The sequence below is a fragment of the Homalodisca vitripennis genome, chromosome 2 (assembly GCF_021130785.1).
Source record: "Homalodisca vitripennis isolate AUS2020 chromosome 2, UT_GWSS_2.1, whole genome shotgun sequence".
NCBI classification, from domain to species: domain Eukaryota; kingdom Metazoa; phylum Arthropoda; class Insecta; order Hemiptera; family Cicadellidae; genus Homalodisca; species Homalodisca vitripennis.
In genome coordinates, this window is record NC_060208.1 from 121,508,427 (window position 1) to 121,580,515 (window position 72,089).

The following is a 72,089-nucleotide window of genomic DNA, read 5'->3' on the forward strand; positions in this document are numbered from 1 at the left end:
TATTTTAAATATTTCATATTAATCCATTGAAACTGAAATATGGACATATATATTTCTGTAATTTGGAACCATATTACTCTCCCAGTGCCACCCGCTCTGCTTTTAACACTTGCCACTACAAGGGAATATTTACTGTTGAAAACTAATCAGTTAAAAGAACAAATCTTATAAACAAAAAGTAATTTTTTCAATGTAACAAAACATTATAGAAATAACTTCACCTTCGGTGAAAACTTCACTTTTTCCATAACAGCTCCCTAAGATGTAATAACAGTGTCATTAGTCCATTATATACTGTGCTTATGGATATGGCACAAAACTCGCTCGGATATTAAATCTCAATGCTATACAAAAATTAAGTAATGCCACGATATACGCAATACGTGTCGTTTGTTTAGAATTTAGTTTTTCAGTGTCATTTGACTTAATCAACTGAAATCAATAGAAATTTAACTCAGTATATTTAAAAATTAAGCTAATCAATCCAAATTATTATTTAGTAAATATAAATAAATAGCTGTTTCTCACCACTTTAAATATAATATTTTTCTTTATAAACGGTTACACGATAGTACACTTCTCTGTACACGATAGTTTTTGTGTAATTTTTACGTTGCGAAATCACCAAACTAGTAGATGAGGTTATTAAGGGTCCAATACATCTGACGGTTGGAGAAACACGGGCTCCTTAAATCAAAAACCTGCAATTTTTAACACTACCATTGAGCTCTTCATTAATGCGTATGAACACAGATTATGACTGTAATATTCTACATTAAAACTGGTAATTTTAAGGAATTAATGGAATATTGGAAAAACTTTTACTGTATATTGATATAAGATTTTAACTTGCAGTCTTGTGCCATTGCATACATTGCAACCTCGGTGAATAGCTTCTCCACTAAAATATTGTTAATGTACATTGTATAGTTATATTTAGGAGTTGATTGAGTGTTTCCTGACATAAGATGTTTGATAGAGCAGAAAATGTGTACGTCCAAGTAAATCTTTTCTTTTATCGTAATGCATTTATGTTTTGAAGAGCCTCGGTGAGTTTATCCGGAGAATGTACAGTACCATAATCCAACCCCTGTAAATTTCAATATCTTATGTCAAAAAGAAGGTGTCTTATAATTCCTCAGCTCTTTTGGAACTGTTAAGAGGTATTCTCGTGTTTAAGTGTCAAAATACGGCCGTAAATTTCCCCAAATAATAATATCCTAATAATATTTGAAAGCCAAAATTGACAAAACTATCAACTCACAATGTCATGTGGAGTATACGTAATAACAGGACTAGTGGTTTCACCAGTCATTTAACATTTCTGAAGAAGACAAAGCTATTACATGGAGCACTCAAGCCAGTAAAGCTCAAGTGGCTGCTTCACTCGGAAACCAATTTCAGAAACGGTTATGTGGTTAGGACGTGGGACGTACCGTACTGAGTTTTGTAGCGAAGAGACTGACCCATTCTTTGTGAAGGATAGTATTTATATTAATTACAGGTGTTTCAAGGAGTGAGTAGTATTTCCCAGATGTACATAACGTAAATATTGAAGTAAATAAATAAATAGAAATATTTCGGTCATATTAATACTTGATTTAAATAAACAAATATTTATGTTTAACAAATAATTACATATTTTAAATATATAAATATGTATTATAAATTAGTACAGACTTTATTGTAATAATACAATTATTTCAAGAAATTATTGGAAGCATATTAGTTATCCGTCTTCAGAAGCTTAACTTTATGACATATGTTACATACTAGAAAAGAAATTTTAAAACACCAAAATAAGTGGACACGAAATCCATTATTCTAATTGTTTTCGTTATGTGTACATTTATGAATATAAAGCAATATTGTCAAAAGTTTCAACCATTAACAAAGTTATATTTATTAATTTACAGTCTAACACTCCGTAATACAAATATCAATCTTACTTAATAGGAAGTCAACTAGTTTAAGAGTATTTAGAGTAGCTGTACGTTAGAGGATCATGATTGTAGTATTTAACTGTTTACTTAATTACTGGCATTCTTCCTATGCATTATTATATTTTTGCATTATTTGCCCATTACTTATGATAGAAACGTTGTATGAATGTCTAAGTGTAATTGTGTTTCTTTAGAAATTACCTTAAAGATGACATGTCACAAGATATTATTTGTAATTTGAAAATTTTAAGGTTACCTCCTTCCATTCCTTTCGAAAAAGCAGGGAACATGTTTGTCATCCTTAAAAAAGTATTTTAATAATTTACGTCATGAGCAACAGCCCATATCGTGGATAAAGTTTTTAACGATATTATTGCTCGAATTTCACACAATTGCATCTTGCACTGAAATTTCCCGCTCGTTAGAATGTCAAAAAGTAGTTGAAAATTAAAAATGTTAATTTTGTAACATGGCATTGTGGAACAGTTTCTTATAACGAAACAAGATATTTCATAAAATTGCTATATTTTACATGTACATTTTTAATAAACGAGCATAGAGAACATATCCAAAATATTTGCGGTTTAAATAGATAACGAATACGGCAAAGCGCAGAGTGTTATAAGTTAAAGTAGACGCAACACCATGTTGGGAAATACATTTTTTACAGACACATTTTTGCTGGTTTCAATATCGTTCGCAAACTTTATTTCATCGGTTAATTTGGTAAAGCTTTAGGTAACTTTTCTGATGATCGTATATTTTCCAGAAAATCCTGCCAATGAATTATTTGCACCAAGTAGAAGCTACTTTCATTTAATGAGCAATAAATTATTTAGTAATTAATTAGGACCGTTTTTATGTCTTTCATTCATGTAAGAATTTAAATTAAATATATATACTAAAACTAATCGTAAGTGAAAAAAACTAAATTTAATATTTTAATATTATAATAAATTAAAAATTATAATATTTGGAGTAAATATAGTACATATAGACATCAAATAACGATTACCTAATTTCAGTTTATACTTCAACAGTGATGTAATACAGTGATAATTTTTTTTATAAATGAATAGGATAATGTAAAGTTGTTGATATTTATGTTTGTTGTCCTTCAAAACAAAAATCATAATGTGGAAAATAGCAACGAGTGTTATTGTGTGTTTTACATATACTCACTACATTCATATTTACCATTCAAAAGCCCAGTCGCCAGATTTCTATTTCAGGGATTGGGATTACGTATATCTGCCAACATCACGTTCCAGCTAAACTGGCCCTGGTCTGCCTTTATACCCTTGAGGATTCCAGTCTCTGTTATTTTCTCACTCAAAACTATCAAATATTTCTTTATCATTCTGTCGTAAATTATATTTACGACCAGAAAGAATTGTATAAAGAATTCATGCACGCTGAGATATAACTTTCTTAAGTGTTATTTGTTTTATAAATAAATATTTTATGAACTGCTTCACGATATTGATCTTTAGCTATTTACATTTTTTAACTGACAACTTTTAGAGAGCTTATATTTCCTTTGCATTTATTAATTTTTGGTTTTCAATAATAATCATGTTGATATAAATACGCAAAGAACCTACAAATAATAACCATGATATCAGGTTCTTCTTAAAAGGTTAATCAACTAAAATCGCACTATATATTTCTTACTATAATAAAAGTTACAAAAATATACATTTTATAATTAGCATAGTTGAGAATTTCTTTGTATACTACTGGATTGTTATATTTCACAGTGTGTGGTTAGTGTCTACAGCAGGGCTGCCCAACCTACGGCCCGCGGGCCGAATCCGGCCCGCGAGTCAGTTTTATGTGGCCCGCCTTGTTGCCAAAACAACCAAATTTGTTTAAAAGCATTTGAAATATTAAATAAATACAAATTTTGAGAAACAAGCAGTCTAGCCGATTTTACGTAGAACGAGCCGAATTCATTTGGTGGAGTATGAGTGTTGAAAGAAGTAAAGTAGTTGCAGACAGATTTCACTGACTACGGTGGTGGCTGCCGGCTGGCGAATAGAGCGCGCGTAAAGCACGGCACAGCGCGCGGTGCGGCGACGTAACCCCTACCCAAATCAAGGTCACCACTCGCCACGTAATTTGTATGTCCTAGTATCCTAGTAGGATTAATTAAAATCAATGTATTCAATTTATTGGTGACTTTTTTATTGTTCCTTCAGAATTAGAGCAAACATCCAAAAGTCTGGGTTTATATTTATTTCTACTAAAAGAACCTAAAAACATAATATATTATAAACGTTTACCTAACAACTAATAAATAATAAGAAATTACAATAATCAGGAAACAAGGGCAAAATAACCTTAAAACTCATATTTTGCACAAGATTTCTGGAACAAACCCCGGACAATACGTTTTGTTTGGGATTCCAAATCCCCTGGGATGTTGGCCCGCCTGGCCATAAAGGCTTTACAATGTGGCCCTTGGGTAAAAAAAGGTTGGGCACCCCTGGTCTACAGCATTAGAAAAACAAAATATTGAATGTCCACACGAGTTCGTAAATACACAAAAATCCAGAAATGTAAACAGTGCCATAGTATAATATACTTATAAAACGATAAAATATATTTTATACAATATTATAGGTTATTATTATTATATTATAGATTGTTTTACAATAATAATTACAAAGTTGTCTACTTAACAACATTACTATATAGACTTAAAATGCTTTCTTCATTTTAATACAACGTCTGGTACTTAATGCCTAAAAATTTTAAAAACTAATTTTTGCCACTCATTTCAATTCTAAAGGTAAGAGAAAAAATTTACTGTTGGAAGATATTACACGAAAGTTCTCAGCTGTAGATATACTACGTGAAATTCACGAGAGGTAAGTATTAAAAGGAAGAATGGAGTTCCATAATTGGCAAGTTGACACAAACAGCCTAACTACTTTTAGTCGCCATTGTGTAGTTAAAATCTGATCACCACCCGCTGGCTAAAAGTGGTTACTCCGATTTATTATTCTGTTCAACTTTCCATTTCGGTTTCAAATCTTATATTTCACGGAATTTACTTACAAAGCTGTAGATTAATAATATTCTGTTTATTTATAACATTAATAATAATTAACATGTATTCCTTTCAAAAATGGATGAATCATTATGTGAAAAGTACAACATTCTTGTATACATGTTAGTATGTTATTAGAGTAGTTTTAATTTGGTAATATGTAATTTCCTAATGGTTACATATCAATTACTCAAACCAATTACTTGAAGGTTTATGCGATCAGGGTTAATTGATTGTAAGCTAGGATTATGTTTAGTAACAATAATTAGCATGACATTAGAATTCTATTATAATAATTGAGTAATTTAGCAAATTACGATATAAGAGCAAACTACGTAATAATATGCGAGTCAACTTGAAAGAACATTAATTTTTACTTCATAACATTATGTACTAGCTTAATAAGTTTTAGTCCTTACTTTTATTTTTAGGGTTGTATAAAATTTAAGAAATGAAAAAAATTATTTTAGCACTTAGGTTTTAGTATTAATAAAAAAGTATTCCTATTTTTAAGGTGTTTTAAAGGTAACAAAACTTTCAGACATTTCTTAATAACCCTTTTGATAGTGCTTTTTTCAGCATTATTTTATCTTATAATATAAATTACATACTATTCTAAAATAAACCAATATTAATTTGTTTTAAACAAATTACATGAAGTGTAGCATTGTTCTTATTAGCTTCCCTGCGAAACTGAAGAATTAGTACCGGAATAATTATGGAGATTTGAGTGTTTTTATTCTCTAAAAATTAGTTGTCGTGGAAAGATTCCTAACCATATCATGATTTCTGAATATTCTTCTGTAAAAGTTATTGAAAAAATATATAGAATCAAGAAAATGGAAAAATACCAATCCATAGTTTTCTTTTAACGTCAAAAACATGTATCATAGATGTTAACGAACATAATGTTTATGGTAACCATCCGAGGCACGACCCTTTTAGAGGAAAAAAACATCCATGTTGGAGCCAGAGTACAGATGTGCTATGTGAAGTTTACTATTATGAAATAGGGTTGCTGAAAATGCTCCTATAGGAGTCCTTAAAATCAACATAATGAGAAACAATAGGCAGCAAGATGCGGCATATGTAGTATATTTCAACTAATCACGATATAATTCAAACACTATAGGAAAAACATTATTGTTCACATTACTGAACCGAGTAACATTATTGTTGGAGGCAGTATGCAATTCCTCTTGGAACAATGAAATAGTGTTAAGTGTGGAGATTAGGATCCGTAGATCATAATATTTTACCCCAAAGTGTTTTCAATATGAAATAATGTTTCAGATTCTTTCCTCCAGATGTTCTTTTGAATATGTGTTGTTACGGGATGAAACAGAATAACTTTCCAAGATTTATCTTACTTTCAATAGTCATAAATGACCTCAAGGAGCCTTGGTAACAGGTCTTTGTTCAAATTAATGTGTGTTGTCCCTGTTGAAGGAAATGTAAAATCCGACTAAAGCTACATGATTTTGTTTAATTTGGTGACTGCAATCACCATATTTTCTTCAGAGTTGCTTGAGGAAACTTTCGAAAATCAAATGACGCTTTTATAGGAGTTTCTTGAGAAATGACATGTAGAATCGTGCTCCAATTAGCTGAGTTTTGTTTCTCTATCGCCGGCCATAACTGACCTTAATAATGTAAGCGTCACGTAGTAGGAGTACGCCATACAACGTTTTGCGAAACAGGTTTTATAGTAATCAACGTAAAACCTTAAATTTTGTCAGCCTAATGAGTGATAGGCTTCAAGGAAGATAAACCAAACTTCATGGTTTTTTATGTATAAACAAAGTTTAAAGTCTACACATGACATCTTTCTCGATGTATTTTGCTACATGAGAAATTGATATTTTGTTCATTAAATTGAGTTTAACATCAGTGTTTCAAATAACAAAGTGTACAAATCATGTCACCACGATGTTGTATGTATTGGGATAGTTAGGATACATCTGATAATACGTTGCGTATATCATAATAGGTTACAGTTTCTGATGAGTGTATTTATTTTGTTTACAAATATATCCATTCTGCTATGTTCTATATAAAAACTCAGTGTTCTTTAAATAGAAATGAAACTTACGATCAGATTAAAACTTGTTAGTTTTCGAGATATCATGCGGAAAACCAGACGGATATATAGACACGCAGACTTGTACAGCCCTCGAGTAATAAAGGCACTATCTGACGCCAAAAAAATTTGCCAATAATATTGCTCATACAAATAGAATATATTTTAAAGCGGTAAGTTAGTTAGAAGGCAGGTCAGAAAATTAAGGGTTTCAAATAAAACATAGCTATCATTCCTTTAACGTTTTCAAATTTATAAACTGTAAAGGCTTTAATCAATCACTGCATGTGCATGACATATTGATAACCAACCAAACGTGGCGCTTCTAATTGAGCACGTCATATGAGGGGAGAGGAGAGGTGAAGCAATATGAGGTAAGCCGCTAATTTGATGTTAGTATTGAGGTCTGGTCTATTTATTATCGACTAACCGAGATACCCTTTCTATTTTCATAAACGAGTACTACTGCTTACTTTCCTACTATACGTACATCTTAGATAACTATTTTAAAAATTAACTAATATAAAGCAGTTGTTTAAGACGTTTCTGTATGGAATCAAAATTTATGATGGATTCGTTTGGTGTCTTTTGGAGCTGACACGGAAATTTATAAATATTTAAGACACTTTATATTAAGATATATTAGGATAATACAATAATTTATTATTACAAAATACAAAACTTCCTTCATGGCAAGTCCTCAAAAATCTTATTTTTATACTAGACATTCAAAATTGAAATAATATATTAGACGAAATAGATGCAATAAATCTGAAATAAAGCTCCCATTTAAACAATGCAAACACAATGCTGTAGAGTTTATGAGTATTCCAAATTTACAAAAGGAGCACAAAAAGGAAATCATTGTCGAGTCAAGAAATATGCTAAAGAAAACTTGTCAAGATAAAATGATGATTCTTAATCCCCTTCTTCTGAAGAGGAAATCTAGAGGCTAAAATTTAAAACTAGAGGGAAGTTTTTAATGTTTTTATAAAGAGGTCAAGAACGAGAGGTAGTGAAGATGGGAGAACATGTTTGACTATTAGAACAATACGTTTTACATAATGATACAGAGTCATCGGAGTATTATTTTATTTCAATTTATATAAACTAAATGGTTAAATCTATGTTAACACTCTTAGTATTATTAGAATTATTCCCATTATAAATTGTCAGGAGGATGGAAATGTTTCAACTTCTTTTTTTCAAATAATGATAGCATAATTTATTTCACGATTGATTTTGAATAAAGATTAATGCTTTTTATGGAATAAATTTATATTTTATAAGTAATCTAAAATTTGTAAATAATGAAAGATTTGTGCTAAACAAGTGTAACTCTTAAACATCGAAAAGAATACAATGCATATTTAACTGTGATTAATTTTAAAGTTTAATTCCTACAACTGATTAAAGTTGACAAGAAATATTGTTATAAATCCTGCAAGATAAACTATTTATAATTTACAAATAAAACCGCTTTGGTGGGAAGGGCTAATTTAAGGTTTTAAATTTATCTTTAGTTTACATTCCTCTTACATGCAGTATCTGAAATTTGAAGCTGTTGCAGACCTGATTCATGAAATCTGGAGTTATGTTCGTCTGAAAGGATCCAAAAATATACGGTGGCGAATAACGAAGACTCTTAAAACGAACCCTGCTCATCGTTTAGACATCAGAAACACCCAGACTCCAAAAAGGAGTACAATCTAGTTGAAGCCGAATTCTCTATGCCTCATCAGGTGCACAATTGAGGGCACTACGATGTTGACTGATACGATGCCAAATCATATGGAGCAACCTATTTTTCTAGACATAAGACAGCTACGGTAGAATCTGCCTGTGCAGATTTGTAGTGGCAATGGTCATACCTAAAAGATTTTAGTTGAATCAGGTTGAATTGTACAAATGAATTTTATGTTACTATTATTGAAATGTTTACTCATGTACAATTAATTAAGTTTAGTTACAAAAGCTCACATTTACATTTTTTAAATTCTAAAAAAATTCAGACAATGAATTCTTTTAAGGAACGGAAATTCTTGGTTAAGATACATAACAGCTCAAGAATAAATATTTATCACACATTCTAAGTATACTTATTTCCTTAATTCCCTTAAAATAATATTAATGTAATAATAGGTACATGTAACATCTCTATTTGTTCAATAATTTTCTAGTCTAGCAATTCAAGGTATGGAATAGTAATTGTAACACAATAAATGTACACCTTTACACAGATGAATTAATATTTATCCTACAACCATTATGTGTCAGCACTGGTAAAAAGGTATAGAATTAAAGATGTGATCAATCAATACACGTGATTACAACCTGAGAGATTGCGGGAAATGAAGGGTTCTCTATATTTACGTAATTTATATCCTTTTTTTAAAAGAAAAACATATATACAGTTCAAAACAATTCAACTAACTTACATGCATATTGGCTGTACGCAACTGCTATTTCAAATAAAACTGAAAGCTCTCTGTAGCTAGAAGTTATCAATTGTAAGCGCTAGCTGTTACCAATAAACAAAGCCTGAACAATATCAATATTGCCAACTGAAACAGTAAATCTATGAGAGTCACGTGATATATAGATTGAGCGTGAGATTATTGCGCACATTTTCATTCCAATTTTCATTTATAAATACTAGAGCTGTGTACCTTGTTAAAGAAGGTACATTTAACATTTTATTATATAAGTATTACACTACCAAGTAGCTTAATTTATTCCAAACGGTTTGTTACGAAAAAACCGTATTTTATAAAAGTTTCTCTATTACAAATAAAATTATCTGTTTGTTTATATATGTTCATAGTAAAAAACATTTTATGTTAAACAAATAATAATAGGTCAGTTTTTAACGGGGAAATACTTTAAAGTTCACAAATTAGTGGAATTGTATTGCACACCGTGCTGTTACAAACATCTATAATAAAACATTTACCGTTGATCATAGAATGTGCAAGTTCAGTAATTTTAAAGAGATACTTACGTTTTATGTTATATGTTGAAGTTAAATGTACAATCCAATGCCTTATTTATAACAATATTACCAACAAATTACTTCAACCATCACTTAAAAATCCATTAGACAACATGCTCATGATGCCAGGAACTAATGAGAGCTTTATCTGTCGTCGTCTCGTTATACAGCTGTTGGGTTGGCGCATAAGCAGAACCGGTAATAGGTAATACCACACGTAGTCGCCGTGGGGGAGCTAAATTTACATTCATTGAGGTTTGCCTTTTCATATATGTCAGATAACGTCACTATGCTTCTTCTGGAGTCCAGACGGTAGTTAAAATGCACGGATTGGTTCGTTGTTAGGGGTTCGAAGGAATAAGAAAAATGTACCCACTTGTTTAAGATGGTGCTGGTGGAGGAAGACGTTAGGGTGGGTTTTAACGGTAACGCAGGGTCGGACCCAAGTAATAGAGTAGCAGTATTGGACATAGGAAAAACAACAATGATCCAGATAGCTAAGAACAAAAGAATTATCGTTGGTAATTTTTGTAGAGTGACAGTGACTTCTTCAAAACGGTGCTCAAAGTGGTAGAGATAGGCGGAACTAGAACCAGAAGCAACGGGATTGAGGATGGCGCCTGTTGGTGAAGATTATCACACAGGATTTACTAGGTAAAGCGGAAGTTTGGATATATCAGGGAATTGAAAATGATAGATGTACGGCTACACGTAAGACCATGGAAGGAGACATGGCTAGCCACCTTACTGAAGGTACAGAGGTAATTTTATGTATTCATATTAATATAATGCTCTTTTTCAAAAGAGAGTTTTGCTCTAAATGTTCAAAAATTTCTCCATATTAGGAGATCCATTTAAAGAAATATGCATACCCAGTTCAGGATTTCTGAACGTAGGCAACAAGAGCAAGACAATTATCGATCCAATAGGATTTCATAGCTATGTGATAAATAATCAATATGTATTAGTGAAATATTCTTAAACGAGCCAAAGTTAATCCAAACTGCTTTGAATGTTAGTAGTAGTAGATTAATAAAGAAAATATTGAATATCTTATGAGGCATAAATAAAAGTTATATTCACTGAAATAGTTGCTAAAAGACACTACAACATTAAGATTTGAAAGTAGAAAGCTATGTATGACAATGTATATAATTTTCTTTGAACTATTTTGTTGATTATTTAATAAAAGAACATTTAAAGTAGCCGTTGTGCTGAGTAATAATTACAGCATTTAGGTAATTTTAATTAGTTTTGTTATTCCAAACTCAATTTGGGTTTGGTTAAGATATTGAACTCAATATGTAATGATGTATTTAAGATCATAAATGAATTGAAGCTTTTATTAAATATTTAGTGACATTTTACATTAAACACCATTAAAACACTTTTTATGATAAGGATATGCACTTTGTGTAGTATGCATATAAGAATGACTAAAGGGGTGGACATGAGTTTTTTATTTATCAAACATATAACTCATCTCTCATTTCTGTTAATAATACTTGTTAAAAATGTATATTTCGTTAGAAACCGGTTGAGCATAGCCCGAAGTTATTTTTGAAATAAGAATAGACCTATATTCATACCAGGTAGCCTAGGTCCCAGGTACCAGGGACCCTAATAATATCCATTTCAAATGTTAGTACAATTAGGTGAATATCTTACAGGTAAAAGCAAAGAAATAAATGCACTTTTCGATTTATAGTATTATTAGGATTAGCTAAACTTTTACTTAGTATTATCCAGTATACTGATTAAAATAAAGTCTGATATTTGAACATTGCTACGATATATGTTCATATATTACTGTACATGTTTATACTTGTATTAAACATTAACAATATTTTTTTAAATTCTTAATTCTTCAGTAAGTATTCAATGAATTATTGTTGTAGAATGGACAATATACACAGAGAGACCAAAACACCAACTACTTCAGATTATTATTAGTACTACAATGGTACAAAACATGGTATACATGGGATACAACTGACACTCAGCTAAGTAGTCTTATGTAAAACTCTCATTTAACAACATTTCATTTCATTAATCCGCTCAAGCAGTTGTTCAATGTAATTTAACATTTCACTTATGTAATTTCCTTTTTGATGACTGTACCTTTGGCAAACTTTTTCTACTAAACTTGAAATTTGTTATGTTGTCCTTTCTCTTTTACTTATTTATTATACTTCTAAATTAGATAATTTTAAGTAAGGAACAAATTTGAGATCGCTCTGTACTTTCAGTGACAGACTTTGGTGTTAATTATTGGTCTTTTGACTATTCCAATCTACCTTAATAGAGGTTACGTCTGGCTAGTTCATACCTTTCAGTCAAACCTTCACTGAGTAATGCATCTATGCATAATTTGCTTGTAGAATCTACCTACTATTCCTGGAGGATTAATGTTAGGTGTGCATCATTTCTAGGTTTAAAGTAGTGTAAAAGATAGAATGATCTGGACAAAATATATAAACAAATCAAATCAAATATCCTTTATTTCAAAACAGACATATAACCTGCATTGGATTGCGCCATAAATATTATAAAAATACAAGTACAGTTTACATCTATACATACAGACTATTTACCACTACATTCACTGAGGGTGTAGAAAAATGTTTCAATTCAAAAAGCCTTCAGTGTTCTCTTGAAGACCATTACATCATTTACATTCTATAGGTCCACAGGAAGAGAATTATAAAAAATTACGGCATTATAAAAACAATGATGTTTGAAAAAAGAGGTTGCATGGGGGGATATTTAATTTGTTGCTATTACTGAGGTAGTGTCTGGACTGTGGAATTAGTGACTCGAAAATTCCCTGGTTTTGCTAAAAAAATACCAATGTGTGGTAAATATATATACTTGGAAAAGTAAGCAGATTGAACTTCTTAAAATGTGATTTGCAGGATTCTGATTTACGGATGCCAGCAATAGCTCTCACCGCTTTATTCTGCAAAAGAAAGACATGTTTTGTTCTGCAATTTTTAAAACCCCAAATCTGAACAGCGTATGAAAGGTTGACTCCATATTGAAACGGCAAGACTCATCAATTACAAGTGATGTGTCGTCAGCAAACAAACACAACAAGCCCCTCGAAACACAACTTCTGAGGTCATTCACATACAATATAAAGAGGAAGGGTCCTAGTATGGAGCCCTGTGGCACACCCGTCTTGACAATCTGCTCGCCAGAAAAGCATCTTTTCCTAGTATTTACGTCAACGTATGGAATATCCAAAACTTGTCTACGCTGACTCAAGAAAGATGACAGCCATTGATTTGCCAAATCACGCACACCCACTCTGTCAAGCTTTTGCAAAAGAAGTTCATGCGAAACCATGTCAAATGCTTTTCTTAAATCAAAAAAAGATACCAGCAAAAAACTTTCTCTCATCAAGAGCTTTAACAACTTCATCCAAGAGAGCAAACATTGCCTTCACAGTTGAGCCTCCCTTGACAAAACTAAATTGCTTGTCAAATAAAACATTATTACTCTCCAGGAAAGCCGTTAACCTTATCAAAACTGCCTTCTCAAACACCTTAGAAAATGTCGATCCGATCGATATAGGCCTGAAATTATCAAGTTCCTCAACCAGTCCCATTTTATTAAATGGCTTCACTATAGACAACTATAAAATGTCAGGAAACACGCCATTTTCAAACGTAAAATTTATCAAATGGACAAGTGGCCTAACAAAATACTCCGTACATGGAATCAGATACTTCTACTTCAGAAACAGGTGAAAAGAAAAATGAAGACACCCTTACACTTGATTGTTGTTGAAAAAGAGACAACGATGTGGAAGATGAAGTTGCATTCGACACATTAATAAATAAATCATTAAACAAGTTGGAAACGTCTTTCGGATCCCTAGCAATGACTCCATTACTATCCTTGATGGTTCGAGGGATATCTGCTGAAACTCTTGCCTTACCTCTATGCTCGTTCACTATGCCCCAAACAGTCTCAACTTTATTTGAGGAAGTCTGCAGTAAATGTTTAACTTTAGATGACTTAGCTTCCCTCACACTAGCCCTAAATTGCCTCTTCAAAGAAAGGTAGTGTTTTCTTCTCTCATCAGAAGAACTCAGGTCTTTAGTTTTATAATACCAATGCACAACCAAATCAAGTAGCTCAATTTGCTCCTGGGTTAAAGACACTTTGGCATTTGGAGAACGCCCACGAATCCGAACTCCTTTCTCAGGAAAAGCCTGAATAAAATAAAACTCTATAGAGAACATAAACAAGCTCAATTTATCATCCATTGTTCTAGCCGCATAAACATCATGCCATGTTTCCCCACCCAGAAGATGTCTAAAAATACGAAGATTTCCCTCTAAAAATGATCGCTTAAGCATAAACTTAGGGCAACCAGGACTAGATTAACACCTGACATGTGAGATTTGTGCATGGTGATCGGACAAAGCATTTATCACGACAGAGAAACTGAAAATGTCTTCAGAAAGATCAGTATAAACGTGATCGATTAGGAACCGGGAGTTTTTAAATTCCCTCGTAAATGAAGTTACTTCATTGCTTAAATCGTGAGATGCCATCAAGGATAAAAGCTTATCTACTTTTATGTCAGGAACAGAGAGATTAACATTGAAATCACCCACAACAACAGTTCTAACTGCTGGATTTGTGATATTGTGAAGGCAATCGGATAAACATTCATAAAACATCTCATGTTCTTGCACTGACGCTGAAAAAGGTTTCGGCTTATAAGCGGTAACAACAAGAAGAGGAAACTGCCTGAACTGAAAGATCGCTGCCGCAAGCTCACACCTACCCTCCTGAAAAAATTAGGAGACATCTAAAACATTGTGTTTTATTGAAGATTTACTAAAGATGCAAACACCTCCCTTTTGGTAAATTGTCCTACAGAAAGCTGTAACACCAGTGCAACCATGCAGTGACAAAACCTCAAACTCAAAATCTCTCAGGTGGTGTTCAGATAAACAAATGACGTCTACATTTTCGGCGTGAATAAAAAGTTGAAAATTATCAATCTTGTTACTGAGACCCCGAACATTTTGATGCAGAATCTTTACAGTATCAGACGGGCTATCTAGATGTCCAGGATCTGCCACTGCAGAGTCTCCGGGGGGATGTGCTACCCGGGGATGTAGGTTACCCTACAACTGCCGACAGCACGTCTGTGTCGTTTCCCGACTGGTCAGCATTTGAAGAGCACAGAATTGAATCATTTAGTTGAGCCAAATGAGAAGCACTGGGAATTACTTTATTTTGCTCATGTGATAACCGAGGACTGGAAAGTGCTACGCTCACATCAGCAGATGACTGAAGGCCAAGGCACAGACTTGAATCGGATGGGGATTGAATACTGGGGCACACATCATTAGTATCCGCTGATACCTGAAAGTTGGGACACACACTTGACACATTAGACATTTCTTCATGAATCGTTCTCAGTGTGAGAAAAATGAGGTTACCAAAACACTCATTGCCCCTTCTATTCAGATGTGTTCCATCACGTGCAGGATGATAGGGCCTTATCACTTCAGTAACATCAAAAGATTCGACATTAAAATTTATTACACATTAACATCAGTTCATCATTGTAATAGAAGAGGGCTCTCTGACCGATATCCTTCCTCGTGAGAACGCCATTCACTATTATAACAGAGTTTGGGAAGGTCCGTTTAGCCGTACTCAACAAGTCAGCCATCGAATGGAGTGACTCACGCTTACTCCAGCCACCGTCATACCCAGGGCCACCATTGTAACCACGACCAAGGTTGTTTTTGCCTACCAAGAGATATATTATTTCAGGTTGTGCAGACTTATATTTTTCAAGCTTACCCGTTATATGACTAATTCTCGATTCCGGATTTACATCCACGATAGCTCCCTCCTCTGCACAACTTTTCCCCGAGAAACGCAAAAGCGAATCTCCGACCAATAAAACACTTGACATTGACCTCATATGTGCTTTGTTTTCTGTTTTATTTAAACACTTTGAACTATCTACCCTATTGGACACATTTCCCCTTACATCTGAGTGCAAGGCACTGCAGTGAGAAAAAGCTTCGTTGACTGCATTTGAATAACATTGGTTAGATATGTTAGCAGATGGTTTAGGTTTTTTCATTTTGTGTTTTAAGGACTTAACTTTCCATTTTCCTGATGAATTACACTTAATTGTTTCATTTACACCATTACCCTCCAACTGAAGCACATGAAATCGATTGGTACATTGTACTGTTTTGTTGTTATGTAGAGAAAACTTACATTCTCTGTTCTTAATACTACGCTTGCTCTTACATTTCACCCTTTTCCAAGTTTCAGAATGATTCACTGATACCTCTTTAAATTCAATAGTGTTATGCCTATTTAACGAGTAATTATCATATCACTAATATTTACATTTGTTTTTGAACAATTAGAGCCATCAGCAGAGAGCTCTGTAGTTGCAGTAGGCTGTACAAGTAACGATTCATGATAGTTGGTAACTAAGAGACTATAAGGCCCCTCGATAAACAGTTTATACCAGCACAGAAGGAAAAGCCTTTTCCTGGTATGAACCTTTTACAAAATCCCTCATTAACAAACTTGGCATTGACCAGAACACTTATTCCACACTCATAATTGTTACTCTGTTGAGTACAACTCAGCTCGTTGAAATTACTCATATTAAATCCAAGCTAGGTTGCAACAGCTTTTGCAGATGATAAAAATGTTGTGCCCTGGAGCGAGTCAAAGTGGTAAACCAACTTACTAGCTATGTCAACAAACATTAAGCTCGAGTGTGACCCATTATCTTGCTGGAATGTAACTGGATTGTCACTAATACATAAAAAAGCATAATGTTTCTCAGAGAACCTTAAGTCTCCTAAGAGTTTTTTTACATCGTCGAAAGTAGCATGCTTTACCAGTTGAGTTAGAGAGGGACCCATAAAAATTACTTTGGAAGATTTATCTTCAGAATTGCTGTTAAAAGCCTGAAAATAAGAACCAAGCAAGGTGTCATCAACCCATTTACTTTTAAGGCAGGAATTTTCCTTTGCTTTCTTAACTGAGGATTTTAGATTAGTTACTAAGTCGGTCAACTCTATCCTTTGTTTATTACTAGCTTCTAGTTCTAACCTAATACTAGCTATAATCTTATCTTTATCATGAATAGCGGATCGCAAAGACGAATATTCATTACTTAAAATTTCCAACTTTGACTTAACATTAACTAGACTAGATGTCATGAAGACATGGGTTTTATAAATGATGCCAACTCACCGACGTTGGGGTATCGCTCATAATGAGACGAGAGTCAGGAAGGCACTGCTACAACCAATGGGACATACGAGGGCGGTTCAATACCCACGCACCATGGTAGATAGAGCATGTTATTATATCTCTACCTCTGCGACTTCATCTCGGGGAGAGTTCCAAAACGAGACTGATACTTCCAAAGATAGAACAAAGGGCGAATCCTTTGCCGATATACCGCCAGCGGAACATGTCATCCTGAGAATGACTCCGACGGTATAACTGACCGGGTCGAGGATCGAGGGATTTCAGGTATAGAGATTTTCTTTGCCTAGATATCTTGATTTATGTTAATAATCCACTTTTTTAATTAATTTAGTTAAGTCTTATAGCATGGGTTGAATAATAATAATTCTAGTGCGGTATGGAAAGTACTAAGGCGCAGGAATAAAACCTTTAAAGGGTTTAAATCATTTTAAAATGATTAAATGATATTTTGTTTCTTATATTGTTTTATAGCACTGTCTTATTCATCGTATATAAACTTCTATATATAAAAATGTTTTATTCATATAGATAAAGAATAAAACTAAGCAAAATTATGTAATTGAATAAAGTGACAAATGCAGTTAAAATGAGATCATTAGACAAGGTGCTCATGAAGGCCGAGCTCTCGGCAAATTGACGCTTATTTCTACAGCCCTCACGTTTTTACCACGTGCCCATTAATGATATTCGTATATTTTCACCTTTGCACGTTCTTTAATATTTCTAAACTGGTAGTATTTCTGTACGCATGCTTCTTACATTTCTACGCTTGACATAGCTATTAATATGTACAGTTTTATTTCACGAACTATGTATAGTATCACATTAACTGGTCAATTTCATTTTGTCCTTACCTTTCAGGTAAAACTTATCGTATATCCCCTCTCATTCTTTATCTGAGAAAGAAAGCACACTATTGAGCATATTAACTATTGACTCACTTTTCCAAAAGACACTCTTGAGGCCACAACCTTGCAAATTTCAAATTCCTGTCAGAGCATACTCCTGTAACTTTCTTGTTACACATTTATACTCAATATGCTGATTTCCTTTCCAATAATACAGGTGTATTTTTCGTAATGATCTTGCATAAAACGACGTATTATGTGACATATATTTGAAATCAACACTAATAATCTTGAATTAATTTATTAACAAAAGATATTTTATAATTCTAAAATATATAAGTGAAACTATTTGAAAAATAACATTAAATTCAACAAGTTGTACATTTCTCATGATAATTTGAATTTAAAAAAACTAAATGAAGACACAGATTCTAATGATTAAAAATATATCGATACGTATTTATTTTAAAATAATCACCAAAATAAACCCGGTTATAAATATTGGAATATTAAAATGTATTCTTATAATAGCATATTATCGTAAGGAAACTAAAGAGAAATAATTTTGTATCGTGAGTGGGAATGTTAAGTGAAATACGCCTAAAATAGCTATTTATTAGACAATACATCATGGGGATCGTTAAGACTGTGTATAATCATGAATAATGTTTGACTGTACAAATTACAGTGGAGTTTATAATGTCACAATTTACATTTAAATATCACATTCTACTATATTAAGTTTTAGAAACCGGCTGTGTACTCAAAAATATAGAATAATAAGAGATGCTTCAACGTGCTCAACCTACTTAATCTTTACTAAAGGTGAAATTATAAAACTAATACATTGAAAAACAACCTCGTTAATACGTGTACATTTAAAGTATACTAGCAGTGTCAGTATTCTAAATAATGCTATCAAAATTCAATATTACGAAGAAAAAAAAATAATAAAGACGTTGATAAATTGAGTTAAGAATACAGATTGCAACGACCTATCACCCATCCCGCGACAGTAGACCGAACAGCTGATAGATAAATTCTGGTGAGGCAGGGAGGGGAGGTCGTCAAACTAGATTAATTTAGGAGCAACAATATAAACCAATAAAGACTTATAAAAGTCTTCAGTGCGTGCTTGTTCTTCGGTTTGTGTGCGTACGTGTTAAATTGTTTATATATGTACTGTGTCAATCTATATGGCATGTAGTTGTGTTGGTGAGAGTGAATAAAATTTTATGTATTTGGAATACTGTATCTAGGTATGCTAATATATTTTAAAACAACCTAGAAACTAACTTACTGGAATTGTGCGTTAACTCACACAATAGGCGTGCATTTACTTTTAAGGAATCGAAATAATAAAATATATAATTTCAATTTGGGACAGTTTTAAACGTTAATATCTTTGCGTTTTTGTACTTGCCCGCGTATTTTTATTCACAAATTATTTCAAAACCTGTTTCAAGTTTAATTATGAGAGTAAGTAGCAGTTAAAGTACATTGAAGTGTAAGGCACAGCTGGGAATTAGGACTATTAACTCTACTACTTACACGCCAGCAGTCCTGACTATAGTACGTTTATAGTCCAACGTAAAGTTTTTGTAAATTGTGTTCCAAAAAATTGCAATAATTTTATTTAGTATTAGTTATTATTATTTCTTAGATACTATTTACAACAATTATAAAAGACAAGAAAACGAAACATGCGCTAAAAATAGGAATTTTTGAATTACTTATTACATTTTAAAATTTAAACAGCCAACCTGCTTGAATATAAGATCAATCTCTATTTAATCGTTTAATATTATTTATTTATTTAAACTTACAAATATTTTATATAGCAGCCAGTGAATATTTTTCTAACGGGTTTTCCGAAAATTGAATATAAGCTAGTTAAGTTGTTGTAAACAGAGTTTTATGTTTCATATTGAGTTTTATCTCAACATAAAAGTACATTTATATAATTATTATTTGTAAGAACAAAGCAACCTCAATCTGGTGTCTAAAATATAGTCCATTTTCGTTCCAAACATATAATTAGAATACATTATATTCCATCAAAATTATTTTCACTGACGACTTCGACTTTAGGATTCCTCCACTTTGGTCTAAAACAGTCCAAATATTATTCAATAACACATTTCAATGTTGCAGATATTTTTTATTTATTTTTTACATTTTTAACAATCTCAGATTTTAGCGCTCCAGAATACTGCTCTACAAACCTTACATCTAACTCTTCCGATATTTAAAAAGAAATTGGTAAATTGTTTAGTCGCCATTACACTTATATTTTGAGTGTTTGTATGCCCTTTTAAAACGATATGTTTATTACGTTCCTATTAGTACTAGGATACTTGTGGGCGAAGCCGCCGGTCAGTTTAGATAAATTGTATAAAGCTTATGTTTAAACTATTAAAAACATTTAGCGTTACTTAAAATTTAAATTTTAAACAAAGGCTTTATTTGTAAAGCCTTAAAATAAATATATCAATAAATAGTATAAACAGAAAGTTGCAAGTGTTAGGCCATGAAGTGTAGACCAATAAGAATATATTACCTAGTTTAGTTCTTATAATTAGTATTTTATTTTAGTCTATGCTTTCAGACAGTATTCATGGAGTTTAAACACATGTAAATTGTGATTCTTGATAGATGAGAGACAAATGTTGTATTATGTTTTGATGATATAATAAACATCTGAGTTATGCGTTTAGTTGGTTATGTGCCTGAGGAGTACCTATAAATTCTGTACTGAACTGCTGTAACACCAAAAGGTGGAAGAGGACCGAAAATATTCCGTTACCGTCACAATAGAACTGTAGTTATATCATAAATAATATTACTATTTAGCAATTGACCGGACAAATTCAAATCATGTAAATATTTTACTTTAACATTACAAAAATTAAATCATAAATTACATTGTTAATTACTACTTAATATTCTAAGGGATAAAGTTTACTACTAGAATATTTTTATTCTAATGATCAAAAAGTAGGATTGAGTTAAACCTAAGAGTTTTTAAGGATATTTGAGGAACTGTATTTTATAAAGATAATACACAATTTCAATTTAGTACATGATTTATTATTGTATTTAATATATAATTTTGGTTTTAAAATAGTTATGTACCTGCAATAAAACTTAAAAGCAACTTCCTCATCCAAAATTTAGTCTTACGGAAGTAATGATTTTGTTGAATAATGATGACATACTTAAAAGTGGTTGTATAAGGTATCAGACAAAACTTGATTTAATAACTGTATATATATTTCATACAGTGATATTAGTAATGGCATAAAATATAAACGACATATCCTCCAATGCTAGTGTCAGACATCGGCAATTGTAGTGAAATTTCAAACTTAATTAAATGTAAGGCATTAATAAGAATTGAATCAGAGGAATCAGATGTTAACCTCATGGTTTATTCAAGGAAATAGTTATTCTCGTTGTTTAATATAATTTAGTTAATAGCTATATTACAAGTCATAGATGGGGAAACAAAGTTGCGATTTTATGATGTGCTGTTTGTTGAAGTGAAACAAAGAGATACAGTAAACAAAGAAGACTGAAACTCTGTTAAAGTAGTTTAATACTGTTAAGCACGGCTGGGGAGTACCTTAAATGTCAGGATAGCAAATAATGGGCAACTCCAGCCGCTTGAGTATTCGAATATATGTTTATTCATTCAAAGCATTCCCTGCTTAATCCCTAACAATGTACAAGTATTTTTAAACAAACTACTCAAAAAATTTGTTCCCATGTCAGTAAGTAATTTTAATGGCACACCATGCCGTACAATTACTTGAGTGACAAAAGCATGAGCTACCGTCTCTGCTCTTTGATCTTTTAAAGGCACCGCTTCTACCCATCTAGAATGGTGATCAATAAATGTTAAAATGTACTTATTCCCTGATTTAGTTGGTGGTAATGGTCCGACAATATCTAATGCGACATAATCCAAAGGTTTATGAACAGGTTCAAAAATCTCCATCGGAGCTGTCTTCCTGTTACCTGGCTTCCTCAACGCGCAAGACTGACAACTATTTACATAATTTTTCCGTATCTTTTACCAGGTTCGGCCAAAAATACCGACTCTTAATACTTTCAACAGTTTTTTTTGTATTCCTAAATGACCACTAAAAACAGCATCATGACTCTTACACAAAACTTCTAAAACCATTCCTTTTGGTACAACTAAACTTATGCCCATCGTCTGCCTTTCTATATAACAACCCATCCTGGTCTATAATAAACAATGACTTTGAATTTTGACTTTACTTCCTCTATTTTATTTCTACAAAATCGTCTAGCTCTTGTGTTTTGACGCACTAGATCTCGCGAACCACAACGGATCACAGACCGCATGTATCCTTGATAAGCTATCTGCTTGTAAATTTTTACATCCTTTCCTGTGTACAACTTCATAATCAAACTCGGATAGTAATAATCCCCAACGGCATAACCTTGACGATGGATCCCTCAAAGAGAAAATCCATTTCAAAGCAGCACAATCCGTGACTAAAGTAAATCTCCTCCCATATAAATATGGTCTCCAGGTCTTAACTAAATTTTTACTACTGCTAATAGTTTCACGTTCTGTAGCACACCGTAATTTTGCTCAGCTTTATTTAATGCACGAGAATAATAAGCAATCGGATGCTCCTCTCCATTAATTTTCTGAGATAGCAAACCCCCCAATTCCTGTTTTAGACGCATCACTGGTAACAATAAATGGTTGATCAAATTTGTGGATATTGCAAAACAGGTTTCCGTAACTAACGCCCCGCTTTAAAGTTTCAAAAGCTGCCTGTTGCTCAACCCCCCATTCAAAATCTACATCTTTACGGGTTAACTTACTCAGTGGTTTTTGCTTTATCACTGAAATTTGGAATGAATCGCCTATAAAAATTCACAAGACCCAAGAAACTACGTACATCCTTTAATTTAGCTGGAATCGGATACTTAAGTACTGCATCAATCTTTTTAGCATCCGGTTTTACTCCGAATTCACCTATAGTATGTCCTAAAAATTCTACACTCCCTCTAGCAAACATACACTTTTCCGGTTGCATTACCAAATTTGCTTGTTTTAAACCTTTCAAAAACCTCTCGCAATCTCTGTGCATGATCTACCATTGATCTTGTAGCAATTATTACATCATCTAAATACACTAGTACTCCAGCTCCTTTTAATCCTCTCAGAACACTGTCCATTAACCTTGAGAAGGTTAACGGAGCAGACGTCAACCCAAATGGCATCCTTTTGAACTGCCATAACGAGTCTGGCAAACACAAAAGCAGTTTTTAGACGATCCTCTTTCGACACATTTACCTGCATATAACCAGCAAACAAATCCAAAGTAGAAAATACCTTACATCCTCCTAACGAATCTAAAGTGGTCTGTATTAATGGCAAAGGATAACTATCCTTACGCGTCAGAGCATTTAGTGCTCTAAAATCACAACACAGTCGATACTGATTGGCTGATCAGGTGGCGCATCTAACACTCCTTTTCTTCTTCTTTACCAACACTATAGGACTACTCCATGGAGAATCTGACGGTTCAATAATGTCCCTAGCTAACAAATCAGCAACTTGCTCCTGAACTAACCCCCTTTAACGCTTCCGGCAACCTATACGGTGCCATTTTGATTGGCGCAGCATCCCCTGTAAGGAATCTTATGCTCAATCAAGCTGGTACATCCTAATGGTCCCTTTCCATCATAAAACAAAGACTTATACTCTAACAAAACGGGTTTTTAAAATATTCTTATCTTCCTCACTCAAATGAGCTAACTTTTTGTCTATTAAGGTCAATACATCCATCTCTTTAATTGGACTAGTTCCCATCACTATATTTATCCCATACTTCCTCTCTTGTATTATCTGTTTCTTTCTTCCTGTAACTGTGACCACACTTCATTATGCCTCCCCTTTAACTACACTGGCTGTTAATTTACCCAAGGTTAATTCTGTTCCCTTACTAATTTCCGAACACACGGCTTCCCCGCCGCTATCACTACTTTGCCAGGCTTCCCCGCCTGCATCACTATTTACCAAGGCTAACCCGCCTTCACATTTGTTTACCCAAGGCTATCCCGCCTTCACTTTTACTATTGTCATTCAACAAGGCTAACCCGCCCTCATTTTCATTACTCACACTTTCCAAGGCTACACCGCCTACACTTTTACTACTGTTACTCAACAAGGCTAACCCGCCTTCATTTTCATTACTAACTACCTTCAGAGGCTACCCCGCCCTACAAATACTTTCCTTTTTTCACTACTTTACCCACGGAACCATCCGCAATTACTTCACCACTCTGCTCTTTAACCGAGCTTTTAACACACTTTTTATTACTCTTTACAAACAACTCTTGATTCAACACAACACAAATAACATTATCTTCAACCTTACACAATTCTGCGGCAAATACCTAGCCATTTCCCCTTTCTCAATACCACACTCGAACTATGGGGATTTAAAAGTCTACACTGCACTAACGATACCCCTGAATCCTTAAACACTTTGCTAACAACCCTAGCTACACAAATATCATCAACTTCATTATTATACTCACTTGCAACTCATTAGACACTGCTCAACATACACTTCCATCTATATTAACAAATCTCTGACCTTTCACTGTTGGCTTCAACACACATGCTATCAAAATTTCACTAAGTTCCGGAACTTCTACATCACAAGGCATGACCACTTTCCAGACATGAGCTCCAACTACTGGTTTCCCTTCCTGTTCTTCCACAACATTAAATGGTTCCTTTGAGTTCGCGACGCTCATAGGCTCCATTACTCTCACACATCCCGTCAATAGGATCCTTTAATTCGACGGGCTCAAAATCTGAATAGTATCAACCCTTAGGACTTCCCTGTCCTCCACTAAAATCCAAAATTACACCCAATACCTTCAACGCATCAACTCCCAAAATACCATCGTAAGGAAATGTTCATCTTCACAAATAAAGAAATAACCTTAAAGTATTCCCTTTATAACACACTAGCACAGTTTGTTCTCCATAAATAATTATATTTTCCCCTGTCACTCCTACCGCCTTAACACAGGTCTCTGTTGGCACACACATATATGCCCCCCTTCTCAACAATGAAATCTTAGCACCTGAATCTAATAAAAATGTAAACACTTTACCTTGAATTTCAGCTTGAATGGTTAAGTCTGTATTACCATCCACATAAAACACTAGGTACAAAAGATTCCTTGTGTATTTCAGGTCCCTCAGCAGGGTGGCTTACACCGATGGACCTCTGGAGTTTAAACGCCCCCGAATTTCGCGTTTGAACTCTGCAATCACTTGCGTAGTGTCCCATTCGTCTACAATTAAAACACTCCACCTGGGCTAACCTAAAGGAGTTAGGCGTAACATCAGTTTTCGGGTACAACAAATTTTGCGTACTACTCCTTTGATTTGGTTCTGGTTCCGATTGTGTTGTGGCTACTGGACCACGCCCTCTACTCTCTATTTCCGCTTGCAATTCCCTCAACATTTGTCCACGGCCCCTATACGTATTCTGAGACCGACCTCCGCCAAACTCCCTGAGGCCTACCATTTCCTCTACCCCGGTTAGGTTGATAACCCATATACGCGCCCTCTTCCTCTCGGCCCAAAATTATTCCTCACGGTTGCCTACACTCTGATTTAACGTGTCCTGACTTATTACAGTTCCAGCACTGCACCGCAAATACCATAGCATCCTCTACTACGGGCTTACTCATTTCCTCCGCTTCTACCATGGTCGCTATCCTTTACTGCTTCCTCCCAGTTTTTCCGGAAATCTAAATCTAGTTACTTCACCAGGTTTACCCAATAAACCATGCAAAAACGACGCTAACATCCGACGTTCCGCCTCTTCATTCACTACTTTCTGTTTCCTCCTCGGCATCTTTATGCCTTATTGTTTAACGACCCCAGATGCCTAATTCTTTCCGCAAATTGTTCCACGCTTTCCACCCCTCTTTTTGAACAGCACTCTGCAAATTAGTATAGTGATATTGATCAGTTCGCTTTCCCACAAACCTCTCAATACAAGCTTTCCTGATATCCTCGTATTCCAATAACGAAAATCCACTCAAATCTACTTTCGAAAAATCAAATTTTTGTCGTAATAAATACTTCAGCTGATCCCTTCACTTTTAATCGTACAATAGCAATCTTATCTTTCGGTCCCCATCTTCCTAATAATGCAGCCTGGTCAATTTGTGCGAAAAACTGACGCACCGAAGGACCCGTTCCATCCCCTTTAAATACATCAATTAATGCGGCTGGACCAGTATCCATAAACCTACCTGTTTCTAACATGCGTAAGCGATTGGCTAAGTCCTCTGTCTGTTGCGCAATCTGTTGCGTCTGTGCCTGCGGTGAAACTCCATCACCTCCTGCCTTACCTCCTGTTGAACCTCCAACCATGATTATTCAAGTTATATAACTCGTAAAACTAACCCAGCGTACCGTTTACTTGCCAAAAACACTTGTACCGACTTTCGTATCGTGTCCCAACGAATCCAAAATAATCACTACTAAAACAATCAAACCTATTAAACTGACAGTACTACTACCCAATACAACCCCTTGTACAAATGAACATACATGAATATCACTCATTTAATTTAAATATTCAATTACTAGTATAGACACTTTAACTCTCTTCACGCTTGGCTCAGTCGTATAATTAGAAAACCCATTTAACCTTTTCTCTATAATCCTAGGTACAAATGACCGCAATAACGACTCACAACCTTCTATTAACAAATCCGGATCTACAATAGGTAAATAATAAGCTGGACTACTCTGGCCTGACATTGCATTTTGGCACGTCGTAAATTACCTCATTTCCCACAATCTCTGTCGAAACTGTCGCAAACCTTACCTTTGGAACCGGTGGTGGTGCGCAAGTAGGCGCGGCAGATAACTTCCTGACTTGCCCTGTTACTGTGTCTACAGGATCATAAAAAAGCTGTTTACTACTGCCGATCGAGTACCTAATCTTGTAAATAATTGAGCCTCCAATTGTTTCGGCTGCACTGCCTTACCATCTACAACGTGATCTGCTACTTTCTTATCCATAAAGCTATCACTCGATCTTTTCGAAAATTTACTACCCAGTTTTACTCCTAATAGATCCCAAATAATGGTAATAAAAATTAGTTTTCTACTGGATCATTCAAAATATAGGCCACCAAATTATCAATAAAAATACCCCATTCATCAAATTTACCCCTTAAAAACTGTAAACAATACTGGATAAAAGGCTAACGTTACATGAACCCTTAGTTTACGAGTAAATAAAGCATACTCCATCAACATACATGTGACCAATTAGCATCTACGATAATGATCACGACCCATGAAATAGTTAAAATAACCATTCCCTGTTTTTCCTGGGAAGACAAAACAAAATCAATAAACCGAACACGAAACGATTCCCAACTATCTTCCGCACCTCCCCAAGCTAAATACAAATTCTGAATCAATCGTGATGACAAAGTTCCTCGCAAACCACACCTCAAAGACTTGTTCCAAATCCATCAATCAATTAAAATACAACAATAATTCAGCTAATTTCTATAAACCAAAATTGCTCCAAATTTATCCCCTTAAATCTACACAACGCAAGGAATTGGTGAGGGCTCCGGCAAATTTGATTTACAAATACCCTCAACCACGACATTTTTATTAAAATTCCCAGATAAAACTTTTTGTGAAATTAGTTGGAATTGATCTAGAGAGCTCAGTACCTCTTCTAACCGAATGTCGTAAGTATCCTTACTCAAATCACAATAGGTGAACAACAATACTTTCTTAATAGATCCACCTAAAAACTCTAATAAATTATCAAAGTATATACTTATTTTTAAAACATACAAAATCACTACTAGTTGACATTAATAACTATAAGCTAAACTCTCCATCATGATACATTTATTCTAAAAATTCCCTTTTTTTTAATTTAATTTAATTTAATTCCAAACACTCAAGCTTTTACTTCTGACACCAATTGTTAAGCACGGCTTGGGTGTACCTTAAATGTCAGGATAGCAAATAATGGGCAACTCCAGCGCTTGAGTATTCGAATATATGTTTATTCATTCAAAGCATCTAATTAATAATTATACATTGAACACAAGTTGTTCTTACAAGGCTGGCTAAATACTGAGACTACCAAACATACTAAAGAGCTGAGGGCTAGCGTGACTTACCCAGCAACGTAACCACTAGGGCCAACAAAGACATGGCAGCACAGAGAATGACACCGGGCAGAACTCGTACAGGACTGGGCCCCGACTCGACTGCGCTGATGCGAGGCTGAGACGACGAGATGACAGATGAGATGAAAAGAACTGAGAGAATCGAACTACTAAATTTTGACTAAGTTTGGGTCTATATACTGAGGTGGTGGTTCCATCTCCAGAGGAGGCGGAGCCTCCCCTACCGTGCCCGCACCCCGGGGGTTCTGAGCCCTGATTGGCCAGTGGATATTTTGGGTCTACACGTGTGACCTCCAAGAGCGGAATTGGTTTTCCCACAGCCAATTGGTAGCGGTGAGCCGACATCCCGGACACTGGTTTTTTCGAATGTTATTTTAAGCTGCATGTGGCCTTTCCTCATGTGGTGTCGTCCTCCCTGGGAATCTTGACTACATGAGTGTTTTTTTAAGTTGATGCCTAATCTAAATTAATCCCGTCTGCATTCCCAGATGCTCGTTAATACCCTGGGAAGAAATTTTAAGAGGGCCACTGTCCTAAAAGCCTCAGATATCTGTCTACTTTCCAAACTGACTTCCAATTTGGAGTAGAATGATTCATAACAATACATTTCTTTGGAGTCAGCTTTGTCAGAGTTGAATTGGAAACTGTTATCTTCCGAAGCAAAATTAAACCCAACAAACGTTTCTCCTTACTAGGGTTCATGTCATTGATCTTTTGGTAAGTAAAATCAGATATTAAATGTATTTATTTTAGATTATTAAAAACCTCAAAAACTGTGATAGATTTTTTAACTGAATATTTAGAATACTGATAAGAACACTTAAATACCCGGACACATTCAATTACGCGGTTACGTTCTAGGTAATTCTCAAAATTTAGGATACTATTAGCATCAGCCTCCTGGTTTCAAAAATAACACTAGATTCTAAAACTAATATGAAGTATATATAAAATTAATGAGTTTAAAAATAACAAACATCCTCATCTTGGTTGAACATTTAAAATAAATAAAATACAAAAATATTTTATTGGATAATGTCGCTATGATCTAGGATACTATTAGCATCAGCCTCCTGGTTTCAAAAATAACACTAGATTCTAAAACTAATATGAAGTATATATAAAATTAATGAGTTTAAAAATAACAAACATCCTCATCTTGGTTGAACATTTAAAATAAATAAAATACAAAAATATTTTATTGGATAATGTCGCTATGATCTTTAACGACAAACTACTATAATCCACCATTTTGAAGTATATAAGTCAGGATACTTTAATTGGTGTTATGTTTCTTAATTTTTTTTTATTAGACGGTTCTAATTTGGTAAAAACTTTTATTATTTTTTGGATTTTTTCATTATTTCATTTCATTAAACAAGTAATAGAACTACATGTAATCATATTTGTCCTTGAACGTTTCTAAATAAATATGAACGAGGACAGCTAATACAGCTATAATACAAACATGTAAATTGGAAACAACCAGCAATAATAACCCTGAAGACAAAGTGCGAAAACAGACTGTCTTGACAAATGCCTTTTAAAGTACTGCACACGTGTTATTTTTTGAAGGATAATAACATTACAACACAAGGTAAAGGAGCCAAATAAACTAAATGTATTTTCGATACTAATAATTTATTGCTTGTAATATTTTATAGTTTAGGGACAAATGGGTAAGTAAAAAAGCTAACTACGTATATTGAAGTGTAATATTCCGTTTTACACATCAAAAGAACGTTAATAGTTCAACACACGTATTTTATTAAGGTTCCGACAGAGCCTTCTTGAAATCGTGGGCATCTCGAAAGGTAAAAACTATTTGTATGATGTATTCGCTTTCTGCATGTTACATTTACCAGTTCTTAAAACCTGTAGCCTCCAAAATGACAGTTACGCGATAGAATACTTCAATGAGCTACAGTTTTGCGTGCAATATTAAATTAAAAGTATTTATTCTAACCAATTTGCCTACAAACACGAAGTAAAACATTTGTAAGATCTTCAAGCGTTTTGGTGGCTTTTTAAGTCAGAATAATAAAGTGAGAGTTTCTTTCAAGATTAAGTGCAATATGAGGTTTATTTCCTTCTTGTCGTAATTTAACAAAACCGTTTAATGTATTTTTTTGTAATTTCACAAGAAATATCCAGTTATGTAGTCCCTCCATCATCCCTTCACATATTAGTGTTAGATGAACTGAAATGGTTCGCTATTGTAGCTACTAGTCGGGGTAATACTATTAGTATGAGTAAGGGACTGATGAGATATTAAAATCTTCTAATTACGTTATTAAATACAGGTATATATGAAACATTTATTTTTAAAGGGTTATGTTATATAATGTTCTTTCTGAGGCTAGATGTTTTGAGACCTTTTAAATCAGAGGATTGTCTAAGCAAATAGCTACTTCAACCTATGAATATTTTTGAACTATGTGATAAGATGTCACCAAATAAACCAACGTGTCAATTTATGAACTACCTTCGGTTACGCTTAGCTCACATTAGTGAAATTGAGACGTAAACAGTATCAGCAGTTTCATGTATTGGCTGTTTTTAGTGAGAAAAGCCTCAGTTAGCTCGCTACAGCAATAAACCTGTGAGTCTCGTTTTATCAGCAATAAAATTGGCAGATTCGTTGAAACTTCTTTTGTATACCTAATTTTTCATAGATATATTTTGGAAAAAATGCAGTAAACTTATTAGTCTCTACTACAGTTATTTACAAATTCCACATAGCATAATTAATATTCACAAGGAAGCATAAAACAATAGAGAAAAGAAAATAATAACTACATAACACAAAGCAAGACATATTAGTTCAATTAATAACACGTATAATGAAAAGAAATTAAATATCAGTAAGATAAAACTGATAATAATTCTTTAAGAAGTCAAAATAAGTTTTAAAGTTCGTATCATTAACGTACTAATTAAAAAAAAAAATACATCAAATAAAAACTAAATTTAGAATTGTATTTTTAATGTGTACGAGGTATAACGTTTACTCAGCTCTATAACATAAACCATGAGGAATTGTAAAACTACAAAGTATATGATCCTGTTTTAACAATTTTTTATATTTCAAATAGTTCTTGCTATTTAATCAGTTTAGACATATCAACGGACATCAAATGATAAGTATGATGATGATAAGTATTATGTGTTATAATTTCATAAATATTTACAAATTTAACGAAGATTGTACTAACCAGATAACAAAATCAGCAGAGCATTACACACCAATGGAGTTTTAATGCCAGCTCAGGTAATCTCTGGACGATAAACATCCAAGAGTTTTCGTTCATATCATTCCCATTAAACATTTTCAATACTTATCTTTATAATTTATAATTGACCGTCTTAATAGGCGTTCCGACAAAAATTAAGCGTTATAGTCTAATTAAATGTATGGTTTTTGTATTATTTGACATCATTTAGTGGAATATCGCATACAAGTAAAAAATACTTAAGAAATAAAAAGGTAATTTTAAGTAATGTAGTTTTGAGGGTTTTTAAATTATTGTTGAAGTACATGCTACCTAGCAGTCAAAGCGTAAAACGTTATCCCATTGATTCAAGTTTAACATATTTTGTTATTAAAATGATTACTTTTATGAGAAACGTTATAAAATTGCCTCACTCAACGCATTTCTAAATATTTTAAAATAAATACAATTATAAAGTAACATAGGCCTACGGGAGTAAAATTATGTAATAGTGGCAAAAGGCGACATCACCAATAGTACAAATGCTTTACGCACTATGCGTTATGGGCCAGTGTAAATACCCGAATTGCAAAGGAGTAATTAAATACCTTAAACGAGACGATGTAGGTAATTTTGATTTATTTTATTTTATTTATTTTCCAACGGCAGCAGCTAATTTACAAATACAAGCATAGATAGTAGATAGTAGTTTGTTTTTTTAGTTGATTCATCAATATCCTAAATAAAATACCTGTTTTACAAAAAGATAGAGATACATATGTGGGTATGGTGAGAAAACCGTGTCGGTTGGCAATTCGATTTGCTCACAACGTTTAGTGAATGTTTTCAATTAAAGAAATATTGAATCTAATGTCATGTACTGTATTATTAAATAAATTTGAATCTATTTTGAAAAACAATTAAATTAAAAATGTATCCATTCACAAAATTCTATAATGCGAGATAATCTATGCCACACCACAACATGTGACGGGTTCTGATAAGTCTGCGTCCAAAATATTAAATAAATAGATAATTCCGCCGCAATATGTCCTGCGGACAGATAAACAGACAGACAATCATATAGAGAATAATTGTTTATATCCCACCGGTCGGCAATATATAAATTACGTCACGCTACTGAGTAATTCTCTTCAATGACACACGGCCTACTTCTATGGTTGGACGTGAATTATCATTGAATCTCTTGTTTGTGTGTAAAAGAACAGGGATGCAGAATGTAAAGTATAAAGAGGATAAATTTATCATTACGTTAGCTTTAATAGCTCATTTCACGTACAAAATGACACAGGGAGATAGAGGGGGTGCACATACTTACCGCTTGTCACCTACTTTTAACATTGAATTTTAAGTCTATTATTTTACTCTATGTATGAATTCTGTTTGTTAGGAGTTGTGACGTGTCTTTTCTCAACACAACCATTTACTGTTAAGAATGACACGTATAGCATACTCTAGATGAGCCCAATCAAGCGGGGATTCGATCCAGGGGTGTATATTTTATTCTTTTGGATTATGTATGGCAGTTGGGTTCAGATATATTGCTATCGCCTAAGGTGGTAGTAACGTTCAAGCATTTAGTAAATCATCATTACCCAACCGGCCTTGAAAAAATTAAGAATTTGAAATAAAATTATGTCGATAAATAAGATATTTACTATCATCAATTAAAGAAAACACAAGAGTGTAACTACCTAGATCTCTATCTAAATCAAAGCTACCTCAAAATGCAACACACTGTATGCTATGTAAAATAGTATGAGCAAAAGTAATATCAACACTAAGAACAATATATAATGTTTGGTCAGTATCGTATTTACAAATATTAAGTAAGAAAAGTGTAAGAGAAATAATAATAGACCCAAAGCAATAGTATATTTTTTAGGTCCGTATTGCACGAACATAGGTTAAGTAAGATAGTAAGTAAAGTAAAGAACCAATAACCAATTTAAAGGTTAGGTCCGTATTGCACGAACATAGATTAAGTAAGATAGTAAGTAAAATAAAGGACCACTAATACCAAATTTAAAGGTTAGGTCCATATTACACGAACATAGATTAAGTAAGATAGTAAGTAAAGTAAAGAGCCAATAATACCAATAACCAATAACCAATTTAAAGGTTAGGTCCGTATTGCACGAACATAGATTAAGTAAGATAGCAAGTAAAGTAAAGAACCAATAATACCAATAAACAATTTAAAGTTTAGGTCCGTATCGCACGAACATAGATTAAGTAAGATAGTAACTAAAGTAAAGAACCACTAATCCTAAATTTAAAGGTTAGGTCCGTATTACACGAACATAGATTAAGTAAGAGAGTAAGTAAAGTAAAGAACCAATAATACCAATAAACAATTTAAAGGTTAGGTCCGTATCGCACGAACATAGATTAAGTAAGGTAGTAAGTAAATTAAAGAACCACTAATCCTAAATTTAAAGGTTAGGTCCGTATTACACGAACATAGATTAAGTAAGATAGTAAGTAAAGTAAAGAACCAATAATACCAATAAACAATTTAAAGGTTAGGTCCGTATCGCACGAACATAGATTAAGTAAGATAGTAAGTAAAGTAAAGAACCACTAATACCAAGAATAATACGTTATAAGTAAATTTCGTGTGGCACAACATTTAAAAACGATACAGAATAATAATGAAAGGTTAATTATGATAAGTATAGTAATTGAAGTAATATATTACCAATAGCAAGAAGTAATCGATACGTCCGTATCTCACGAACAAGTAGGCAGGTGTGAGGTTCAGATCTCAGTGCACAGTACGTCTTATCGTCGTGATAGGATTGTGTAGACTGACCTCTCGCTCCTCTGCTGGCCGGTCCGTCTGACGAGTTTGCGTTGGAGCGCATGCGCGACTTATCGTTCATGCCGCAACCCGTCAAGCGGGGAACATGTAGTGGCACGATAGCTGAGGCGAACTTGTTTTATCTTGATCCCGTTAATCATTGTTGACGGGAAAACTACTCCCACAATAAAGCTTGAATGGACGACCCAAGATAATAAAAAATACACTGTACTTTTTAGTACCTCACACCCCCCCTCTTTCTTTCGGGAAGAGAACAGAGCGAACAAAATTAAACATTTTCTTAGTTAAATTCAACAATTTTCTATTTTTAAATGTAAAAGTTTATTAATAAGATCAGAAACTAAATTAGACAAAGGAATTATTTACTTACAAATATCAACAAATTAACATTCTTTTCTTCTGAACATAACAAATTGTGTACTAAATTATAATAAACATGATACAAAACAATAAAAAGAACACCGTTTGTTGATAAATGTATATAAATGCAGTAATAAATTTGAAATGAAAACACGAAAACGAAACTTAAAATGGCTAACCTTTTATAATAATCTTGTTAAAACTAGAAAAAAATAAACTGTTTTCAAATTGATAAAGAGACACATTTCACTGCAAAAAGTTCAGTTGCCTTGAAGGAAATAAAACAAAATATTAATCTTTTGTTATAAAAAAAATAAAAACATTTCCTTCTTGGTGGCTAAAAATAATATACTAATGGAATAACCAATTCAGCGCAGTTCAGGTGGCAACTTTCGCACATCTATTCTGACAAAAGTGCCGTCCGGATTGAATACCCGAATTCTTTTTGGACGATACCTTTTTTGTTTGTTTGAAGCAGCCTGCACGTTTCTGACGTTCAACGAGCAATCCAGGACATGCATTATTTCTTTTGGGGCTTCAGTTTTCTCCGGTTGTGGTGGTTGGATTAGTTTTGGAGTGTCTCGTATTGTGGTAATGCAATTGGTGCTGGAATTTAAGTTTGTCTTAAGTGACGTTTCTTGGAAATCCATTCCTAGTTCGTTGTCTACCCATTCCGAATCTTCCATGATGGAAAAGCATAGAGAAGATGCTCTCGACAACGTCACATCGCATTCATTTACCATCTCAAAGTCATCCTCGGCGGCGGTTTCTTTTTGGATGTTAACATCTTGATACGTATTTGGCGTTGGACCACTTTCCTTCCTCAGTTCATCCATTTCATGGCATGAAAGACAATCAGTTCTATTCTCGTGTGAAAGAGGCGTGAGTGACACAATGTATGTCTGAATGGTGTATTGTCAGTGTGAATGATTAGGTTAGGTAGGACGATTGTGATACAATGTATGCATTGTCTGTTCACAATAAAGTTTATTATTATTATTATTATTATTATTATTGGAGGTAGATACTGCGTTTTTAACTTCACTATCAGGTGGATTTGAAAAGGTAACCGAGGATTCGTTTCCCTCATAATTATTGTCGATGGCTTCTTTGAGGGCTTCAAGCATCGGGTCCCATGCCGTCACTACAGTCTGACGACCTTCGGGGAAGCATACTGTGAGCTCGGACGTTTCAGGCTGAGTAGAGGGAAATCGACAGTCTCTTTGATTTATAGTTATAGCAGAGAAATCCTTGTCTGATTCCTTGTGTATAACTAAATCTAACCGTTTATGTTCATCTGCCCTCAAATTTGTGATTAAGTTTATATTGCTATCATTGACGTCATTTTGCGTTTCACGTTTTGAAGACGGTGTGTTTATATAAACTAAATTTAACTCCTTTATTATATCCATCCCCAATACTAAGGACGAAGTAAGGTTTGGAACATACAAGAGTTTTGCCTCAATATGGGCTTCTTTAACCTCCAAGTTAACTAAATACGAGTGTTTTACATAGGTTTTAAAACCATTAGCCATTTGCAAAGGTATATTTGTATTTTGGGGTTTTATAGAATTATATTTTAAATGATCTATTAAATCTTCGCCTACTATGCTAACCATAGCACCAGTATCAATCAGAGCCTTAAATTGTTTTCCAAGAATGTTAACAGTTACATACGGTCGACAATCACGTAGCTTCCCAAGTCCAAAACTACCCGAGTAGTGTGTTAATTCTTCGGCACAGGAAATTTTCCCTGTTGGAGGTCATGTTGGACAATATCGGGATCTCAGCTGACCTCCCTGGTCTGGGATCCACATGGCGTTTCCGATACTACATCGGCAATCCGTTGTTTTGATACCTTCCGTTTTGCAGTTATAGCAGCGGAGCCTCTTAGGTTTAGTACACTCACTGAATCTATGTCCAGTTTCTTCGCAGTTCCAGCAAACTGGAACAGCCTCTCTACGGATATTCCTAGTAGGAGGGTTCACTGCTGGTCCTGGACCTGAATTTGACTTTACCTCGCCAAGCCTGTACTGTTTCTGATCGTTTTGTAAAGTAGCAGCTTGTGAATATTGCACCGTTTGGACCAAATTGGGTCTAACCGACTGCCTTAATTGTTGTTGTCCCCGGTTTCCATTATCTGTCCATATCCTGGGAGTGGGGTTGTACTGGTGATGTCTCATTCCTTCCATGCTTACCTGCTTGTTTTTGGTGGAATAGTACGCAGTTTCTGGGACCACTGTTTGTGCAGGGTTAGGTGGAGGTTTGTAAAGAAGACGCTCTCTTTCGTAGCTTTCGTAATATTCGGCTTCTTTGATCATATCCTGTATAGACTTTACATTTCCTCTTCTCATAATTAGTTTATATTCTTGTCTCATATTGCAATAAATACGATCGAGTTTTTCTTCTAGTTTATATCCTCCTCTTCGTCGAATTAGTGTGGTTATGGCCACAATAAAGCTACGAAATGGTTCAGCCTCTCTTTGTGTACGCTGGCGGATTTCATCCTCAAGATTGCGTCGGTAACCTGGTGGTAAGTATTGCATCTCAAACGAAGTCTGAAAATCCTCAAAACTATCCCAAAATTCTCTATGGTTTCTAAACCACAATAGGGCTTTTCCTCGTAATAGTTCGGGAAGAGCTCTTAAAATTTCTTCCTTGGATATATCGTAACATTCCATTAACCCTCCAACTGGCGGTCATTTTTTCCTGTAGTGGCGGCATGTTTTCGAGCCTCGTGCAAGGGTTTAAAAAAAAATTTATTAAAAATATAAATTAAAAGTAATATATATAGAAGTATATATTTTTTGTGTTCTGAATTAAACATATAATAATATTAGTATTTAAATTTTGCCTTAAAAAATGTTTACTAAAAATTTTTTTCCACGAAATTTAAAATTTACATTTTTTTTTTAATTTGGGGGGGACCATACCTAGCAAACCAAGTTATAGCAAGAAAACTATAAAAGTGAGATAGCCATTTTGTGTCAAATTTATTCTAGTTTCAGAAACACATAAGCATTATACAAATTTATGCAACTATAATAACACTATATAACAAAAAGCAGCGATGCGCATAAATTGTGAAAATAGGGTGTATATGTAAGAGTTTGCTAATAAATGTTTTACTAATACGGTTTTACTTCAATACGTGTTATATTGCATATTTTATTACTTAGAATGAAGTAAACTATACAGCAGTAGTAAAATAAATTCCATAACTTTTTTTTGAAGAGTCGAAAAAAGTTTCATTTTGTCATTACTCAAAACTTGCGAAAAAATTTCGAGAAATTTATTTATTCTAAAATATATTTATTTGCACTACTGCAATATTTAACAATTCACCACACACTTAACACAACACTAAAACACAAATAAACCCACTAAAACTTACTAATAAACACGACTCGTCACATCAACAACTCAGACGGCATCGACAACATGGCGGTCACAATGAATTGCATCATATTTTACGTTCAAAACTACGAACTTGGTATGTTGCAACTACAATACAAAGAGGAATAAAACTATAGTATTCCTTAGGCTTTTTTTTTCCCGAATCCAATGGTGCATGAATCGAATTGATACGTTGCCAGAATATACTGTAATGAGTGATTATGCAAGGGAATGTTTGTTCATCAAACTTTTGACGAACAACAATCATCAAAGGGTTGTGGTCATCAAAATTTTGATGAACAACAGTTGGAGGGTTAACTCGTTAAGTCGCTCTAAGAAAGATACTGGATCTCCATTTCCTTCATAATGCAGATTCCATTTCCTGACAATATTGCATATATGGGCCGAATTTTTTAGCGCTAATGGGGGCAGTATCCCGCAACTCGTTACTTTGAACTCCGCTATCTATTGGTACCGTAGTGGTAAATATAGGATCGCGGGGAGCTAAGTAAGTAACGGCCGTATTAGGATTTAAAAGTGTGTATGGACTTTGGCTTGCCGGTTGTAAAGGTTCTTGCTGAATATGATTGGTTTCGGATGAAGACATATTTTTTAAATTAACTAAAACTCTTTTTACTGTTTCTGCACTAGCGCTCGGAGAAAGACCCAAGATTTCTCGAAAACTGGCAAGTTCAAGTTGGGAGGAATCTTCCATTCTGGTATTAAGAGTAGAGACAGCAGGAATAGTTGAAGTACCCTGAACATCAGTATTATCAGCACTTAAGAGTGTGTTATCTAAACTTTTTGAATATGTAGAGAGAGTTCGAACCAATCCTTGGCTCCTTAAAGTCACAAAACGAGAGCGTAGATCTTCACTATTTCCCTCGATTGGTAACCCATATTTTGAAATTTCTTCAATCAACTCAGGCTTCTTCAGATTATAAATCCATCCAACTTTTTCGGAACTTACCCTTATCGTGGTTTGATTCCCTGAGGCTAATGATTCAGTAGTAACGGGCAATACTTTTGGTATTGTACCGGAATGGACTTGACTTGATAGAGCAGTAGAGGTTTTAGTCATTGTGGTAGCAACATTTGCGTCTTTAGGAGGGCTAGTAATAGCAACATCTGTAGTTAAAGTTCCAGTCTGTGAGTGTGACTTATTATCCTCACTCTTAGGGTAAGTAGTTTTCGAACGACCAGTAGGCAGTATATTTGAATGAAACAGAAGACATAAGAGCCTCCAGATTCGGAGAAAGCTCAATGGAAACATGATGTGTCAATGTAGATACAGTAGGACTAAAATAGAATATGAGTCTAGATATATTTAATTTTTATCGGTTATTTTTACGTGACGATCACTGTAATGTATACAATTAGTCGAGTCTGTTCGAATATCCGTCCCTGTTCGGGCGCCAAAATGTGACGTGTCTTTTCTCAACACAACCATTTACTGTTAAGAATGACACGTATCGCATACCATAGATGAGCCCAATCAAGCGGGGATTCGATCCAGGGGTGTATATTTTATTCTTTTGGATTATGTATGGCAGTTGGGTTCAAATATATTTCTATCACCTAAGGTGGTGGTAAAGTTCAAGCATTTAGTAAATCATCATTACCCAACTGGCCTTGAAAAAATTAAGAATTTGAAATAAAATGATGTCGATAAATAAGATATTTACTATCATCAATTAAAGAAAACATAAAAGTGTAAGTACCTAGATCTCTATCTAAATCAAAGCTACCTCAAAATGCAACACACTGTATGCTATGTAAAATAGTATGAGCAAAAGTAATATCAACACTAAGAACAATATATAATGTTTGGTCAGTATCGTATTTACAAATATTAAGTAAGAAAAGTGTAAGAGAAATAATAATAGACCTAGAGCAATAGTATACTTGTTAGGTCCGTATTGCACGAACATAGGTTAAGTAAGGTAGTAAGTAAAGTAAAAAACCAATAACCAATTTAAAGGTTAGGTCCGTATTGCACGAACATAGATTAAGTAAGATAGTAAGTAAAATAAAGGACCACTAATACCAAATTTATAGGTTAGGTCCGTATCGCACGAACATAGATTAAGTAAGATAGTAAGTAAAGTAAAGAACGACTAATCCTAAATTTAAAGGTTAGGTCCGTATTACACGAACGTAGATTAAGTAAGAGAGTAAGTAAAGTAAAGAACCAATAATACCAATAAACAATTTTAAAGGTTAGGTCCGTATCGCACGAACATAGATTAAGTAAGGTATTAAGTAAATTAAAGAACCACTAATCCTAAATTTAAAGGTTAGGTCCGTATTACACGAACATAGATTAAGTAAGATAGTAAGTAAAGTAAAGAACCAATAATACCAATAAACAATTTAAAGGTTAGGTCCGTATCGCACGAACATAGACTAAGTAAGATAGTAAGTAAAGTAAAGAGACCACTAAATCCTAAATTTAAAGTTAGGTCCGTATTACACGAACATAGATTAAGTAAGAGAGTAAGTAAAAGTAAAGAACCAATAATACCAATAAACAATTTAAAGGTTAGGTCCCGTATCGCACGAACATAGATTAAGTAAGGTAGTAAGTAAATTAAAGAACCAATTATCCTAAATTTAAAGGTTAGGTCCGTATTACACGAACATAGATTAAGTAAGATAGTAAGTAAAGTAAAGAACCAATAATACCAATAAACAAAGGGCCAGAAAGTATTGCTCTCCTCAACTCTTCCCTTTCAAAAGAAAAAGTGGAATTTTTTTAAATTCTTCACACACCAGTAGAGCAGCAGTTTCAAATTTTCAATGAATGTTTGAATTTCCATCTAAACACCTGCTGCCCTACAAAAATGATCAAACCTCGTCCTAAGAAGGTAAATAATACTTGGATCACTAAAGGCATTTTGGTTTCGAGAGAGAAACTCAAGTTTTTATCCGAAATAAACAGAAAAACGTCAAATGAACAGTTCAAAATTTTTTTCGAAATTATAAAAAAAAATTATAGAAAGGTGATCCAAGCTGCAAAAGCGTATGAATGTCTCAAAATCAATTATTTATTCAAAAAACGTTTCTAAAACTGTATGGGGCCATCATTAACAATAAACATCACGAATCCAAGCAAATCACAGTCAAAATTGGGGACACCCTAGTGAGTGATGCTTCTAGGGTTTGCCGACGAGTTTTAACGGATTTTTTTGCGTCCGTTGCTTGTGGACGGGGCCCTCGTCCATCGCTGCCACAGGGGAATCCCACGCGCAGACAGAGTCCAACAGCCTCAATGGCTCTGACTCCTGTAGTTAAGGAAGAGCTCGATAAAATCATTCAACAATTACCAGCTAAAAAATCAAATGATCTAGAATCGAGATCCATGTGGTTAGTAAAACAATGCTCAAGGCATATCGTGAAACCACTGACTCAATTGGTCAATTTGTCTTTAACTCAGGAGTTTTTCCCTCTCTCCTAAAAATTGCAAAAGTGCATCCAATTTTCAAGAAAGAAAACCCCTGTTCAATAAATAACTATCGGCCCGTCTCAATTTTGCCTGTATTGAGCAAAATATTTGAAAAACTTTTTCTAACGAGAATGCTTTATTTCTTAAATAAAAACAACCAGCTTTCTGAACACCAATTTGGATTCAGGAAAAATAAATCTACGATAGACGCAGTGGTGAGTCTGGTTGATATGGTTTGTAGAGGGACTAGAACGTCAGGATCACACATTAAGTGTGTTCCTAGACCTGTCTAAAGCGTTCGACTGCGTTGACCATGAAATACTGCTTGACACACTACATTCTCATGGCATCCGAGGTGTGCCGCTCTTATGGCTTAAATCATTTTTAAGTCAGAGAACTCAAGTGGTCCAGATATCAAACCAACTTTCTAAAACTATTCCAACTGAGTTATGGAGTCCCTCAGGGCTCTATACTCAGCCCAATCCTTTTCCTGTTGTACCGTCAATGACGTACATTTCATCGCTGCTGCATGGCAAAATTGTGCAGTATGCTGATGACACGACTCTCTGTTTCAGAGATAACACACAAGAAGGTTTGGAGCTACAAACCTTTGTCGATATCAACAATTGTGTGCAATATTTCAATAGCCTCAACCTTCAAACGAATTCTTCGATATCCAACGTGCTAAATTTCGCACTGCGTCCAATGGACTCCCAATGTGGGTCAGCCGTCATGTTGGCAGATTCCATATTGGAAGAAGTCTATTCCGCAAAATTCCTTGGAATACTCCTCGACCGAGGGTTGACATGGAATAATCACATTGACCATGTGTGTGCCAAACTGTCCCTCAGGAATATATGTTTTGAGGTCCTTGGCCCGGTACTGCCCCAGTCAGGTATTGATTGCGGCATATTATGGGCTAATTCACTCTCACCTTTCCTATGGAGTGGTGTTGTGGGGGGCCTGTACAGGCAATAAATTTCCTGAGGGTGTTCAAATTGCCAAAAAAAAACAATTCGTATCATCGCAAAGTTGAATTTCAGAGAGTCGTGCAGGACAGCATTCAAAACTTTGCAACTGTTTGACTCTGCCCAGTCTCTACATTTTAGAAACATCTTTGTTCTGTTTGTCTAAATGTGCCCTAACCAGGGGACGTGACATACACGGGTATGAGACTAGAGGCAGAGATAACTACCGTACTGGAAGACACAGAACGGTGGTTTATGAGCACTTTGCCTTCGCAGGCAGGTGTTCATTTATCAACAGTTTGCCAAATTCTATTACAAAACGCCCAAACGCCCAAAGGCGTCAAAAGCTCGTCTTAAGCGCTTCCTCGTGTCAAATGCATTTTACAGCGTTGACGAGTTTCTGGCGTTTTAACTGGGAGACCGCCCAATTCGATGACTGACTCCAGCGCTGGAAGTGGGTTGAGATTGGCGATGGATGAATGAGACTGGAATGCATGAACATTATGTAAGTTTGGACGTGGTGGTAATGTGGAATGCGAGTCTTAAATTTATAATTAATTCTGACGTTTGCCATACAATGTGTAATTGTGACGAGCAATTAAAGATTTGATTTGATTTTAATTTGATTTGAACAATTTAAAGGTTAGGTCCGTATCGCACGAACATAGATTAAGTAAGATAGTAAGTAAAGTAAAGAACCACTAATCCTAAATTTAAAGGTTAGGTCCGTATTACACGAACATAGATTAAGTAAGAGAGTAAGTAAAGTAAAGAACCAATAATACCAATAAACAATTTAAAGGTTAGGTCCGTATCGCACGAACATAGATTAAGTAAGGTAGTAAGTAATTTAAAGAACCACTAATCCTAAATTTTAAGTTTAGGTCCGTATTAACACGAACATAGATTAAGTAAAGAGAGTAAGTAAAGTAAAGAACCAATAATACCAATAAACAATTTAAAGGTTAGGTCCGTATCGCACGAACATAGATTAAGTAAGAGAGTAAGTAAAGTAAAGAACCAATAATACCAATAAACAATTTAAAGGTTTAGGTCCGTATCGCACGAACATAGATTAAGTAAGATAGTAACTAAAGTAAAGAACCACTAATCCTAAATTTAAAGGTTAGGTCCGTATTACACGAACATAGATTAAGTAAGAGAGTAAGTAAAGTAAAGAACCAATAATACCAATAAACAATTTAAAGGTTAGGTCCGTATCGCACGAACATAGATTAAGTAAGGTAGTAAGTAAATTAAAGAACCACTAATCCTAAATTTTAAGGTTAGGTCCGTATTACACGAACATAGATTAAGTAAGATAGTAAGTAAAGTAAAGAACCAATAATACCAATAAACAATTTAAAGGTTAGGTCCGTATCGCACGAACATAGATTAAGTAAGATAGTAAGTAAAGTAAAGAACCACTAATACCAAGAATAATACGTTATAAGTAAATTTCGTGTGGTACTACTTATAAAAACGATACAGAATATTAATGAAAGGTTAATTATGATAAGTATAGTAATTGAAGTAATATATTACCAATAGCAAGAAGTAATCGATACGTCCGTATCTCACGAACAAGTAGGCAGGAGTGAGGTTCAGATCTCAGTGCACAGTACGTCTTATCGTCGTGATAGGATTGTGTAGACTGACCTCTCGCTCCTCTGCTGGCCGGTCCGTCTGACGAGTTTGCGTTGGAGCGCATGCGCGACTTATCGTTCATGCCGCAACCCGTCAAGCGGCGAACATATAGTGGCACGTTAGCTGAGGCGAACTTGTTTTATCTGGATCCCGTTAATCATTGTTGACGGGAAAACTACTCCCACAATAAAACTTGAATGGACGACCCAAGATAATAAAAAAAAAACACTGAACTTTTTAGTACCTCACAGAGTTTTTGTTTATATTTTACTATTTTCTCGTTTCCAATATGGTTACTTATAAAACCAATGTATTTGTATTCACTATCGCTCAGCCAAATCTCAGGAGTAACGGGCACCATCAACTAAGTGTATCTGTATAGAAATGCAGTCGAATTAATAATTTAAAATTCTTAAATGTTACTCGTGTCTCTAATTAAAATTTCGCAAAAAGTAAAGCATATTTGAAAACCATTGCTCATTGCTCTAGAGCAAATGGCTTGCAATAAACGTTGAACGCCGAAGCGTTGTGTTGTTTCAAGTTACTTGAGTACAGCCAGTTAGGCCTCTAGACTCCCGATGCGTACACTCTAAGGCATATGTATTCTGCATTGAGGTGACCGCAGTCTATGGAAAGTAATGAGTCCATACTACATATTTTCCACACTTTAAACGTACCAGATAGTGTACACGATTTGCCTTCACCAATTCATTGGTTTTGATTCCAGCATTTAAGCGGGTTGGTCCTTACAAGGTTACAAGATTTTTGAAGTCCTGGTAATATAAAAGCAAACCACTGAAGAGGCTACTAAGTTTCTTAATCATACGCCCTGCCAAGATACACTATCTGCCGTCCCAACTACTAGCGTCCGGACTGCAAATCTACATTAGTACGCATTGAATGGCTTCTATGATACTAGTGTTTAATTGACAGCATTATTATAAACATCTAGTTCCAAAATTACTAGCCTCTATAATAGAATATTAGAGGCTATCAGGCCACAAGACCAAATTACGTACAACAAATTGAGGATAGGAGAGGAGAAAGATACAAAAATTTGTATTTAATATAACAGTGTAGAGAAACACAAATATACTAAACATTGAATACATTTTTTCTACAAACAACGTATCTATAATGGGATAGGTTATTTCAATGTGCATGTTGAGCTTAACTCCAGTTTACCTTAATACAGCGTCTGAATTCTGACGCTATTACTAAATTGACCCTTGGAAATATGTACCGTCTAATGTAATGTTCGTAATGACCGTCTAAAACTATATAAATCCGTTAGCAACAAATAAGCTGAAAACAAACTCTTTGCATCTTTTCGACATCAGAGAATCTTAGACTGATAGAAGTGTAACGAAGACAACAAAATCAAGTGCAGTCAAGATGAACAGCAATTTGAGCTTCTTCGTTGCTTACGTTAATTTTTTATATATTCAGTACATAACCACTCCAAATTACACTAATCTAGTCTGTGACATCAGATTTCAGGCACTGCATGAGGAAAGGTGAACTGGAGAAACATACATCAATCACATTGAATTAACAATTTAATTCAGCCAACAAGCATTGTAGGTAAGTTTTTGATTATTGGTTGTTGGTATGAAAGAGATTGATTCAAGAATAAAAGAGATATTGAAAGAGAGAGGGAGAGAGAGAGAGAGAGAGAGAGAGAGAGAGAGAGAGAGAGAGAGAGAGAGAGAACTTATGTCACGAAAATTTATAATTACCTGGTTTACTGGTAACACAGTGAACTTATTAAAAATTGTACTTAATTACACACACACACACACACACACACACACACACACACTCATATATATATATATATATATATATATATATATTCTTTGCCATTGCATTTATTTATCATTAAATACTGCTATTTTATTTCATTTTATATTGTTTTTACTATCACGTTATTGTTTGTATGTAATGATTCTAAACCGGGCTGGTTGCGACCATATACTATTAGACCTTAATGTTATATATTTAGGGTCGCCACAAATTTACACTCGACCCTTTGTCGCCCTGATGTCGCACGTTATAATATTCAGCAATGCATCGTGGTCAACCTATTTAATCCTTGATCACAAAGACCAACAAGCCCAAGTCTGCTTTTAGGTCTTTTGTGAATCACATTACCCTCAACCATTTGTCCCCAGTCACAGTCAAGGCTCACAAGGCTTTACGAATTTCACACGTAATATATTTTGTGGAGTATATCATTCATTATTTTGAATTCTACTCTCTGTACATTCATAAGAACTTAATAAAGCTTCTGATGTAACACGATGATTAACTTTAGGATTGATATTTAAGAAAGCCATAAATGACCTTTGAGGTTACAGCAGAATCACTGTATTCTATGTAAGTCACATTAAGTGCAATAAGTACAATAAGTGCAACAATAATAGAAATAAAATTAAAGATGTTTTTACAAGACTATTATATAGCCAACAGTATCATTCCAGTGGAATTAGCAAGTATTTAAACTCTATCAGTTTGATCGTAAAATCAATCTGCGAGATTAATTAATTGTGATGGTTTTAATAAAGAGACTTCTGTCTCTTCACCAAATAGGAATACGAGATCCATATTTAGAGTCGTACTACTAATTATCTTTGTAATTAACTTTTCCTATACTAAACATTTACATTACTCATATCCCAGTTCATGTATATGTGTGATATTCTAGTTCTACTATTGCAGAAAATGAATTTAATGAACACGATGAATTTAAAGGTTACAAAAGCTAATGAGACGCGTTAACGAATTTCATTAAACATGGTTATCACAAAGATTTATATAAGTGACTTTAAATTAATGTTTTATATTATTAGTATTATCACAGTTAACTTTCTATTTTTAAAACTGTAGGGGTTGAACACATATTTTCTTGCTTTCATCACCTTCTCAGGTATTGCTTAAAGGAAGCTTTTGTTATTGAAAATAATCTTAGGATCGTTGTCAACAGAACTAATTGAATGTAGAAAGGGGATTTACTTATATTTTTTTATATTTTTAGGTAAAGGCTATTTATTGTATGCAAATCCATTGTATGAGAACGTACACTTACCATTTTTAATTTTATAACTAAATTAATGTTGTTACTTTTTTATCAGATTACAATATTTTGCACAATATGAATAAATGTTTGCTTAAACATCTTGATGTTGTGTTAAATATAATTATTATGACTCTTAATAGTTAACAAAATAGCTCAAAACACTTATATTCTAAACACGCATTAATCTCCTTTTTGTAAAAAAAAAACTATTAGTCACCTGATTCATGCTTTTATAATATTAGCAAAAGCGTTTAATTCATCAATATTATCGGAGAAAGCTATCAGTGCCAAGTGCTATGAGAGAGAGGAAAAGTGAATGAACCGCTGAGAAAGTTCTAATGAGTTTAAAACTCATTTCAGTAACCATTGTGAAATTAATGAACACGGGTTGTAATACAAAAACTACATAATTAATACTCTTCTGCATATAATGTTCCCTTCATTTACATTGAGTTTGAGGTATTTATTTTATAAATAACATACATACTTCTTTTTACTCAATGTCTTATGTATTTTATGTATACAGTAACACATTTTAACCGTTTACTGTAATACTTGTCTTCTTATTTTAAGTTTAAAATATTTTAACTTCGTTGCAATGCTTTTTCATAACGTAATTTGCTACAAACTTGGAAATATATTCATATTTTAATATAAATAAATATATAGACATTCACTTGAATACCTAATTAGTTTTTAGCATAGACATGTACAACATTAAATGTGTAATTTATTTCCCTTTTCTTTGTCTAAATTTTAATATTAACAACACAAGGTTTGAAAATATAAGGTTCTGTTATTGGTCATCATTATAAATTACTAAATGTATAACACGACTTCTCAAAGATTGAAATATGTTTTCTTTGTACAATAAATGTACTTAGAATCTGCAACGTGCGGCAATGGGCTGTCACTAAAAATTAAAGAGAAAAAATAATCATACTAGAAAACTGCTTGGAGTCCAGGCAGGAGAAAATGAAACCAGCGTTGTCACTGCACATAATGGAGGTCACGAGAGTGAGAAGTCAAGAACACAAGTCACAACATCGCAGGGCTGAAAAAGATGAATGTCTGAACTTCCTGCGGTATCGCGAACTGACATCTGAACTGGCATTATTTTTATGTTAAAGTGCGCTTTGAGAGGAAGTGCATTTTAACTAGAGTATTTGACATCCACTTGGATTCAACGTCAGGTAAGTAGGCAAAGAAATCTACATGCGAATGTAACTTTATCTGAAATAAGTATTTAGTTTATGTTACCTGCATTCATTATTATTTATTCTTAATAGAAATAAAGTATTAAAAACTGGTTACTTTGACCATAATATTTAGTTACAGAATACCAATTCCTTTTAGATATTTCTATTGAATAAAGAAAAATTTAATAAAAAAACTTTAGGTTCTGGATTATCAATACCTAAGGATAGAGTATGTTTGCAATAAATATATATGTACTATTTAACGCAGCCATTTTATTGTACTTCCAATATGATTGCATCAAATTTTAATGCCTCGTCTATTATTGCTTCTATTACGTAATATTATTATATAAGTGTAACATACGACATATTAAGCATTGAACAATCGTCTATGACAAGCTCCCGAATCAGTATCAGAGTAACCCGCAGCGACCGTATTGCACACATCGTGATGTCGTGTGATTTTATCACGTTTAGTCCCTGGCAACATAAATCACATAAGCGTGAAATGCATACAAATTGTATCAAAAATCTACTTATCATGAAATTAATTCTCATTCCAAATTTTTCTTCACGTACTAGCACTTTTTATATGATCTACGGTATATTTGCACTTAAAATTTTTTAACTTAAGCTTGCACCATAATTTAAAGGTAAATAAAAAAACGAATTATTTAAAAAATCATATTATTCTTTTATTTTTTTATTTTATTAAAGAAAAAACTATGTAAATAATCCAAAATATTTTAAAATTTCTTTTTTTTAACAAGCATTTAAAATTCCTTTATTTTTAGAAGCTTATTGAAATAAACGATATTGGATTACATGTAATCTCTAATGATCCAAATCTGTAATGAAATGTTTCATTTAATATAATATTTAAATTTGATAGTGGACAAAGCAGTTGGATTCTGTCCTCGATTATATCGTTTACTGATAAACACTAACTCAGTATTTTCTAAAGAAATCAAATAAATCTGGAACTCCTAGAGCATGGGGACACCAAAACAAATATATAGTAGTTCGCAATATTTACCATTAAATTAAAACACATCTTTAAATTTGTTTTTGAAGTGTATTAACATGTTAATAAATGATCTAACAAAAAAGCTGGGCTGGCTATGCATTTTCAGATTCTTTGTGTAATTTTAAACTAAAAAAGTATAATAATTTAATAATAAATAATATAAATTTGAAAACAAGAATTATTCTTGTTTTCAAATTTCAAATTCGTTTAACTGCTAAACAACATTTTATCTTTGTTGTTGTCTTTACGATTGTTACAAAACTTAGTAAACGGCTCCATGTACGGTTCCATTACTTTAAAGTTAGTTTTAATATTTTAAATATTGCGGCCATCTAATTTTTGTTTTATAAAATATCTAATGGAACCTGTTTTAATCAATACTTTTTAAAAAACTAAACTGTTTTTAAATAAATTTTCTCTCCATGGATATCTAATTTGTGAAATTCGGTCAAGAAATTACTATTTTATGTAAGGTTTGGTACTACATATGTACACTAAATGGGCCACAATTTAGAGTATTAGAACGGCTGTTATTTAAAGCAGATGTTATTGTAATTATAATGCAACAATGAAACTGACTATTGAAATTTAACATCTATTGAATGTAAATATAACCAGATTAACACTTTGGAAAAATTGGTTTACAAAAATAAAATATTTTACAGGGTTATAGACAACACGTTAATGGATTGGGTTACCGAAGATTTACAGTAAATTAAACGTGTTGAGACCGTAAAGCAACGAGGTGTAACAAATGAACGAACTTTATCATAGTTTTAAGGCTGAGAGCCTGTTTGTTAATTTTTATTTAAACAATAGGTATTAATACCTATTACGGTTGATAAATTGCACTTTCTTCTTTATCCTACACGTATTCCTACAGTGTATTTCCTACACCTTCTAAATTGATGTTGCACATTATTACTTATTATTATTTATTATTATTACACAGAAGTTTTTTCAATATTCTTAAGATTTGCGCCTCTAAGTGTCAATTTATCATAGGATTATTTGTTTTATACTACCAGGTGTAAGCAATTATAGGACAAAAAAAATATTAGAATATATTACTCAATGCTTCGATACTTCAATTATTATCACACATTTTATCCATTAAACATGCTGTTACTCATGCTCTTAACCGATGAAGTAAATAATGCAAAACTTTAATGCAAATTTTCTTTAATGTAAATTTAATGGTTATTGAACATTACTAACATTTAGTAGTAACACAGGTTACTCTACATAATCCGATGTTGTATAATTTATTTTTATAAAATAATGTGATTTAGTCTTTTTTTGTAGTTAAAACTTTGGTATTATTAAGTTGTTTTCTACTCTTATCTTATTGGTTTCAATATATTATTGGAGAGCAATGCTTCAAGAACTGAATAAGAATCAGGTATGCATATTATTACTATTCATAGCTTGCATCCTCTTAAGAAGTAGATAAGAAATTTAAGAAAAATGTTATATTAGTAATATTCTACTTATATATATAATTGCATATCAAATGGGAGAATGCTTAGGTTATTAAAATCTTTTAGTTATTTATGTGAAATTGGTATATGTTAATCTATACAATTTTTCAAGAACATTAAGGTTGCAAATATTACTATTTTAAAATAATAAAATACATACGGTATCTATTTATGAGCATAATATATTGTTTTTAAGGATATTTGAGTAGTAGATTGCAGTAAAACATAAATTACCAATGCATAATTTATTGAAATAAATATTGTACCTAATCTGATTGATTCTAACTTCTGTACAGGAAAAAAGGTACCTACAAGAGATTTCCAATCGCTGTCTGTTATTCACAATGATTGATAGTTCAATACAGTTTTCACCTTTCATTGAGGAAAATGGCTTCAGGCAATGTCGTTAATGAAATATTACACAAAGAGATGAAATCCTTCAAGCTTCATTTCACTTTCAAAATAGATTGCCCTTACCACCTTTCTTCGTCGTATTGCGTAAAATATTTTTTCACTCTCCTATAAGACTCGCAAGACTGTACGATATTAATAAATACCTCACCTCCATTTTAGGTATGTATTATTAAATAAATTCTATTTTAGACCAAGAGAGAGTTTTTGTAATGTTTACAACAAAATGTTTATAACGAAAACATTATATATTTTGCGTTATATTTACATCTGACAGAACGTTCGGGGAGCAAACGGTTATACTTTTACGTTTTCAGTGTGATGTTCAACTTTATGAGTGTGCCTGTAACTCGGTCAGTGTATTTTACGTGAGAGATGGCTGTCAGCCAAGCCAATTAAAATAATTATTCGTAGTGATATAAATATATTTCTTAAACACAGAAAATCCAAAAACTTCAATAATTACCTATTATAGATGGATCTAAAGTAAAATTGTATTAGTGTATTATTATAATAGTATAATTATTATTTGTCTTGGCAAAATAAACATGTAAAATTATGCATTAAAAATTAATACATATTTCAATATTCGTGTACACATTTCATATATTTCAGCCTTAACTTGTCAATAGTTTAAAAACTGTTATGGCTTCCATACTGAAACGTAGAATTAAAATGTTTTTAAAAGTGTTTTCAAATTAGGTTTTAACGAGACTAACGACTTTTTCAAAAGTTTGAATGTTTAACTTTATCAAATTTTAATATATTGAACTAAATTTACATTACATTTAAATACGTATATTTATTACTTTAAAGTAATCAAAAACATAAAGAGACACAGTAAACAAATAAAGATAGTACTTTATTTTATATGACATTTGTTACTCATTTTAACATGAAGAATCAAATAGTGAAGTTTTAATATATTCACCTCAAAAGTTATTTTTAAATACCAAACCAGGGCCGTGCCCCTTCCTGAATCTTATCTCAGAATTTATTTGATTTTTTAAAGTTTTTAGAAATGCGTTAGGATTATAAGACATGATCGGCAAATGACATAATACGTATTAAACAGGATAAATAGACGGCTTCAATTCCCGTTCCTTCTTTATTTGTAATAAAATAATTATCAATTCATTTATTACAGATATTTATTGTTGATGGTTTCAGAAGACTATTTATGACATTCAATACTTCTTATTCTATTTTAAATAGTTGTTATTAAAACGAATATTTTAAAGCAAAAAATTCAAGTCAATATGGAAAAAGCTCTAGTGATAATATTTACTTTTATTAAAACACTTAAAGTAAAAGATATCACTCAAGCGGCTTTTTTATTTGAGTACATGTGGATTCCAAATATTGCAGAGAATCGAGCCTTACAACTGAATATAGAAGCACAATTCTATTTTCCTATTTATTCAGCCAATGAAACCCCAGATATTGCATTTCTATATATCCTACGCGTTTCATAAGGTTTCATTTTTATTTTGCAGTCAGAAACCACATATATATTTGCCAGTGTATATAAATTTATATTTATCTACAATACTTGCTCATGTAATGCAATTGAAAAGGTACCTAAAATTGACTTTTAGAATTTCAGGATATTAAAACATTTATAAATAATTTAAATAGTTTAGTATATTCATGACATCAAGTTCCTTTACTTTAATCTTGTCCCTACGTAAAGCCTGAATGTTTTCGATTACAAGGTATGAGTGTTATCCCTATACTTTTTATTTAACATGCTAGACATTTATAATAGTAATAATAGAACCTTAATAGTTAATATCGTATAAAATGTTTTATTGAATGAATCTGTAGAAGCTTTAAATAATTTAAAGTATACAATAATAAAATATTCTAATGCTGAAACCAATTTACTAATTTAAAGGAGGTCAAAAATCCAAACATCCGGAGTAAAAGAATGGCAAAGAAAGTACAGTAGGATAATTCAAATGTATTTTTAGCAGGACCAATAGTTAGTTGATTAGTCATGCTTAATGATAAGAAAATGTATGCAAGTTTATCATAAGGTCCTACTATAAGAACAAGCTATGAAAAAGAAGCAGGTGACTTGATAACAAAATTACCATTGACACACAGGCATTTACTCATTAATGACCACAACTAATATACATTAATTCATACCATATACATTTGTAAAACAGCTTCTATACAGGGTGAATTTAAGTTAGTGTCGAAAAATTTTTTGGGTGATACTACTCAGTATTATAGACCAAAATATGAAAATAAAAAAATCCCTATCCCATCTATCTTTTAACTACGACCAATTTCGCTATTTTGTTAAAAAAATCATGTTTTGTTTCAATAAAACTCAATTTCTTCCATTATTTTTAATGTTTTTTTAATTCTGAATCCATTTTTGAAATCTACATAAAATTTTACATGGGAATAATGGAGAAAAACTGTCTTGAAAATAAGTTTGATACAAACAAATTGCTAATAAATCAAATTCTTAAGTTTTCGGCAAAAACATTAAAAAGATATTAGACCCGAGGAATTAAATGAAGTTAATTCTGAAGAGAGGCCAATACCAGAAAAAAACTTGCCCATTTTGTGGGCTTTAAAACGACATAATGCAGCGTTACCTTTTATTTTCATCTTATACTGGTTATTAAAGAATCAGTATTGGAAAACAAGGTCTACTTAAAATATCACGGTGCCAAATAACCAGTCAAAATCGTGTTTAATTCAATAATAAATCAAATATAGGATAAAAACATAAAGAACAGTTTACAAAAAAAGAAATAATCATAAAAAGTAAGTAATCTGCAAATTGCTTTCAAATTGCCTGCCTCCGGATTGTCATATCTTATCAGTTTTTACTCCTGACTATCCTTATCTCTACAATCACAAGTATGAAGGAATACCCCATGTTTCAGGTTTTATTTTTGTCTTTCAGCTGACTTTACCTCTATCCACTTAAAAATAGTTATTTGAGTCGTTAGCTATCATGGATTTCACATCGAGAGAGTATGCAGAGATGCATTTTGTATATGGTTTTTGTGGCGGGAATGCTCTGGGCTGCTCAGAGAGAATACCACGCTCGGTACCCCGATCGTAGAGTTCCTAGTGATAAAGTTTTTACGAGGCTACATCAGCGTTTTTTGGAGAGAGGAACAGTTCACAGGCAGCGCGTAATGAGGTAGGTCCTGTTCTTCGAGATGTTGGCTTAGATGAACGAGTTCTAGATTTAGTTCAAGAAAATCCTGAGGTCAGCAGCCGACAACTTGCCAGAGAAGTTGGTGTTTCTCAGAGTAAAGTGTTAGGAATCTTACACGAAAATAACTTCCACCCCTATCACTTTACAAAGGTTCAAGCGTTAGAACCAAATGACTTTGGTCCAAGAGTAGAGTTCTGTCGCTGGCTGCTCAATAGTGATATTGAACAATATCATTTTTTGAGAAACATTTTGTACACCGATGAGTCCTACCTTCACTAGGGCTTGGTGTTTTTAAACACGCATAACATGCACACATTGGGCCGAACAAAATCCCAGGGCTTCAAGAGAAAGTTCCTTTCAAAGACGTTTTCATTCTCAACGTATGGGGAGGAGTCATCGGAAACCAAACTTGTGGGTCCCCACATTTTTCAAGGAACCTTAAATAGTGAAGTTTACTTGGACTTTTTACAGCATACCTTGCTCACACTTCTGGATGGACTTGATATGGACCACAATCAGAGGGACAACATAGTTTTCCAACAGGACGGTGCTCCTCCTCATTTCAGCAATGAAGTGCGTCAGTGGTTAAAGGACAATTACCCTACATGGATAGGTCGCGCTGGAACTGTAGCTTGGCCGGCCAGATCTCCTGACCTATCTCCTGATGGACTTCTTTGTTTGGGGGACTATGAAACAGGAAGTTTACTCGACCACTGTAAACTCTGAGGGAAGACTTAAGAAACCGGATTGAGTTAGCTGCCCAAATAGTGCGTAACAAGTTATCTTTGAACGTGACGGTATAGGGCAATGAGGAAGCGTGCGAGAGCCTGCATTAGAACGAAGGCAGGCAATTTTAAAGCAATTTGTAGATTACTTTCTTTTATGATTATTCTTTTTTGTAACTGTTCTTTATGTGTTTATCCTATGTTTGATTTATTATTGAATCAAAAACACAATTTTGAACTGGTTATTTGGCACCGTGATATTTTAACGTAGACCTTGTTTTTCCAATACTGATTCTTTAATAACCAGTATAAGATGAAAATAAAAGTAACGCTGCATTATTTCATTTTAAAGCCCACAAAATGGGCAAGTTTTTTGTTTTTTGTGGTATTGGCCTCTCTTCAGAATTAACTTCATTTAATTCCTCGGGTCTAATATCTTTTTAATGTTTTTGCCGAAAACTTAAGAATTTGATTTATTAGCAATTTGTTTGTATCCAAAACTTATTTTCAAGACAGTTTTTCTCCATTATTTCCCATGTAAAATTTTGTTTAGATTTCAAAAAATGGATTCAGAATTAAAAAAACATTAAAAATAATGGAGGAAATTGAGTTTTATTGCAAACAAAACATGATTTTTTAACAAAATAGCGAAATTGGTCGTAGTTTAAATAATAGATGAGATAGGGATTTTTTATTTTTCATATTTTTGGTCTATAATACTGAGTAGTATCACCCAAAAAATTTTTCGACACTAACTTAAATTCACCCTGTATATTACATGGTATGTGTTCAAATGTTATGGAGGATATTTTTCAAATATAGTAGCAAGAGAAAACAGCGGAAGATTATGCCCATATTAATTTATGTGTTAAAAATCACACTCAATTTAAATCTTATTCTTATAGTGAATATCTTATTCACATATTAAAACCATATAATTATTCCTAAAAACAAAATGAGTAACATGTTGTAAGTACTGAAAAGACACTTTTAAAATGAGATATTTAACATTTTAATTCGCTTTAATCAGATATATAAATTGTGTAAAGGATAAGGATATTGTAACAATAGTTAAACAATTTGAAGTTATAATCAGCTGATTAGAGCAGGTGAAATTAAAACGGCTGACTTTTGTGGCTCATGGTCATAAATGTCATAGTGACTCGGCATTTTAAAAGCGTAACACCTCTCTTATTTATCAACTCAAATGGTTGGATTCAAAATCAAATTTTTTACAAAAAGTACAATATGAAAATATTTCTGTTTGTGTCTCCTTTAAAATATCACGCTGACGGATTTTTAAAAGCCGCGTTTTAAAATTAAATATTCTAAGACACTGAATTTAAAACTCACCACTGCCTAAAAATGTAAGTTAATGGATAAGATTGCTTCTATTTGTAAATTAAAAACTATTGGTTTTACTTTTTGGTTCCCTAATTTCAATACAGATGTTTATGATGACTTTTTAAATAAGAAAGTATTATTGTTTACTTATTAGTGAATATTATTGAGTAGTGTTCTTAATTTTATACTGTTATCATAAATAGAGATATAGACGTTGATTGACTATAACATAAAATTTGGTAACTCCATTTATTAGATGGGTTAATTTCTAGGAGAACGCGCTAATTCTTTGCGGGACATTTATATAATAAATGCTAACCTTGGTTTATTCCGTAGTCTTGTACTGAAATATTTCTTTGCTTCCCAGAGGTAAATAATGGTAAAACAAAAAAGTGTCTGTGCAAACACAATATACACTTAGAAATTCGTTTCTATGTTTATTTGAAAAGAGTTACTTTCTGGCCTCTTTCTTATTTTACTGTACTAAGATGGACTCCACATCGCTTCTAATAGAGTTAAAAATAATATTCGTTAATAGATACATCTCAGTCGTTCCGCCTCCTTGCTCATAATTAAAAGAATTCCTAGAGAAACGTTATTTGGAATACTGGTGAAATTTTAAAATCCACATGTATTACTTTTTTCCTCCTGACGGATTTTACATTGGCTCCAACAGGACAAGACAGGAACCGTTTCATTGAACACAGATAGGTTTCTTACTCCGAAATCAATCCTGGGTGCTGGAACATTACCATAAGCAATGATAATAATGTGTTTCGTGCTTCCATAGGAATACATTTGATTCAAAAATAATAGTATCTTCAATAATTTCAACAGAAACGACTGATAAAAGTGAGCTTATGTATAAAATAACTGTAATGTTTTATCTACTTGACATCGAATATATTTTTTCAATAAGAAATGTTATTAATAGCTTACAATAACTAATCGTAGAACGAATAACCATAAGGATTACTTATTATTACTCAGCAGGCTACGTAATTATAAGTAACAGTTTGCATATAAAAACAGTTATAGCAAGTGAAGTATGTATATAGTATTATTCCACTTTTAAACTCGCAACGTTTGTATTCAAAGCTGCAATAAACTGTAACTAATGCCGTTACTAAGCCCAGCAACTAAACAGCAGCTGTAAACACAACACTACGTCTAACTTCAGACGGTCGGAAGTTTAGCCATCAATCTAAAGTAGATTGCTTACACGATAAAAATCTGCGCTTTTTGATAACATATAACAGACTTCAATCCAAATTTAGCTTGCTTTAACAATTTTTTTAAGATGGAACTATTGGATTTAAATGTTAAAAAAATCTACACATTTTATTTAGTTTCTTTTGTCACAGCAAGATTTCAATAACTACCTACCGCAAACATATTTTTGTATTGAACACATATTAAAATTCATACAATTTGCACAAATTATACAATATTTTAAGTTAAACCCATTATTAAATATTATGAATAGCCATTATGTAAAATTAGTAAATTAAAATTTTAAAATTTAATTTTAATAATATTTAAAACCAATGAAATTACCACTTTTTCGGTAGCAAATTTGTGACACTAACACATATTTATATGACGAATATATTTCTAATATATTTGTTTCCATGATTAAAACTATCATTAATATTGATTTTCCAAAATGGAATTGGATAATTATTATGGAAATCGTTCTAGGTATAATAGAGTTTTGGACATGTAACTTTGCTATATTGTAACCTAATATATAATAATAAGCAAAATATCTGTCTAATACATGTTGCAATATCTAAAAATGGCTAATGTCCAAATTCCTATTATCCTTTCAAACCTTCCATCATTAATTAGAAACCATGAACAAGATTATTTAATTCATATTAATAACTATGAGAACGAAGAGATAAATCTCATGAACATAGGATATGAATACATTATTTTATGTACTCTTGTATTTCACATTCTGAAGAGTATTTATCACTGTACAGAGGTATGACGTATGTGTATGAAATACAAATTGTAAATAATTAATAACCCAATCGTGTCAAAGACAATACATATATTTTTTACTTAACATATGAAATGTCAATCGTTAAGTTAGATTATAATCTTAATTAAACCATAAGACTATTAAAGAAGAAGTAAGACATGAACACTCGCCGTTTGGTAACATAAATCACAGGGAAAAGTCACAAACGGAAGTGTGAGGAGATATTTATAACTTGTCAAAAGACAGACCCGACCTTGGCGGAGGAAAGCTCTATCTATATCTGGCGCTACAGTATGAATCGATGGTAGCCGCTTATAGCTAAACATGAGTAATATCTTTTAGCTTTAACGGTAAAAATCTTAAAAATAGTTAGGTATATAAATATCCAGCCTATTTTCTTTATTTAAATAGAATATTAAGGAAAATAATCAAAAATAGTTATTTGTGCATTGTAATATTGTATTACTATATGCAGGTATACAGGGTTGCCAATATATCTATGCCAATTAAGTATTAAACTTATTATATATATATATATATATATATATATATATATATATATATTTATATATATATATATATATATATATATATATATATAAAACATTTCAGAATTATATATTAAGCTATGTATAAGTAGGTAAAATATTGTAATAGTGTTTTTGCCTGAGAAGGCATGGAATTATATAATCAAAAATACGAATTAGCAATATTTAACTGCAGTTACTTTATTTCCACAAAACTAAAAAAGGGGGTGTATACGCTTGTAATCTAGGATTCCTTCATTTAAATAATATTACAGTTAAGTGTAAAAAATATGTCTCGTTAAACCAAAAATAAATATCGAAAACTGTAGACATATGAACCTTCATTTCTATGTTAACAACACTGAGTTCGATAATAGTGCAAATAAACAAGCTGTGTAAAAAAATTGCGATTTTAACTAGCAAAATTTACACGTGTAGATCATTCATACAGTAAAAAGGAAAAAATATATTCAAATTCGATTTTAAAAATTGGTAAGAAAACAAGATTTCAGTGCCATTATGGTAACGTCACTACCTCAACAAAATGTTTAATATTTAAACACAACTATGAATCCTTGATGAAAATTAATTAATTTATTAAAATTGATAGGCATTACATTTTCCTTAAAAACTAATTTCAACATAAGCGAGAATGTTCTTTGATCGTACATTTCAAGCTATGCAATTTGGCTGAGCATCTTTGAATCCCTTACTACATGATATAATTTTTTTCGCCTTCCAATATTATTGGTACATTAATTATGATGTACTAGCACATACCCGCGGCTATACCTCTTCAGACCAGTGAGGCGTAGCACGGGGTGATTTTAGAAATAAATGTGCGCCTGTATTCGCACCAGTTACCCAATAAATGAGGGTATAAAACTTAAGTACAATCAGTTGAATAGTTTACGCCTGAGATCAAAACAAACAAACGAAAGCACTTTCGCATTTCATTCCGTCATACCATTAACGTGTAGGTTCATAGACTCGGTAGTACCATAAATTAATAGTTTTGTACAGTTTAATAGTTGTAAGTTTCATATAAAATAGAGTCTTACGAGAATCAGTTAGATCAAAGACCACACTGGTGGCTTAACACAGCTCTCAGAAAATGGCTTTCCACAGAAAAGCTGGAATATCCAAAAATTTCTGGTTGTAAAAGCGATGCTTTCAAGCAGTTATGTAACATAGATAATATTACGTTATTTGCTTTATATCGCACCGGTAGTTTAAGCTAAACTAAATAGCTAATAAGAAGATTGTAGTTATAAACTTAGGCGTATTTAGAGGCTGAGTAGAGTTACATGGGAATATGACTAAGGTAAGAAAAAGCCTAAAAGTCTGAGACATTAAAAACAAAATAGAGAAATTTAACAGGTACACTTTAAAAACTGATTATTAATTATGTCTATTATGAACAGTGCTTAACATGCATAGAGTAAATGAATGGATCGTGTCTGGTGGACCTTTAGCAAAGTAAACCTACATGTTTAGAAGAATAGATGATTATTTGTTTTGAAAAATTAGTATTCAAAGATGGGTGAGTGTTATGACGAAGTATTTTATTTTACCCAAAGACACTATCTCTACACTAACAAATCAAAGTTAACTAAAGATAACCGTATGAGACTGCATATAGGCCATAATGAAAATTGTTTGTTACATATTCAAATTCATTACAATATTAGCCAATATTATCCATTCATACTCAATAGAATGTAAACAATTTGGGACTCCGTGCTTGAATAGTTAAAATAATAATACGCACGGACGCATACTTGGTATTCGTAAAACTGGAACATTTCGTTTTAATTTGGAAGAAAAATCTTATGTTGGTTATTATATTTTTAAATGTCACCTAACTTAAAATTAGTAAAAACAAATAATCGCATAAAATTTCTACATATTGAAAATTATTGTACTGTAATACGTTTGGCGTTGTTTGCTTAGTTGCATGCTATAGAGCACCTAGCAGAATACTAAAATAACATCTAAATTTAAATATTACATAAGTTGTTTTTATTTCACGGAATTTACTATACGAAACCACTGAAACACAAACATGTGCTTGGAGTGTTGAAAGTCCAAGTAAAAGGTCAGAAAAAATATTTTTAGATTGAGTGCTGAGTCTAAACAGTGTTGTATTGCACAAAGGTCAAACTATAATTTGGTTCCGGCACAATCTTAGAGAGATCTAAGATGATAAAAATGGTTAACAATATCGCGCGTTCTTAGGTAAGTTTGAGGGTACTAAAGAGTTCGTGGTCTGTTCCGGTTGTTTGGAAATATGATAAAATGATATACAAAATTAACGTTTAGAAGAAGTGCTAGGTCCTGGAAACTGAATAAGATCGAGACCTTAATACGGACGGAGGCAAGAGAACATAACATATTCCTGCTAGTAAACCTTCAATAATTATCCAAATTAAGGAAATAACCCTGAGCGTATCAATTTATAAGTATTTAATTCCCACAGTACTAGGTGATTGATAAATATTAGAAAATATAAATTATATTTTGTAACTGTACGTAGTTGTATCTTAATGAGAGTTTTACTTAAATTTTATATAATATAAGTGAGCTATTAAATACTTATAAAACGTAGATCTGACGACTATCAAATACAATATCGCACAAGCAAAACACACACACACACATCCAGGTAATGTCAGTTATTTTTTTAAATAAAATTTCGTCAATATTTAAGATATTCAAGTTTTATAGTTTTTTACACTAGTACTATTAAAATAAAAAAATCTTTCTTGAAATTATAACTTTTGATGTCGTATTTAAGATAGATTTGCCAATCTATATTTCATTATCTTACCTGTGCCTTGTTAAGTTTCATAAAATAAAAAAGTTAACTAATTGATCGTAACATTAAAACAATTTATTATCAATCCAAAACTTTCAAAGGATCAGTAGCAAAATGTCACGTATAGAATTTGTTTACTTTATAATAGGGTTTTCATTTTAACATAGGTTTCAAATAATAAGTTATTCATTTTATAAATCAATTTAAAATATCGAATCGCCTGGCAGTTTTAATCAAAATACATGAAGCAATTAAAAATTTAAAAAATGTGATGCAACTAAGAAAAGTATAACATTTTGCAGCGTGTATTTCTATTTCTTTGAAGGTTTTTTATAATGATATTAAATCCTATGAAAACTCAGGAAAACAAAGGGGTTTTATAAAATGCCTAATGAAGGTTCCTTGGGCAATAATTCACCACATAAACAACCCAATGAATAATTTATCCGATGTCATTTATCGTAGCAAATGCCAAGTTCGAGCCATTCGGAATTCAGAAATGTTGTAAGCCAACGAGGAGGCAATATGAATTCCTCCCCTTTCTGGAAGTGATATGTGTGATACATATTTATCAAGTTCATTCGTTCTTTCCACTTTCGGCTTGACTCAGTATTTTATGTTTTACAATCTCAATACCGCTACCTAGTTGTTTTTTGTAATCATAATTAAAGAGAATTCAAAGAGTGATTATTGAAAGCTTATAATTTATTTTTAATAATAAAAGGAATAAGTAGTTTTAATTTTTTTTATTTTTTCATTTAGTAAAAAAATATTGATTTTAATTTTTTTAGATGAATTTAGTAGAATTTAATTTCATTATTTAACTTTTTTTAAATATAATTTGGATAATTAATGCAGATTAATTGACACTACTTCCTTTTGCCAATAGTGTATTTCTTCACTGATTCCTAAAACTGGCTTGACTGTTTAATACCCATTTTGTAAAATCATGAACCACAAAATATAATTAAATATCACATTATAGTAAAAAATCGAATATCTTCTATTGAAAATAAACATTTTAGCCCTTTTAGCAAATAACTAACACTTTCAAAGTGTTCTAATGTCAAATTGATATCGCCCCCCTGTTCAGAGACTGGGGATCATACATCGTATATGACACTGTTACATACATAAGATACAATTAATCTGTACTCAAGTCTAAGAAAGTTTCAAATTTTAGACTCTGTCAATACAGCCATTGGGCGGGAGGTGAAATAGAGCTGAACTTAAAATTTACATTAAATCAACACTTCACCATATAGCTACGTTATACTCGTATTTTTAATGTGTTACATAAAATTTGCAAATATTGCGTTTTTATGGATGTCTTTGATCTATTATGCCATTACAGCTACAAATGTGATATGTATTTCAATAGGCAACTCTTATTGAGCACGTAACAAATGTTAAAATGACTGACGCAGCTTGTGAGGAACCACAAACTGAGCAAATGTGCTACTTTAAAAATTTTATTAGTTTACAGTAATAAGCAAAATATCTTACAATCCAAATTACTTAATCGCTAGGGATTAATTAATTTTTCCTTTTAATTAGTGCCTAAATACTCTCAAACATATCTGAAAACGTTCTAAGTAGGTGAGTTTCTATTACTTTTACACCCATACATCCTTCCTTCCTTTTTTAATAGTTTGAAAATATGTTGTGTGTTTAGCCAATTTCTTAAAACTTTATGTTGGTAAAATAAACAGGCCTGCTCAAATAATCAATAAAATACATTATGTGTTTTTTCAGTTGGAAGAAAAAACTAAAATAGTAATGCAAAACGAACAAAAACGTATTTAGGAAGAACTTTTAAGGATTGAATTTTGTTACATTAGAATTGATAATATCGTTTCAGAAATATTCCCAAACATAGCAATAAGTTTCGTGCGCTTAGAAAAACGTTACATTTGTAGTCGTAATTGCAATTCCATATTTTATTTCTTAAATCATGTTTTATATTAATTAGGATTTTCAGTATCAAAACTGAGTTTAATCTGTTTATAATTTGTAAAAAGGCAAAAATTCAAAACCATATTATCCTTTTAAAATACCTATCGTCAAAAACAAACCTCTATCGAAGAATTCGTACAGTTGGTTTTGTAGTTAATACTCAAGTTTATAATAGAAATTAATAGGAAAGAGACCCCACATTAATTATCTAAGGATTTAAAATGTTTTTGGAATTAAAAATTGACTATTGAATAGATCTGTCCTTATAAACTATCTCTTATTTCAGAGGATCATTAAGTAGTGAGTATCGTAAACGTATAGTCAAAGAAGTCACTTGTAAACATCACCTAATTCATATCGGGAACGAGAGCTTTGCCAGCTTTAAAATTAAATTCTGAACTGTGTAGAGAATACAGAAACGTAAAACCCTCCTCTTGCATATACTTGTATAGTCCTAATATAGTAAAATAAACTGATACTTCGGAGTATCGAAAGACACGTAGGAGAAAAAGGTAACATAAGCTTGATTGCACGGCCAACGAAGCTTCCGGGATACCTTGGACAACCCTTTCGGCTATCCTGACTCCGTTTTGGGTAAGTAAAAAAACAAAAAGAATTCCAACATTTTCTGTCGCCGGTAATTTTGTCATCCGCAGTGAATGTGTAAAGGGGTTGTTTATAAGAGGTGAAAGCAGCAAACTTATTCAGTAGAAAATTTCAGATGCCATTGTTGAAAAGTTGCCAGCAATATTGAAAACTGTTTGAATAATGCACTAAAAGAATAATTGGACTGCAGTACTACAACAAAAAACTTAAATGAACTAAGATGGCTAAGTGTAAAGTCGATCGATATTGGACTAAGCTTATATGTTAACTAAATGCTCTAAGAAAGTGTGCGTATATTTTAAGTACATAGGTCCTGCATTGTTTACGTGAATAAGTAACACACAGAGAGTCTTACATAATAGTATAGATTTTTGTCTAATATCGACTATTTACTTTGTGTTTGTTGAAGTAGCAATTTTGTATTTTGTAGGTCACACGTTTTTACTAAATGTACCATCAGAATAACCGTACTTTTTATAATTTGAGTAAGACACCTTTGAATTTTTCGCGCATTACTGTGATGACTAATACCCTAACACTCAATAATTATCGTCTGAAGCAATAATTACATATGTTATTTCTTATTAGACGTGTTCTCGTAAGCTTTTCTCTTTTGTGCATATAATGTATCGATGATAAATAAAGTTTGTTATTTACCTTTTTATTGTTATAAATATAATTATTTAGTGCATTGGTATTTAATTTAACTATTGAATATTTATAAAAACTGAAATAACTTTTCTTTTTGCTATTGGATATAGTTTTGTGTTAATTAAATGCATCTTGATTATTGTACAGTTTTATTGACTGTATTAGTTCAGATTTTGTTCGTTTGTAATCATAAATAAAGTTCATTAGTTGAGATATGTATCAAATATGATGGAAAGTATTTTGATACATATATACATACAATATTGATACAATATTGACAAATAATCCTAATTCATAAATGAGCAATGGCATTATGCGAGTTACATAGGCAGTGTAAAACACAGGTTTCTATGAGTTATAAGCAACTCAAAAAACTCAAAATGCTAAATTGTTTGAACCAAAATATATCCGTACTGAGGTGCTTATTTTCTTTGAGAAATGTAGTCTATAAATTAATCACCAAACTTCTCTTGTCGGTGAAGTTTACGTGGGTGTTGTAAATACAGCTAATATTCTGTTATAGCATATTTACTATTGTAGTTAAAGTTTACAGCAACCTAACTGTAAACTCTCATATATTTGCTTCATAATTTATGAATAGGTATATTGTATATAAGCAATAGTGTAAAAATAATTTATTGCATATTTATTATTAACAAATAATCAGTGTTTATCGAAAAGTAATTACACTGCATAAAGTTGTGTTAACTAAGCATTAAACCAGATATGCAATGGCATTTAATTACACACATAAGTTATTTAATTGACCGAATCTTTTTGTAGCCTATAGCGACAGGGTGAAAAATTATCAACCCTGTCTGTTCGTCTACCCACAAAATAAATCGAAACAGAACAGACCAAGAGACTTAAAATTATCCATAAAGCTTAATTTATATATATAAGCAATACTGTTTCTGATGGTGCATGTTACTTCCTTGGGTTTGGTTGAGCGCTTGCGAATATTTTTTCGTTTGTATTATAACCATGTTTTCAAAGAGAAAATTACAGAGTAAATATTGTGTATAGATAAACAAATTGAAGAAAATTACACAGTTTTAAGTTTAGTTACAAGGTACAAGTTTTAGCATCTCACATATTTGTTCGTAGAACAAAATCATTAATTATAAAGTAGAAATGTATTGTAAAAATCAGTGGCCATACTTAAGTTTAGCGCATTCTTGCGTTTAAAATTTGCAAAAAATAATTTTAGTTTAGTTTTCCTTAAATACGTTATTTAAGTTTACAACCTAACAATGATAAATGTCCTACTTTACTCCGATTCTAGTTTTAGCACATTACATAGTCAGTACTAAAAGCCACAAACTGCAGACACATCAATAATGCATACAGGCAATACAGGAGTATTGGAATATTTTAAGGAGTGTTCGTGAGGTTTATTACTACTCAAGCATCACTGTTTCTCTGAAACTCATGATACTTTATAGTGTAAAATAAAAAAATAAATAATAATCATCTCCAAATCACTAAGCTATATATAACCTTAAAATAAAAGTACGTAACAAATTCATAGTGAGGACATATGAGGCAGTTTTAATGTACGCAATTTATGTTTGAAGTAAATTTTGTAAAGTAGTTGAAATGGTTTTCAAAGATCGATGAAGTCAATTTGGCGTATTTTCCAAATTTATAATTAAAGTGTCAAGCAAATTTATTACTTCGGTCAATCAAAACTGTACTTGACACTAACAGTTACATAGACATAAATAGATACTACAAATAAATTTATTGCACAGTCCCTATCTGATTTTTTTTATGAATATAAGCGAATCTAGGTTATTTGATATTAAGTTGCCTTTAGTAATGTTAATGTTTTTGACTCGTTACTAATGGAGTAGAACCATTGAAAGAAAGCATGAAAGCCACATATAAAAATCTCTTACAGGAGAAAAAACATAAATTAATCGTACAAATTTTAATTTGGACAATTTCATGTACTATTTATAGTTCAGTTCATAAAATGTTTTTCCTAGTATTGAAATAATATATATATATATATATATATATATATATATATATTTGTATAAGTGGGTTTATGTAAAATTTCTAACAGTATATTCATTAAAAATAAATACTGAAAAATTAAAAAGCATCGTACTGTGACAAAGAATGTTAAACGGTTTCAATATGTTTAGATGCCAATATGTGTTTTTTAGTATAATAATGTTGTAATAAACGTGTAATTTTCTAATGTTTGATGATATGTTACAAGCGTATTGAAAGTCAGTATGCTTGCACTTAAAATTAATTGACCAATCAGCGAGGCAGATCCATTAACTGAAGTACGGTCAAGGGCTTTCTCCGGAAATTTGAGACCTAACTTATGCGATTATTCCTCCTATATTTCTCTGTATATTTCCTACGACACCCATTATATGTTGTTAGGTATTTGAAATAAATAATTGATGTTCTAACAATTCTATTTAATATGTATAAGTGTCAAATGACCATCGTTTAGAAACTAAGTGATATTAGAATTGTTAGGTAATTGAGAATGACTACCTGAACAAAAGATGTGTGTTTTCACAACAATTAAATACATTTACGTTTTAGTAATCAGCTTTTAACAGATATACGGTCATTAAATTAACATTGGACCTTCAACAGCCATTGGTGTTGCACCCTATAGTTTGATGTACTTCTAGTTAACAAAAAGCATGTTTAAAACGTAAGAGCTCTCAATTTATACAAAACTATTCATATGGAAAATTGGCTTTTTAATTACAAAATTCGTCGTACAGAATCGAGAACCATAATATATGAAACGTAAAAGCCAATTATTAAGACGTTACCTAACTGTTACACAGAAGAATTCATTTTATCCACTTTCAACGTACAAATAATTTTTTACATTCACTAGTTCAAAATACATTCTTCCGTTCTTCCTTCTTAATCGATTTAAGGGAAGTGATTAAACACTCATTATAAATTTAGACAAAACATTTCATGCAAAAACTGTATTTTTTTCATTTTTAGACGCGTCTACATTCTCATATACTCCTAAATCGCTCGGGATCTAAGGTAACTGTATCATTTTAAATAAAATATCCCCAAAAGTGAATTTCCTGAAGACAAAAATTGGCTTTATCTACATTTGCCATTAGGCCATGTTTGTTTAATTTATTTAATAGATATATTACGTGCACTAAATGAGACTGGTCTTTTTTGTTCATGAAAATATCACCAACAAATTTATTACACATTTAAGTTTTATATTATTTCAGACTTTGTTGAGATAGGCAGACAATAAAGAATTTACCAACGTGTAAACCTAAGGGAATCCGTTTAATTTTATATTTACCAAATATATTTCAAAATCACGTTCACTATTAGGTATTAACGGATATTTCAAAAACCTTTTCTTAAATCTATTACTGAAAATTATTTAGCTCCACTAAGGTGTTGATAATAATTATTCAAATCACTTATGAAATGATCAATTTTCTGCACCTTTTACTTTATTCCGTATTGTTAATAACAAGTCTGTCCTTTTTTGTTAAAAATGCTAAACTAGAGTAGGCTAAATGAACTTGGTTTGATTATTCTTTTATCTAGCCAATCCTGTGTTATGGTCTTCATCTTATTTACGGCGGGAGGGCTTAAAAAGAAGGCCTAATATTGTATTAACATATACACATTTAGTGTTTGTTTAACTTGTAAATCCAGGCCTTCTCTTAGTTTTGGAGTAATAATATTTACGGTATTACCTTTTCTCAGGGCAACTTACGATAACGTCAGAAGAAAGTCACCAAAAGTATTATCTGTAATAATCTGGCAAGTAAAACACCATCATTACATTGAAAATAGATGTCTCGTGTAAAAAGGTTAATTTTTAATACGAAAATGTAAATTTTACTTACGGACCAGGCGCGCGAGGAGTTACTCGGTAGTAAGATCCTCAACTAAAAAGCTAAAGAGGACAATTACTACGCGTGCCAATTATTATCAAGCCAAAAATTTTATTCTAAGAGTTTCGTTTTAAAATTATACTAATCAGTAACGAGTAACAAGTTTAGGAATGTGTATGTTATATATTATGGAATATATCTGTTATGTATCATGGAATATTACGTTATGTATGAAATATTATATATATATCTAATATATATACAACCGCATGTGTAACTGACTGACTGACTCACTCACTCACGTATACTAATTCTAACCTACTTCCAGATGAGTTAGAGACTTGAAATTTGGTACACAGATAGCTTTCCACGTGTAACCACCAGGAAAATCCCGAAAAGTGAGAATTTTTCATTTTCAACCCCTCAAAAAAATTCCCAAAAAATCGCGCATTCTTCACCCCTGCAGGCATTTTTTGTAAGCCCGATAGCGGGCGAACCGTTGGAGCTAGCTCGGATCTGACGGAAAATTCATAGTCAGGAATGAAGTGAACTACAAAAAAGGTCTAATGACTTTTTGCTCTATCTTCCATGGTTAAGCGACAAAACGCTCGAACATTTGAAATTCCAGAGATTTTTTCGATAAAAATAATGTTTCAAGCCCGATAGCGGCCGAACCGTTGGTCGTAGCTCAAATCTGATTGACCCATAAAATTAGCAAATTGCGCGATCTACAGAAAAGGTCCAGTAATCTTTTGCCCTATCTCGATTGGTTTGGCCGAAAAAAACGTGATTATGTACAATTTTGTTGTAACTTTTACGCGAAACTTTTGTTTTTGGGGTCGATAGCGGCGAAACCATTGGTCGGAGGTCAAAATAAGACTAACGTTTTATTTAGGAAATAAGATGACCTACAAAAAAGGTCCAGTGACTTTTTACTATATTTCCCTTAGTTTGACCGCAAAACGCGATTAAGTGAAAATATTGGACATTTTCGCCTAAAAAATTTACATTCCGGGCTTGATAGCGGCTAAACGGTTGGTCGTAACTCAAAACAAATTTTAAACGGGATTCAGGAAATCACGTGATCTACAGAAAAGGTTCAGTGACTTCGGGAGTTGGCTGAGCGTTAGCTAAGCGTCAATAGTAGATAGGGACAGAGGAATATTTATTATGTTCACAGACACAATACCCTCTAAAAAAGGCCCAAGTGTGTCATTAACCCCCGGTAATATTAACCCCCCCCGGGGATTTCCTGGTATGACCTGATAACCTCCTGTACATTCAACCCCCTGATGTGTTAACCCCCCTGGTAACATTAAACCCCCCCAGGGAATTTCCTGCCATGACCTCATGTCCGAATTTTACCAGTCACCAAATCTCTTAACCCCCCCCCCTGGGAAGATCCTGGTATGACCAGATAACCCCCTGGAGACTTATCCCCCGGTAACGTTAACCCCCCCTGGGAAATTTGTTCATATGACCAGACAATATCCTGACGAAATTAAACCCCCTCTTGTCTTAACCTCCTTAACATTAATCACCCACCCAGGGAATTTCTCGCCTTGACTAGATAGTCTCCTGGTGATATTAAACCCCTGTTCGACTTAAAATACTGCCTTGAGGTCGGTTTTTATTATGTTTATACTAAACAATTCAAGATAGCTGACCCGTGCAGACTTTTCTCCCGAGCTCATTTCTGGCTAAACCATAGGTCGTAGATCAGATCTGAGGGCACAATCGAAAGACAAAATTAAATTTCCAACAAGAAAGGTCCAGTCACTTTTTGTCGTATCTCTAACGGTTTAACCGCAAAATGCCCTCAAAGTCAAAAGTTTTTACGAATCCGGAAAAAAAATCTATGAAAAAGGTCAATTTTTAAATCCCTTGTCATTTACTTAATGTCCGGACTTAACCAGTCACCGAATTCCGCTTATCCCCGAATTTGCAAGCGTTTACTTTGGGGGCCTGGGGGCGTAGCCCCCAGCGAGCCGAAGGCGAGTATATATATATATAATATTATTCAACTAAATAACGATATAAAACAATCATGATGGAGCATTATTGATTCAAAAAGCATGGTCGAGTAATTTGTAACCGTTATATTAAATTGTCAATTAACAAATTAATCTACCTATATTTCATCCAAAACTTTAAAAAGTTATATGGTGGACGACTCTTTCATTCGTAAGGTCAAACACGGTGTACGAGATAAAGAGATGGCAGAAAACAGATCTAAGATAGATAATGGCAGATTAACTAAATTTTACCTAGTGCAATAAGCTACATTAAAAAAATAATTTGTCACCAACAGCAGCGACATAACCATCACCAGGGATGTGTTGTGTATTATTAGTTGACCTTTTTATTTATTTTAATTTGTTGTGAATGTGACTTGTAACTTAACATTTATTGAATATGGGTCTTATTTCCAATTTCCCAAAAAAGCATTCTGCAGGATAACTCCTATAAAACTACAGTTAATTTATTGTATGTGGCGTTTAGGATAATATCTTATAATTTATTTCGTAAGTCAATGTAAATTAATACTATTTATGTTTAACTATTATACAAGTTTATAGTTTGTAGCATCAACAAAAACCTTCTGATTCCTAATGCGAGGAAAAATGTATAATTATAACTGTTGACCTTCCTATTTAGTATGCTAAGGTTTGGATTGTAAGGTCTCCGTTATATCAAAAAGATTTTATTTGGTGACTTTAATAGTGCACGTTATACAAATACATATTTAAAAATTAAGATATTCGATGCAGTAAAACAAAATAAATAGTATAAAAACTTTATAAATTTATTAGATACAAAACATTATAAAGCTACAGAGAAGATCGAACAAGAAACACAAACAAGTAAAAATTGTGTAAAAACTGTCTGT